This window comes from Bidens hawaiensis, unplaced genomic scaffold (genome assembly GCF_021521415.1).
Source record: "Bidens hawaiensis isolate Kalapana, Puna unplaced genomic scaffold, B.hawaiensis_p1.1 tig00032629_1, whole genome shotgun sequence".
NCBI classification, from domain to species: domain Eukaryota; kingdom Viridiplantae; phylum Streptophyta; class Magnoliopsida; order Asterales; family Asteraceae; genus Bidens; species Bidens hawaiensis.
In genome coordinates, this window is record NW_027495570.1 from 2970 (window position 1) to 75058 (window position 72089).

Sequence of the window (72089 nt, forward strand, 5' to 3'; positions counted from 1 at the left end):
TTAGCAGTTGGAGCTCCAGAAAACAACATATGTTATGAGATCTGGCACTAGAGCGAAGTATCATGTTATTGTTAAGATTCGTTGGATTATATTTGTGTTGTCTGAGTTATGATTGTCTCCTTCAGGAATCAGGTCCACCTATTTTATAGTGAGACAACATTTTCTCTACGTATTTGATAGTAAATTGCATATTTCATGGGCACACGAAACACCTTGAGATTAACTTACATATTATTCTGGAGACCTTGCTAGCACACTCTTTGTTTTCGATATCATCATAGTTAAGTTCGAATTGTCGATCTTACGATTAAAGGGATATCTTTTGCCATGGACGGAACTACAGGAGGGTCCGTGGTTGTCGGAGTGCTTGGCTAATTGTTTTTATATAGTTGACCCTCTAGATTGTCCTACAAAAAACATTAAAATTAGAAGAAAGAAGAAAAACGATGAAGAAAAGGTTTTCCGGCGGGGTCGAGCGACGAAGGTCCGGTACTGTTAACTTGGGTGAAGGTGAAGTACAGAGTACAAGAAAAAGAAGACACGGCACTTTAGGATAGTATACTTACCGGATAAAATAATTGAACTGGATTGTGGGCTTTTTGAAAAATTGAGCAACAATTAATAACCTAGTTTTTATTTACTGTATTTTTCATTTTCAAAGAAACTTATGATGCTTCCATCTCTCTTTTCTGGTTCTTAGAAAAACCAGTGCCCATCTTTTCAACCATTATTATGAAGTAAACTTTTTCTTCTATATAACTTTTGTCATTTTTTAGGTTTTATTCATCAACTCAACTAATAGTTATAATTTAATTAATAGTTATAAATAAAATTAATTATTGTGTAAGGTTGTTTTAAAGGAAATTGAATTAGATTATTATATAATTCTTTTTGCCGTTACTTCCTACAATTTTTGTGGTGTAGAAATACACTAATAAAACGATATTTTGGTAAAGAACCCAATCAAGATATCAAGGATTCATTAAATTTATTAGATTCTAATGAAAATAATAACGAGATTCATTCTTTTTTTATGTTCAAAAGATGCTTTTGTAAATGTTAAAAATGAAGCATTTTTACAACTGTCTCAAGCTATGGTTAGGTTACAAAATTTCTATATCAACGGTAAATAAAAAAAGGTTATTGATATACTTTCATAAAAATACAAAATTTCTATTACGATCCTCCGATTGAAAAGTTCTGGTTCCGTCACTGTCTTCTGCTAGGTTTGAAACTCTTCGGTTCAGAATTCACATTGTCGCAAACATTATGCTTAAGAGGGGCGTGTTAGAGCAGCTTCAATCAGTTCTATGTCCCATATGTGTGTGTGTATACCTATATAAAACATGTAACTTCAATGAAACAACAAAACTAGTACAATATTCTTTACCATCTTGTTTATTATTTCGTTTCTTCTCTAATACATCACGCTAACACAATCCATGATATCTACACTCTTTCAATTTAGACTGCATCCGCCTCAATGTTTGAAAACTTATGTAGTGTGTCGCCTTTCAAACAAATATAAAACCAAAATAACATTTCAACATGACACATGCATTGCTCAAAATATTCCAAATCGTTATGAAACTAACCTAATAGCAAAACAATAAGAGTAAGAGATGTAGGGAGAAAGAGAAAGATTTATTAATATGGTGTATAATACAATGAGATACAATATGATATTATATAGGGATGGAAAACTTGGAGAATAAGCTAATCCTATTTTAGGTGTTGATAACCATAATAATAGTTATTCATAATACTCCCCCTTGGTTATCAACTACGCTTGGAGATGCTGCCTCATTAAAAACATTGCTAGGAAAACCCAATGGAACAAAACCAAAGCTAAGGGAAAAAGAGTGCAGCGCGTATTGTCTCCCCCTGATTTATATATCCGTTAAAATGGTATATGTCGAACTTCTATGAAAGTTACCCAAAACATTTGTAGTCAATCATTTGCGTCTTTGTCCTTTGACATTTGAATCCTTAAGTTGAATTATGATCTTCACGTGAAAACTTCTATTGCTTCATCTGGTAAACACTATGATCATGTTGTGTTTCTCTGCATTAACAAGGCTAACCAAACATGTTTTGATGAGTTAGTAAAATATAAACACATATCTTTCATACCTGGAATACATGTTTTAACCCCTTCCGATGTCTCATAGCAAGACACATGCCGATAAACAAAAATAAAGAAAATAATAATCATATATAGTTAACAGTACAACATAATGCATATATGCATTTAATTATAGTATTTTCGAACCAATAATATTTCATATTTAGATAGGAAATGATAAAGAGTCATTGTGTGACATATTTTAACGTGCTAAAAGAATTAAATTTGTCCATGGTAAAATGTCTCAACATTTCATAGATATTTGATGGATTTATAAACATATAAATATATAATTACACATATACTCGAACTATAAGTCGAGTAATAATCACTCCTTGTCAAGGTCTTTCAAAAATAATTTTCTCTTTAAAAGCTCATAAGTTTCTCTCGGTGATATATCATCATTGTAAACTGTGATTGTAATGAACTTTTAAGAGTGAAATTTTGATAAAAATATGGCTAATTATATCCAACTTATCTCCCTCGTTATCAAAATATCTCTTGATTTGTGCTAAGCTCAATTAGAATAGTTTAGTCCATACGTAATAAGCATAAATCTATGCATTTACCAATCCATCATGGACTTCTTTTCAACTTGACAAATTATGCATACGTATTCACTTTATCAGGATACTTGCTGCATAAACTTGCTCATTAACACATCACTTTGTATCACATATCAAAATCCATATTGTAAAATTTCTTTGTTTATTGAGATATTGTACTCATCACGTGCATTATCTTCTATGCGTATGCTTATTGATACACATAATCAATTAATCTTTCAAGTGTTCAATTACCTTAGGAAACATTTCAGGAGTTCCAATTATGTTCAACATATTCAATAATCGTAAAATATCAAATATGAATCTATACACAACAATCATTATGTTCTCGAGAACTTACTTTACATGATTTGATAATTCAAATCCTTCATAGATTTTCTTGTAAACTCTCATTATCAATTGAATAACAATATTTATTGGACGCATATCAATTCTCTCTTTATATTACCAGACTGTTTAGCTATCGGAAAGTCACTGCTTCCACCATTTGAGAATGCGTCGCCTCATAATTAATCACGTGTCTTTGCAAAAATTCTTATGCCATCAATTTTGCCTTAAATCACTTGATGAATTTTCATAACTCATATACAATACCCGTTTGTATCTAACATATTTTACAACTTTAGTTGTACGGACTGCTGGTCCAACAAACTTTCCGTTATTTAGAGAATTCAACTCTGACATGTTTGCATCTTTCCACTTTAGCCAATCATTTAATAGGCAGATTTAGAATCTTGATCCTCATCATCATCATTTCAAGCGCTAATTTGTACATATATATAAAAGTATATTGACGTCGACTTTATTTCGATTCCATATATCTTTGTAGACATGATACAATATAATTTATTGAGAGCTCTTTGTTTTCAGGTACCTAAGGTTCTTCAAGAACCATCATGTCTAATCTCTTTCAAGAGACCTTTTACTGCACCTCGACTTGACCATCTTCATTATTTGCTCCAATTTTTGAGGAATCATTATTCTTGGAATCGACTAGTCTACCACGCTTCAGGCGTGCCTTAGACTCACTAGTCATTACCAATGTATGGTTGTACTTCCAGGACGCTTATATTAATTAGAGCATAAGCAGTTGATTTATGTGATTTAGTCACTATGCATAGCCGCATAGGCCAGTGTACACGTCTGGTTGTTTCATTAATTTTTCAATGAATTATCCTTTGAACTTTTCTTTTTTGTTCACATAGTTTACTTTGAGGATCAATGATAATTCATTCTAGCTCATTTATTTTTTCAACTGCATTAAATCTCCCCCCTAATGTTGAGAATGTTGATTCACTAAAGTGAAATTAATGAGCCATAATGGCTCTACGTATATAATCAAAGATAATATTTGATACCGACATAAATTCCCAACTTTCTTTGTCTCATATTTGTGTCTTGTGGTGGATTAATTTCAGTATATAATACACACAAAATATTAGATGAGAAATACTTGGTTACTGACCAAAAACCAATTACAGTGGGGAGAAGTATAATAACTTTTGGCTTGATGTGAATTATTTTTAAGACATGTAAAATCATATGTACTCAAATACAAACATAAAACATTTGCTCTCGTGATAATTTCCTTTGAAACCAATTATAGACGTTGACTAATCGTCTTTAACAAAATAATTTATGCAAGAACATAATCTGTTATGAAGTTCAACACTTATTCCAATGATCATTATTAACTCGGGAATCAAATGTAACCAGATGTAAATATACAAATATGGAATAATATGCTTGCTATCTTATTAGCTAAGCTATAGATCATGCAAACATCAAGTCGCGATCTTAATAACCATTTAGACGATGCATCGATTTTGAAAATGCTAAATGGTATCATGTTAAATTCCATAATATTTAGGGATTCACACCCTATTCTGGTTAATATATAAGTAATTTTCATTGAGAGCGAACTTTGCATGTTTAATCATCATTAAGAATCTCATGATTTTTCAATATATTTCACATCATTGAATCGGTGTGGTCTAACCGGTCATGCCATTAGATAATCATGATTCATAAACTTTAGGTTTATGATCGTATATGTACTATACTTCTTTAATACAAGACTATAAATATGTGAGAACATTGTATTATCGCTTCAAGCGATCATGTGATTTCATATATGTATTTCCACATTTTGTTCTCATACGTGATCAATCCATTTGCCACTTCTGGCGGTCGATCTCATTAATAGTATAATCATCCTTACAATCTTTTTAATTATGTCAATGATCACAACAATCAATATATATTCACTTCAGGGAATGGAGTATAACAAAACCAATTTCTTGGTATTCATCAAACTACTGATATAAAATCACTTCAAACATTTCATACGTTTTAATGATATGCTACTTCATGAGCGTACTTGAGGTTTGACTAATGAAAAATTGTCGTTTACGATTTTTCCTCATGATTTATCTTCTGTTTATATAACATGTATTGAGAAGTAATTACATGAATGAGTCATATAAGATTTATCATGCTAATATTTTATAACCTTCAATAATAAGATCTAGAAAGAACGACACTTCAGGTGCCATATTATTCTAAATAAATAAGTGATTTCACTATAATTACTTAAATATGTTTATAATATTTCATGAGAATATAAACCAGAATTAACATTGGTTTAGATAATCTATTTAACAAATAATATCATACTGAATATACCATAAACATAAAATCAATATACAATACACGACTTTATAAGATGCCATCATGTAAAACATACGACATTTTTTTTATCTCTTTTACAAAAATTGCGATAGTGATAAAATTTTATATTCTATCAATCTTTATTCTTTCATCGTCAAGTACAAGTTTCAAAATATTACTTTTCACAAAGATTAAAATTAGTATATAATGAAAAGGAGTATGAAAATCTTGCATCTTGAATCTTAAGTTACTGTTATATAAGCATGCATATGATACTTTAATTAGTTATTTATAACCGCCATAACATTTGATAGTAATATAAACATATATAATTATAATAATCAAATCTTATAAGAAACGCAATTATAAACTATATATGTATAGCAACCTTTATGGAACTTTATTACTATCAAATAGTAAATTAGTTCTTATTTTATAATTTCATTAAATAACATCAAAATTAGATTCCACATTTATTCCAAACTTGTAAATCTAAACTTTTATAGAAAAACATCGATTATGATTTAACAAATATATAGAATGAATACTTTCTTGAAAACAATTTACCAACATTTAAAATTTTTGATTATCGAAATCACGATTCCAAAACATGATTATAGACCTTTTCACAAGTTCGGTTTTAAACCTTTCAAGTGTGAATGTCACCCAATCCTTAAAAAAAGGGTACTAATATGTTAAGTGTAAAATAGTAATTTTGACCGGGCTTAAGGATTTAATAAAACTACAATAAATTATTTAAAAGCACATAAGAAAAACAAAAATGCCACTTGTTATATGAACTTGGATTTAACTCTAAATCCTAATGATTTGTAATAAGAGATTTCATAGAAGATCAACACAAATCTTTAACGCAGCCTAAAATTGTATGAAATACAATATGAATTATTTCGTTTTGAGAAATATGGAGAACAATAACAAGTAAATTAGATTATGTAAAACCGACTTACGGTGAATTAGAAGAACCAGTGCCACCAATATGTAAATCAAACTTATGAAATTAACTAGAAGTGGAACTAGCAGCTTTCTAGGTAAGAACATGGTGCTCACCATCTTTATCATTTATATTATTTTTTAAATATTATGCAATAATCAGTTAATCTACACGGTTCATTGAACAAACAAAACAATTATATATTAATGAATGTTTACTTTCAAAAATAAATTAATAGAATCATACTAGTTTAAATAATGAGTGGGGTCTTGAGAATTTTACCATGTCATGGGGTTCTTATTTTAATAACATCAACACAAAATAAATATATAATGAACAACCGAGAGTAAAATACATACTTGGTTTTGTAATTAAAAGGGGCTGACCGGAATTGCGTGAAGCCGTCTTGAACATGTAAGTTGTATTATGATGTGCTCTTGATGATGTGATTCAAGTCCAAAAGCAACTCGTGCTGATAACGTGTTATGAAACTAGCCTAATAGCAAAACAATAAGAGTAAGAGATGTAGGGAGAAAGAGAAAGATTTATTAATCTGGTGTATAATACAATGAGATACAATATGATATTATATAGGGATGAGAAAACTTGGAGAATAAGCTAAACCTATTTTAGGTGTTGATAACCATAATAATAGTTATTCATAATACAAATATAGTTAAATAGTTGAATTGATATTTCAGCAAGTATACAATTCGATCCACTTTTGATGAAGTCTTGTTAGATTATTGTTGTGTGTTATGGTGATGTCATATATAATATCAAGAATCTCCACTCTTACGGATTGTTAAATCATTTTTACAGTATAGTGCCAAATGCCGATAGTTATAAACTTATAACGTACTATATATATTATTGATATAGTAGAACCGTTTTGCAACAAATAATATATGAAGTAAATTACAACACTGTACTATCATTGACATACTCTTTGACGTACACTTGGTCTAATTATATTTGTCAAATTAGTAATAATTAAGAAAATCACTATATATATTCTATGCGATGTTGACACTTAGCTACCAATGAGTTAGCTTTGAATAACATTCAATATTCTCTTTTCACATTTAAAACAGCAATTTGGCAATGTTTTCACGAGGTTGACACTTTGCTACCAATGGTTTAGCTTTTGGCATGGTCAATCCCATTCCTTCGGTCATGTCGATCATTTCTTCGCCCACCCTTTCCCACTCGAAGCATTCATTGGCGGATCCAGCATACAAACGGGTGGTTCCCCGGAACCACCCGAGTTTCGAAATAATAGTGTACGAATATATAGAATACGCGTAGGAACCACCTTATAAATTAAGAGGGAACCACCTAAAAAAAATTTCTGGATCCGCCACTGGAAGCATTGAATAAGTGTACCTAACGCCAACCCGACCATGCGCATTGCCAAGTTTTCTGTTGGACAACTCCTCCTTCCGGACCCAAATGGCATTAGCTTAAACCCATCTCTTGAACCTTGTAACCCTCTAAACCTATCTGGTTTAAACTTCTTAGGGTCTTCCCAATTCTTGTCATTTTGCATTGCCCATAAGTTCATCAAAAGCATTGTACCACTTGGGATATTGTACCCTCCAACCGTACAATCCTTTGAGGACTCGTGGAACACGAGTGGACCAGGAGGGTACAATCTCATCGTCTCGTTTACTATGCATCTTAGATATGGAAGATTGGATATGTCTGATTCATTAATTAGACGATCTTTGCCTACACAATCCTCGATCTCAGCTTGTGCTTGCTTTAGAACTTGGGGATTGTTTAACAAAAGTGATAACATCCATTCCATAGTTCCACTTGATGTATCTGTTCCTGCTGATAGTAGTACCTGAATATACAATCCATGGTTAGTGGTAGTAGTTTACACTTGTTTCCTTTGATTCTCATAATTAACTTTAATTTTTTGTTCCTTTTTTTAAACTACTTTTGCTTAGAAAGACGTTCTCTTAGGAACCCGATTTTTATAATTTGGGATAGAGGTAAGGCTTCCTTATTCAAATTCTTCTCACACCTTACCACTAGCTCTGCTATAAGTGAGATTAGACTAAGTACGTTTGTTTGTTATTTGAAGAAACGTGGATCTACTCACTGGTAGCAGATCTACTTTCCTCGGGTGTGTTTATACTATTTCACCGATGGTTCTTCTGGATCAGTGTTCTTCCACCTACAAAATGAACAGCGCCGTTACTTACCCCTCAGAAAGGGACAGAGGGGTCCTCTTTGGGGTAACCCTCCGGCGTGAGAATCAGTATATTGTGGAGAAGATGATAATGTGTGTAAGAGAATCTCAAGAGTATTGCTTAATTGCTCAATACCCTCTGGTTGTGAGACTGTGTGATTGTATGTAACTGACTGTGAGTGAATGTAATTCAATATGATTGAATGTGATATCACTGCCTGTAACTGTCAATGATTGAGTCTGAAAATGTGTCATCAAAGTGGAGTTGATGCTGTATTTATAGTGCTAGGGTTTCCATTGATTTGGCTCAACCTCGTTGGCCTCCTCCAATCGCACTGCGCCACGTGTCCTCTGGGACACCTGGCGCTTTCTCGTTGGTTGTAATCACGTGGTAACACATGTGTCATGCTGAGTTGTCGACCTTTAATTTGGCAGCTGTCAACATCAGCATATTCTTACTCCTTAAAAAGATGCCTTCTGGAAGGTTGTCTGACGTGCACAATCAAGGTTGCCCTAATCCTGATTTGGATAAGGACGAGGTTGATTATGTGCACGTGTGATATGCGCCCATCCTGAGGATGCGCGAGGTCTTCTCTTTATTCTCACGCGCAGATATTTCATGCGCAGATGTGATATGTACGAGCATGTGATATGCGCCGCGCGTTGATGCGCTGCGCGCATATGTGATGCGCGAGCATATGTGTGCCTGGGCAGGTGTGATATGCACGAGCATGTGATATGCGCCGCGCGCTGATGCGCCGCGCGCATATGTGATGCGCGAGCATATGTGTGCCTGGGCATATGATGCCTGAGCATGTTTTGTATGCGCCATGCGCATAGGTTTTGGCTTTGTGCCTTCATAATGTCTTTATCTTGTGGGTTGACCCGCCTTGCTCGGTGTTGAGGCGGGTACATACCTCTTCAAGCCCCCCAGTCTAATGTGTGTCTTATCTCGCGCGAGCGCGGTAAGATAGATATTAGACTTACTGATTTGGTCTTTTAAAAGGGGTTTTGTCGTTTTCTTGGTTGTTTCCATCATTGCGCGAAGTCCTATCCATTTGGTTGAAAAACGAAAGGTTGAAAACGAAGGGTCCAAATACGTGGTTAGTTGGTGGTGACGTGCGCCGTAAACATGTCAGACGTTTCGTGTGCTCGAGGTGCTACAGTTGCCTTTCACGTCCCCTCACACAGCTGTCTTGAACACGTGTCGCGCTCGCATTGGTTAGCACCTGCGAGTGGGGGCGCGTTTCTGCTCCGTGGCAGGTCCGTTACGTTTTTATGTCCCCTCAACAGTGTTAGGGACACGTGTCGCGCCCTCGTTGGCTTACACCTGCGAGTGGGGGCGCGTGAAATCCCATTAGTTACCACTTTTCTCTCTCCTGGGCCTATAAAAGCAGGCCCTTGGGAAATATTTATCTTCATCTTCATTGTTGCAAATTTTCAATTTTCTGCCTTTCATATTCTGAATTGAGTATTTTCATCGTTTCGAAACTTCTATTATTTGCTGCTGCAGTTGTATGTCTGATAGTTCAGACTCGTCTAGCCCCTCAATCACCTCTATTTCCTCTCGAAGACGCCGTGTGAAATCTGTGGTGATGTCGACACTGAAGCAAAAGGGGAAAGGGAAGAGGGTTGTTGAGACCACATCGGAGGAAGTAGGGAGGACCAAGGCCACCAAAAGGTGGAATGAAATCCCCTGCAAATTGAAGCAGGCCGATCTCGACAGCCTCATCGCCTCTCAGGGCTTTCTCCCCCTGTTTGGCTGCATGTTGCCTGGGGCCGGGCAAACGGCGGCAGGCCCGCCTGCCGGCTATATATCCCTATATAGCCACTTTTTCACCCACTGCAACCTTCGTCTCCCGATAACAAGGTTTGTGGGTGCACTGCTGAAGTTTTATGGGATTCATATATCCCAAGTCCATCCGTTTGGACTCGTGCGCGTGACTCACTTTGAGTTCATGTGCAAATCCCAGCGCGAGGAGCCGACTCCTCGGCGCTTTCAGTATTTTTACAAGCCCAAGATCCAAGACAATTGGATCTCTTTTATTCCTCGCAGTCAGAAGGTGAAGTGCTCCACTGTTTCATTCAAGAGCCTTCATGACTGGTCTGAGAGGTTCTTTTACATAAGGGCTGGTGTGATCCCCATCCGCATGACCATGCGCTCTATCTCTTCTGCGCCTGCGGATGAGGGTGTCCTCAAGAACCCAACTGGCGCCTGGGTTAAGAAACTGACCGCCGAACCATCCCCCGCGAAGAAAATTCGCGAGGAGGCGCTGGTGGGGGTCGGCATGAGTAAGCTATGGGCCGACAGCGCGCTTGAGCCCGTTATCCAAGTCGACGGTTTGTGTAAGTTTATTTCATTGCTTTATTTCTTTTTCTGCGCGAACATAATTCTTTTGCTGATATCACTTGACTTGTTTTTGCGCAGTCACCAAGGATTATGTCCTTGCCGCTTATGATGAACAAGTGGAGGGTGGCTCCGTCGCGCTTGGCGCTGGGGAGGTTGGTTTCCCAGATCGCTTTGATGACATGTTCATCCCAGTGGATCTGGAATTTGACTTTGACAGTGACGCGCCTGGTAAGCCTTCGCACTTATGCTCATTCCTTTAGAATACCCAAGTTTATTAACACTTGTGTTACATGTATTGTAGATGCGCTGGAGAACTACGAGCTGGAGCTCGCGGAGGAGGAGGAAGAGGAAGAGGAGGCGCCCCTACTAAAGCGCAAAGCTAAGGGGAAATCTGGCGCAGGGGCCAGTAAGAAACAGAAGAAAAATGACACCCCTGTTGCTCATCCCCATGCTCAAACGAAGGGACCTAAGGAAACCGAGGTGTTTACCACCATGGGTTCTTTAGCTTCCCTACCTGTGAAAGTGGGCAGACCTCCTGTCCACTTGAGGTATGGTGGCGTCACCTCCTCCGTTCGCGCGGCTGAAGAGAGAAGCAGTGCCGCGCCTGCGACAGGTATGCTTTGCTTATCTTCATCTGATTGAATTATTATTAAACCTTTGCTCCTTTGAATGTTTGCAGGACCGGCGACGGTTGCAGATCAGCCGCAGGCGCCACAAGGTGCTGAGGCTGCGCCGGGGTCTGCTTCGAAGTCCCCCGTTCTACCCTCTGAGAAGGGTAGAATGGACTTTATGGCGATGTTCGCCGCGCGAACTGAATTGCGCCAAGGTATGTTTTGCACATTTGTCTTCTGAATTTTTTCATTTGGATTTAGTGATAAACCAATTTTCCTTGTTGATTTGCTCATAGGAGTTGTAGCTGGCGTACAAGTTGCCGGTGACACTCCTGGCGCCGTTGGCGGCGCCGCTGGTTCTGGTCCTGCTCCTGCTAGTGCTGATTCTCCCCTTATTGGGGTTACAAAGGAGCAGGAAGCGGTATTGCGCGCCGAACTGGCGGCGTCGAGACCTCCCTCGCCTCCTCCTACGCGCAGCCCTCTCCGCGAGGCTGGTTTGGAGCCCCCCAGGTCGCAGGAGAAGAGGCCTATTCAAGAAGATGAGGAGGATGAGGGGGCTCAAGCTGAGGACTCCTTGGGAGACCGCGCCAGCCCTGCGATGCCACAAGTCTTCGCAGCGCATACTTCTGGTGGGGCTGGCGCTGACTTTTCTGCTTCGTCCCCGCAGGTATGTTTTTATTTGTTGCTCCGCTGCGCGTACCTCCATATAAGTATGTTTATGACTTAGAACATTTCTTGTGTTTTGTAGGAAGGTGACCACGTTTATCGCCCAAGATGGAATATTAATGAAGACAGTTCCTTCCAATCCATGGGCGTATGCGAGGACTTCTGGGCTCATGCCGTGCCTCCTACTGAAAGGAGGTATCAGGAGGAGCGCACCCGCGCTGACTTGCTCAACGATCACATTTTCGCTGGGTCAGCTTTCTTTGCTGCCTCCCAAGAGCTTCATCGCGATTATATTAAAGTACGCGATGCTCTTGTGGCAGCCCAGCAAGAGGCTAAGGTGGCTGCCTGGAACCTTTCTGATGCTCGCGCACGAGCTGAGAAACTCCAGGCGGAGCTCAGCGAAAATAGAGCAAGTGCCAACACCGCCTATATTAAGCGCGGGCATGAGCTCCAAGCTGCGCGGGAGAAGCAGCAGGTGGCGGAGGCCGAAGTTGCCAAGTACGCGCGTAGAGTGCGTGTCTTGGAACAGCAGGCTGAGGCGCGTGACCAAGCTATTGTCCAGAGTATCACTGAGAAATCATCACTGGAGAGCGAGGTTGCGCGCCTGAAGAGGGAGTTAGCGGCCGCGCAGGCCGATAGAGATGAGGCCTTGGCGACGGCAGCGTCCAGCCAGGAGGCACTTGGTGCTGCGCAGGCGGAGAAAGAAAAAATTTTGGCGGCAGCAGCGTCTGATAAGGAGGAGCTAAAAAAAGACCAAGGAAACTGTTGAGTTATTAAACTCACAGGTTCCTGCCCTCGAGACGTCTGTTGCTGGCCTCGCGCAGGATCGCCAATGGCTGGTGTCACAGGGCATGACTCGTTGCGCTTTGGCGATGAAATATTCCGCCGAGTTTCAGGCCCTTGTGATGGACTGCAATGCTGCCGCGCGCCTGGTGGGTCGCGCTGAAGGGTTTACGGATGGGTATGAATATGGCATGTTGAAGAAGAACCCATCCGAGTACCCTTACAAGAGCGACGCGGCCTGCGCGGACATGGCCGCGGTGGGGGAGAAGTACATGAATACTCCCATCCCCATCCTTATGCAGGTACCTTGACCCTAATGAGTTTTACTTGATTAATTTTCCAAGTGTTTTGTACTCAATACTTTTCTATTGATTTTACAGATAGCTGCGCTTGCTGACCAGCCCGACCTCGGCGCGCTAAAGAAGTTGCTCGATGAATGCGAGAGGGCTGGTGGCGATGATGGTGGCGCGGGGGATGTTGCCCCTACCAGCGGTTCTGGCGCGGCGAAAGAATCTGCTCCTGACACCGTCGTGATAGAAGACTCCAATGAGGAGGATGAACTTGACTATGGTCAGTTTGGAGATGAAGAGGAGCAGGCTGCGCCAGATGCCGAGGGCGATGATGAGGATGATGAAGAGGCTAATGTCAACGTGGAGACTTGAGAAGCCCTTCATGTTTTTATTTTTATTTGTAATTTGTAACTCATCATACTTGTAAATTTCAACGCAATGGAATGAAATTTGTTTTCCCTTTTTCACATCTTGCGCATTTCCATTCATCTCTTCATGTTTGCTTGTATAGATATAAGATATGCTTGCACGCTAAAATAAGGACAAGGTTGTAAGGAAATTATTCACTTAACCATAGTCCTATTTTGTAAGTGGTTTCGCAGTATCTTGTTTATGCTGACATGCGCGATAACTTTTCTCAATTCCTTTTTTGCGCGTCGAGGTCGCGCGGTCTTAATATGGAAGTATGAGTTTTAGCCATTACATGTCAGCATGTGTTACTCAGATATCCACTATGATTCCGCGCGCGACCTCGACCTGAGACCTTAACAACTATGATATGGCATGTACTTTGCCTTAGTTGTGTTTAAGGATTTTTATGATCAGGCTGCGCGAGATGTAAGATGGATGTTTGTGAGTGTTTTGAGCTAAGGCTCTTTGTTTTGGGCTAAGGCCCTGACGTTTTTAGAGTTAAGACTCATTAACGTGTTTGAGCTAAGGCTCGTAGGTTTGGGCTAAGGCCCTGACGTTTTAGAGTTAAGACTCGTTAACGCGTTTGAGCTAAGGCTCGCGCATGTATGTTTTACTTCGTTTTATTTCGTTTTGAAGTCAATATAGTGTTGTCATATTGCTCCAAATTAATAAAGGAAGTGTGAAACATGTATGCAAAGGTAATAGAACAAATATTGAAAGATAGCGCGAATCATCATTCATGATGGCTTAAAAGCCTTGATTACATATTTGAACTTTTACATGAAGCATTTTCTAAGTTGCGCCGCGTTCCACGCGCGCGGTATCTTTTTTCCATTCAAATCTTTTAAAGTGTACGCGCCTTTCCCCAAATCTTCTGAAATTTGATAAGGTCCCTCCCAATTGGGGGACATTTTTCCTGGGGGTATTGCGCGACTAGCTTCATTGTTTCGAAGGACAAAATCATTTTTCTTGAAGTGGCACTCTTTAACGCGCTGATTATAATATTTTTCCAGCTTTTTCTTGTATCTGGCTTCATTGATGATAGCCGCTTCTCTGCGCCCTTCAAGCAAGTTAAGGTCCAATCTTCTTTCGCGCTCGTTATCAGTTTTGCTCATCATGAGTACCCTATGGGATGGGCATCCAATTTCTGCTGGGATCATAGCCTCTGTCCCATAGGTTAGGCTGAACGGGGATTCGCCATTGCTAGTTTTGCTTAATGTCCTGTGCGCCCACAGGACATTAGGTAACTCTTTGACCCAAGAATGGGATTCTCCCTCCAACCTTTTCTTCAGCCCATTTAGCAAACTTTGATTCGCGCGCTCCACTTGGCCATTCCCCTGAGGGTGGTAGACCGAAGTGAAGATTTGGTTGATGTGCAATTCTTTGAGCCAGCTTGATATCTTCCTGTCAGTGAATTGTTTGCCATTGTCGCTCACAATTTCCATAGGAAGGCCAAAACGGCAAATGATGTGGCTCCAGATAAATTGCTTCATCGCCTCAGCTGTGATTTTTGCTAGTGGCTTGGCCTCAACCCATTTTGTGAAATAGTCTATCGCCACTACCAAAAATTTCACTCGCCCTTGCGCTTGCGGCAGGGGCCCCACAATATCAATGGCCCATTTGTGGAAAGGCCATGCAGAGGTCACCGGAATCAAGTTGTTCTTTGGCCGCATGGTGTTTGGCGCGTAGCTCTGACATGCCTTACATTTTTGTATTTCTTTTAGCGCATCCAAGTACATGCCCGGCCAATAGTAGCCCGAGCTCATTGCCTTGGCAACCACCATGCGCGGGCCAGCGTGTATGCCGCAGATTCCTTCGTGAATCTCCCTAATCACATAGCTTGCTTCTTCAGCATCCAGGCATTTCATGAGCGGTCCAAGATAAGAGCGTCGATATAATGTACCATCAAGTAGTTCATAGTTCTGCGCCTTGTGTCTTATCTTTCTCGCCTGTGCGCGATCGTCCGGTAACGTCCCCTCCTTCAAGAATTCCATTATTGGAGTAATCCAGGATGAAGGGGATGTATGAATTACAAGGACCGATTGCGTTTGCACTGACGGGTTGCTCATCACTTCCACCCTGACATCTTTGGCAAAGTGATCAAAATTAGTTGATGCCATCTTACTCAACGCGTCAGCGGACTTGTTTTCGCTGCGCGAGATGTGTATGATTTTGAAGAAGTCAAACTGCTCAACGATCTTTTTTGCCTGCTCTAGATATAGAGGCATGGTGTTCTCCTTGGCATCATAAAGGCCATTGACCTGCGCAGCTACCAAGTAAGAATCAACATGTGCCTCTAGCCTTTTAACTCCAAACTTGCGCGCAATGCGCAGACCAGCCAGCAGGGCTTCATACTCAGCCTCATTGTTGGTACTTTTGAAGTCCAACCTAATAGCATAAGTATATTCATGATTATCAGGGTCCACCAGTTTGAGGCCTGCGCCGGACCCTTCGCTGTTGGAGGCTCCATCAGTGAATAGCCTCCAAACATCTTCTTCATCATTTGCTCGCGGAGGGTCTACCTCGCGCTGAGCTTCTTCAATCTTTCCCTCTGGGATTTCCGTGATGAAATCCGCCAAAATTTGACCCTTTATTGCTGGACGGGGCTTATAAGTGATCGTGTGTTCACCCAATTCCAGCGCCCACTTTGTCAGCCTTCCGGAGAGCGCGGGGCGTCGCAAGACTTGCTGGATGTTGTAACCTGTCAGAACTTCAATCGGATGACCATTGAAGTATCTGTGAAGCTTGCGCGACGCGTGTGTTAGTGACAAAACTAACTTTTCCATGATGGAATAGCGCGTCTCAGGGTCTGTCAGCACCCGACTCACATAGTATATTGGCGTTTGGATCCCCTTGCGATCCACCAATAATACTGCGCCGATGGCGCGGTCTCCAGCTGACAAGTACAATGTAAGGGTTTCGCCAGGAAGTGGAGCTGTGAGCGCGGGGAGCTTTATGAGACATTCTTTTATCTCACTGAAAGCTTGCTCAGCCTCAGGCGTCCACTTGAATTGGCTCTTCTTCAAGCAGTTCCTCAAAGTGTTAACGAATGGAGTAGATTTGCTGGCGTGGTTCGCTAGGAACCTGTTGATTGACACCAATCTACCATTCAGCTTCTGAACCTCTTTCATGGTGGATGGTGAAGGCATGTCAAGGATGGCTTCCACCTTTTCAGGGTTCACCTTGAAACCATCCTTAGTAACCATTACACCAAGAAATTTCCCCTCTTCCGCGCCGAAAGTACATTTGCTCGGGTTGAGCTTCATGTTAACTTCCGTTAGGCGCTGAAGAGTTTCCTCGATGTCTTTGAGCATTTGTCTCTCCTCCCTGCTCTTGATCACCAAATCATCAACGTAGACTTCTAGATTTCTTCCGATTTGTTCACTGAAAACCGAATCCATAAGCCTCTGATAGGTTGCGCCCGCATTCTTTAAACCAAAGGGCATTTTTGTGTAACAAAAAACACCCTTGTCGGTTCTGAATGCAGTCTTGTCTTCGTCCTGTGGTGCCATTTGAATCTGGTGATAGCCTTTGTAGGCATCCAGGAAACATTTGAGCTTGAATGGCGCCACGGAGTCCACCTTTGCGTCGATGTTTGGGAGGGGGTAACAGTCTTTCGGACATGCTTTGTTGAGGTCCTTGAAGTCAATACACATCCTCCATGACCCGTTGCTTTTCTTTACCCATCACAGGATTGGCTACCCACGTCTGGTATCGGATCGGGCGGATGATGTTTGCGCGCAACAGGTCCTCCACTTGCTCATTCATGGCCTTCGCCTTTTCATCCCCCATGATTCTCTTTTTCTGAGCAATTGGCTCCACCGACTTGAACGTGTTAAGAGAATGTTGCGCCAAGTCTCGCGGGACCCCCGTCATATCGGAGTGTTGCCACGCGAAAACCGACGTGTAATTTGTGAGCAACTTTTTCATTCTCAATCTCGTTTCGTCTGAAATGGTAGCGCCAATTGTGACCGTTTGCTCTGGGAATTTTGGGTTTAAAATCCACTTCTCTGGCGCATTGTCCGCCATTGGAAGTTTCATTCTCCCTTCCCGCGGCGTGCTTGTCACTGCGCACAAATGATCGCGGTAAACAAATGTTACGCCTGTTGGTGTAGGGAACCCCAATGCGCCGTGCGCTGGCGACGGTACAGCATTAAATTGGGCAATCGTTCCCCTACCCAGGATCATATTGTGGCATGACGTGGTGGGCAAGACCAAGAAGTTGACCACTTCGGCTCGCTTGTGCTCATCATCCCCCATAGTTAGTTCAAACTGAATCTGGCCTAGGGGATGGATGATTTCATTTGAGACACCACAGATTGGTGCGTTCACAATTTCGAGCCGCGCTTGGTCTGCCGGGTCTAACTTTCTGAAACATTGCTCATACATAATGTCGGATTCGCTTCCAGTGTCCACCAGGACCTTTGACACTTCGTAATGAGCAATGTGTGTGGTGATGACGAGAGGACTGCTTATTGAAGGGCCTCCCCTGATTCTTGGGAAGATGACTTGCTGTTCGCGCCAATCTCCGTGGATTTGCGCGCTTCTCTTTTTTGACGTCTGCCCTTGTCGTCCCCCCTCAGCCACACAGATTCTTTTGTATTTCTTGGTGGCAGAGGCTCCTTCCGGTTGCTCATCTTCTATTCTTTGGTTTTTCACCAAGTGAGCCAGCCTGCCTGATTTTACATCCTTCTCGATCGCATCCTTTAAATGATGGCATGCGTCGGTGTTGTGGCCCGGGGACCTGTGAAATTCACAATATTTGCCACTGTTTTGCGGTCCCTTGTAGTGTAGTTGCTTGGGGGGCTTGAATTGAACATTCTCAGTACTTAACACCTGTGAAGGTGTTTTAGTGAGTGGAGTCCATATTCTTGGCAGAGGTCTGCTAGGATCTCTGCCGCCCTCCCTCTTGTCACCATCCCCGCGACTACGAACATCTTTTTGGGGCTGGGGTGAGCTTGGTTGCGCTTGCTTTTCTGCTGAAGAAAAACTTGTTGGCTGCAACCTGGACCATACAGAGTTCTGTTTGGCCCTCTTCTCTTTGCTGCGCGGTGATTCAGCCTGATGCGCTCTTTCTCTTGCCCTATCTTGGGCAATCTGTTTCTCATTTCTCGCGAAAACTCGCGATGCCTCCATTAACTTGGCCCACGTGGTGGGCATACCATCTTTGCTTACGAGAGCCCGGCGGAGTTGATCACTGCGCGCGCCTTGTATAAAGGCCACGCGCAGGAGCTGCTCAGTTATACCCCCGATTGCCAGGGATTCCTGATTGAAACGAGTGATGTAATCTTCAATCGTTTCATCATTCCTGCGTATGCAGTGCATGATGTCATCAGGATCGCGCGTGTGCCTGCGCTGCTGTACGAAGTGGGCTTGGAACTTTTCTAATAGTTCCTCGAACCCATCAATTTGCCCTGTCGGCAAGCTCTCGAACCATACCCGCGCTGCGCCCGTGAGGCAGCGAGCAAACATATGACACCATGTTGGCATCGTCCAGCTCTCTAGGTTTCCCGTGTTATAGAAACCTTGCAAAAAGTCATCTGGATCTGTTGTGCCATCATATTTGCCCAGACCACTTGGCATCTTTGTCTTGTGCTGGATGGGAGCCTGCGCGATGCGCACAGTAAACTTTGAGTGTTTTACCAGGATGGCTGGTCTGTAGGGCGTGGTTACGTCCACTTGCCCTCTGACCGGTGGGCTGTACGGCATGTGCAGATCCAGATCTGCTCTGGCTCCAGGCGCCATGTTCACAGGCGCGCGGGGCTGTGAGCCTCCTGCATGAGTATCCCGTGTCTTCCTCATACTATGCACTTCTTCATCACTGAACTCAGTGTGTGCAGTGTGAACAGAATGTCCTTCTTCCGGCGCGCGCGGCCTTTTTGTAGTCTGTTTATCAAACGCTTGCCTTTGTGTTTGGTCGGCTAGCTTCTTCTGTTTGACCATTTCAGTGTACTTTTCCATCAGACGCCGCTGCTCGTTTATGAGCCATTCATTCGGATCATTTGTTTCTTCTTCTGGACCCATTGGTCCTTTCAGTTTCGCGCCGGCCATATTTTGTAACGTGAGATCGTCTGGAGGAGTTTCAGTCTGGCCGTGAGGGGTTGTGACGAAGGGACGGTTGCTGGTGGTACGCGTAGAATCACGCGGAACCCTCAGAACCTGCTGTCCGTCGTTAACACCCTCACGTTCAATATCCTCCAGAGCTTGATCAACGTTACGAACTCCAGAAACCATGGTGATTGATTTTTTTTTTATAGATCTGATGAGATCTGATTGCCGTTTGTAACAGTGGATGGCCCCCAATGAAGAAACGTGGATCTACTCACTGGTAGCAGATCTACTTTCCTCGGGTTTGATTATACTATTTCACCGATGGTTCTTCTGGATCTGTGTTCTTCCACCTACAAAATGAACAGCGCCGTTACTTACCCCTCAGAAAGGGACAGAGGGGTCCTCTTTGGGGTAACCCTCCGGCGTGAGAATCAGTAAATTTGTGGAGAAGATAATAATGTGTGTAAGGGAATCTCAAGAGTATTGCTTAGTAGCTCAATGCCCTCTGATTGTGAGACTGTGTTTGTATGTAACTGACTGTGAGTGAATGTGATTCAATATGATTGAATGTGTTATCACTGCTTGTAACTGTCAATGATTGAGTATGAATGTGTCATCAAAGTGGAGTTGATGCTGTATTTATAGTGCTAGGGTTACCACCGGTTGGGCTCAACCTCGTTGGCTTCCTCCAATCGCACTGCGCCACATGTCCTCTGGGACACCTGGCGCTTTCTCGTTGGTTGTAATCACGTGGTAACACATGTGTCATGCTGAGTTGTCGACCTTTCATTTGGCAGCTGTCAACATCAGCATATTCTTACTCCTTAAAAAGATGCCTTCTGGAAGGTTGTCTGACGTGCACAATCAAGGTTGCCCTAATCCTGATTTGGATAAGGACGAGGTTGATTATGCGCACGTGTGATATGCGCCCATCCTGAGGATGCGCGAGGTCTTCTCTTTAATCTCACGCGCAGATATTTCATGCGCAGATGTGATATGCACGAGCATGTGATATGCGCCGCGCGCCGATGCGCTGCGCGCATATGTGATGCGCGAGCATGTGTGTCTGGGCAGATGTGATATGCACGAGCATGTGATATGCGCCGCGCGCATATGTGATGCGCGAGCATATGTGTGCCTGGGCATATGATGCCTGAGCATGTTTTGTATGCGCCATGCGCATAGGTTTTGGCTTTGTGCCTTCATAATGTCTTTATCTTGTGGGTTGACCCGCCTTGCTCGGTGTTGAGGCGGGTACATACCTCTTCACCTAGATCTAACCCACTTTCTTGTTCACATGATTTTAGTTAAAAAGGTTATGCTAGAATAGGTTCACCTAAATTATTAAAACAAGAAATCATAATATTAAGGGAACTAATAAACATGGCTAACAAACCCATCACACGTAAAAACTTATTTAAAATGTTTTTTTAAAACATTATTTATTTTACTATATATGAATTTTCCTACATAAAAAATTTGTGTAGAGTATTCAAATCTATGAGTATCACCAATGAGTCGTGTCATCGCATAAGTCTAGGTGTTGGGTGAACGCGTAGCATAAACCGGCATACTAATTTAATATGTTGAGCCGACCTTAAGTTAGTTGTACTTGTCTTAGGACGCACGTAGGATGAATACAAACAAGAGTTCTTACACATTACTCTCCGACGCCAAGCTGAATTTCATGGCCCCTTTTCTCTATTACTGTTTTACAAACTGGGGGGAGAAACATACTAAACTTATTTGATAACTATGCATTAACTTAGTTAGTAACTTTACATAAACTTATTTAGTAACTTTTTATAAACTTATTTGATTATGTTTCATAAACTTATTTAGTAACTTTGCATTAACATATTTTATAACTTTACGTGGACTTATTTCGTAACATTGCACAAACTTATTTGACAACTTTGCATAAACTTATTTAATATGATAATTAGTGAGCAAGACATAGCATCTTTATATGAGCATGAGTTACACGAGGCCCTTAACATCTTCGGATCAATACATTCTATAATCATTTACTGTGGGTTTAGCCGAGGAATATGTTGATAGTACTATCGGGATTGATCCCCCGCTCATGGTTAGTCGCTCTAACCGACATGTTAATGGGAACATATATTCTATAATTCACATCGTGATGGCACGGTTATCGGGTATACATATGGATTTAGATTTGATTATAGGCTCATTGTCATATATTAATTTGTATTCTTAGCTAGTCTACAAAAGATTATCGATCTTGTTTAGGTTATCGTATATATCATATTGCGTCGCATACACTCACTTATATATAAAAGGGCTTTTAAGTTCCTAAACATAAACATTTTGGACAACGTTCTAATCTGGAAAAGGCACTCGTAACAAACAAAGTTTTCAACTTCATAAATAAGTTTTAATGTACGTTTTAATCACGAAGACGTAAATAACTTTTTAAAATACGTTTTATTTACGTGAACATAAACAAGTTTTAAAACACGTTTTTGTCATGAAATCATAAGCTTTTGATAAATGTTTTAATCATGAAAGCACATATTTGAGAATCATTACTTGTTTTATACATTTTAAACATTTGAAACCCGATATTTTCAAAACAACGGGTTTAATAATGCATATAAAACCTGTGAACTCACCAACATTATGTTGACTTTTAAGTATGTTTTTCAGGTGAGCATATATGAGCATTGCATCGCATGTAGGATCACCGTGTTAATTAATAGCCGTGATTATCCATGAACGTCGCGCGCCCGCGTTTCTGTCTCGGCAGGGTGTGACAAAAAGAACACATTAATAAAAGGATCTGCTGGGTTACAACGGTGGCTGCTGCTGCCACTCCTTTAAAATTCAAATAAACACATAGCAAAACTCCAAGATCTCTCAGCCTAAAAATTGTCAACTTTACCAATCTTAAATTTAAAAGTTTTTCTCTCACCTTCCTTCCAGAGAGGAAGCCATATGTGTAAATGGCCTTCCTTGGTTAGGGTCGCTTTGGCCTTATCGGCATCATACTCCAACAGTGGAATTTCGGATTTGAACAATTTCATTTTCTTCTCAACCATAGTTAACCCTTCAACATAAAGAGCCGAACCCACCACTCTAATGTCAATCATATGTTTGCTTTCCAGCTTATTCTACAAAAGCTCTAAGTGGACTCCACTATCGGAGATAACAGTTTTAAATTCTACGCTGTTCTTCATCCTTATCCTTGTAGAACTTTTCAAAACGCTTCGCGATTAGATCAACTACTTCCGGTGATCTCAACTTACATTTTGGCCAATCGTCATAGTTAAGGAACATGTGATAAAGGAATCTACAAAGCAACAAGTCGATAGCTACTGCAACAAATAACTTAGGTTAATTGGACTAAATTAATGTAAGTAAAATTAAAGATATTAATTATAACTTTAACAAAAAAAAATACCATCTGTCATTTGTGGATAGAATAAACTCATGTAAATCATCATTAAATCAATTGGTGGTAGGCCAACAAGTTTCACAATTTCTAGTTTAAAACAAATTGACAAGCAAATTAGTGTTTGTTCAATAAATTGTAATAAAGGGATTTTTAATTTACAATTAAAAAAAGGTTTGTGAAACACTACCAGGCCTCCGCTGGAGGTTATGAAGAAGCCTCTCACCAACATCTTGTGCCCAGAGCTCTTGTCTTCCTTGTGTTTTGCATTCGTAGAATCCGGCCACATTGACAATTCACCCCTCACCAAGAATCCTAGGGACCAGGCGCTAACAATAGTAAATACAGTAGCTAAAAAATGACGCAAACAAGAAATTATTATATAGTTTAAACGTACAATTTATTGTTCTTAAAGAAATGAAAGATTGCTTTAACTTACTTCCTTACAAGGCTAGGGCATTTACGCATTCGAGCGTTGTTTCCAAAGAAAGTGGATAATGAGATATTAATGTTTGCGGGTACTCTTTGAGAACAGAAAGTGTTGATATTTCTCGTTTCACAACGCAGTTAGGTTGAAAGGTGAGTCGAAGGGGAGGTTTAGTGAGGGTCGATTCGCGACAAGGCCGGCCATAAGGTGTGGCCGGGTGGTCGACGGCCACAGGCCCGACACTCAGCTAGGCCCGAATTTTAGTTTTTTTAAACAAATTATATGTATTTTTATTAAAACAATATATATATTTAGTGTTAAACTCGATTACATAACCACTAGCTTAGTCTAGTGACAAAGGGATATTACTCCTAATCAAAAGGTTATGGGTTCTAGTCTCATTTGAGACATGTTTAATCCTTTTTTTATACAAAACTTTTTTACACAACCTAAATTATAACCAAGTAAGCCCATATTAAAATTAAATTGTTTAAGTTTAAACCCAACAAAATACTCCTTTTACATAAGGCTCGAAAAAAATTTCACCTTCGACCCCAAAATTTTTTTGCTTTCACGGAGCCGGCCCTGATTTGCGAAGGATGTTACGGAACAAGCTCAGGACACCATTGTTGAGCTTGAGCTCAGGTATTTAGGAATTGTATGGATTGAGTGAGAGAGATAACTGACAGGCCACAACATATATAGTACACAAATTTACAAAAATAGTCCCTCACAAGGTGACAAAAAATGTAGTTTCTAGAAAAATTACTTTTTATTTGTTAAAATTCTTAAAATAGCGCTTTTTTAAAAGAGAAGCCTCAAAATAACAATTTTTTCCTGTGAATTTTATAGAATTTGAACTTGAGAGCCACATCGGAAAAATATAATTATTATAAGAGAGCAGGCCAAAGATTTAAAGAAAGCTAGGGGGCAGACCAAATTTGGGAAAATATTGAAGGTAAAGTCCAAAATTATTTTAAAATATTGAAGGAAAAGTTCAATTTTTTCTAAACTTTTCTTCTCAAATACAGTCTCACAAGACTGTTTTATTATATTTCCTATCTGGCCCGTACATATTTTCAAATTCTAGGAAAAAGAGGTTTTTAAAATTCGTCTTGGAGACGCATTTCGGAGGGATTTGTTCTTAGGAGACGAGATTCTTGTGTTTCCTTCCTTATGCGTCCAGATTGTATAATTTTATAGGGTATTTTGTTATTTCAAAATATACCTTCACAACGTAACTTTTTTTTTCATCTACGTTTTGATATTCAAAGTCGACCCTCTTTATATGTAATAATACTACTCGAATATTATTTAATTCTTTAATTTATTTTAAAACGTGCCATATTTAGTGGTTACATTTGGGTTATTATATTATTTAATATACTTTAATATATGTTACATTTTACGTTGTTCCTAACAAAAAATTTGTTACATTATATAACTTTTATTATTTTTCATATATTAAAAGATACTTTTTAATAAATGTGTTGATACATGTTTTGTACGTCACGGTCTTTATTAGTTTATTATTATATGGCTTAATGTAAAGGGTATTTTGGTAATTGTATATGCTCATTCGCGTTAATTGTAAGGCACATTCGTTACCTTGTAACGAATGTGTCACTTTCGTTCTAATGTAAGCTCCATTCGTTAACCCTGCTTAACGAATGAAGGGATATTCGATATATGTAATGTATAACGAATGAGTTGTCTCATTCGTTAGTCGTTAATGTAAGGAATGACTCATTCTTTAAGGTTATCTTAATGAATGAGGTCATCCCTATATATACCCTGTAACTTAACGATTAATACAATAGTTCTTATTTTATCTCTCTCAAGCCGTTACTCTGCTCAAATATACTCTCAACACACACATTACACACAATTAAAGTAATATAGCCTAATCTTATACAGACTCAACGAATGAATCGATGTCATCATAAGATCTAGATCCATACCGGCTCAATCAAAATGTCTTTTCAAAAGTATATCACAATGAAAAATCCATCAAAGTCTTGATAAATTTCCTGAGCCCTTTAAATGACAGAAAATAAATATATATTACCGGAGAGAAAAAGTAATACTATTAAAAAAGTAAAATTCTTTGGAAAAAGAGTTATCGATGTGTGACTGCCTTTGTAACAAGACGTTAGTCGATAACTCTCATGATCAATTTCGATGACGAGTAGTCCGATCACCAATGCTGAAGTAGCAACAAACAATTTTGTTTTAGTGCTTTCGCACCTGATCGCTTCCGCACTCAATCGCTTCACCATCAATGATGTAGCAGGAACAGTAACTTTTTACAAGTTAACCACCTTTATCTACCAATAGGAGTATGAGGTATCCACATGCACATGCTAAGTGTTTCTTAAGCAAAAGGATACTCTCATTTTCACCAAAGCAGAATGTTTCAGACCTGCAGGTTAGAAAAGTTAGGACAAGCATTCCCGTTTAACCGAATGAGCTGGTGCTCAACTCAAACATCTCCCTTCCATTATAAAAGGAGGACCTACATCAGGTGATGTGTTGTAAAACACACGCATTTTCCGCAGCTTTTATCCACGTTTTTTTATTATTTTATATGTATTTTAATTTGTTTTATATAGGTTTTACATAGTTTTATCATATTGTAGGTTATGGGGTACAAGGAAGAAAAACCGAGCTTCTTGAGCAGTTTAAAGGCCTTTTACGCATACGTTTTCAAGTAAAACTTAAGGCCTGGTCTGTTACATCATGGAAAAGCCCAAGCCTACTATTATATTATTATATAAAAAAGAAAAAAAAAACCTAATGTGAAAGGGAGCCTGCCGATCGTAGCAGTAGACAGCAAGGGGAAGGAGAAAAAGTTTTGTAGCGGCCAGGGTTGGAAGGTTTGGCGGCTAGGGAAGGAAGAACAAGCAAGAACAAGCCTCGGGGATTGATTTCCCGTCAGTTTCCATCAGCAAACAGCAGCCATAAACATCATATATCCTTCCTCTTTAAACATTGTTCAACACTTTGATTTTTTATTGAATTGTTAACTAGTTTTGCAATTGCTTTAAGAATTGACTTGTTATTGATTAGTATTGATTGTTGCATGATTTTTAAGATGATTGATATGAGTTTTATGGTGATTTTAATGAGTATGAGCTGCTGTCCAATTATGATTCTCGGCTAAACCTGTTAGTTCTACCTAGGAATGATGATAATTGTTAGTGTTTGATGAGCTTGTTGGATTGTTTGATTGATAGACATACTAAACTTATTTGATAACTGTGCATTGACTTAGTAACTTTACATAAACTTTTTATATACTTATTTGATTATGTTTCATAAACTTATTTAGTAACTTTGCATTAACATATTTTATAACTTTACATGAACTTATTTCGTAACATTGCACAAACTTATTTGACTACTTTGCATAAACTTATTTAATACGATAATTAGTGAGCAAGACATAGCATCTTTATATGAGCATGAGTTACACGGGGCCCTTAATATCTTCGGATCAATACATTCTATAATCGTTAACTATGGGTTTAGCCGAGGAATATGTGGGTAGTACTATCGGGATTGATCCCCCGCTCATGGTTAGTCGCTCTAACCGACATGTTAATGGGAACATATATTCTATAATTCACATCGTGATGGAACAGTTATCGGGTATACATATGGATTTAGGTTTGATTATAGGCTCATTGTCATACATTAATTTGTATTCTTAGCTAGTCTACAAAGGATTATCGATCTTGTTTAGGTTATCGTATATATCATACTGCGTCGCATACACTCACTTATATATAAAAGGGCTTTTAAGTTCCTAAACATAAACTTTTTGGACAACGTTCTAATTAGGAAAACGCACTCGTAACAAACAAAGTTTTCAACTTCATAAATAAGTTTTAATGTACGTTTTAATCACGAAGACGTAAATAACTTTTTAAAATACGTTTTATTTACGTGAACATAAACAAGTTTTAAAACACGTTTTTGTCATGAAATCATAAGCTTTTGATAAATGTTTTAATCATGAAAGCACATATTTGAGAATCATTACTTGTTTTATACATTTTAAACATTTGAAACTCGATATTTTCAAAACAACGGGTTTAATCATGCATTTAAAACCTGTGAACTCACAAACATTATGTTGACTTTTAAGTATGTTTTTCAGGTGAGCATACATGAGCATTGCATCGCATGTAGGATCACCGCATTAATTAATAGCCATGATTATCCATGAACGTCGCGCGCCCGCGTTTCTGTCTCAGCGGGGTGTGACAAAAAGAGCACATTAATAAAAGGATCTGCTGGGTTACAACGGTGGCTGCTGCTGCCACTTCTTTAAAATTCAAATAAACACATAGCAAAACTCCAAGATCTCTCAACCCAGCCTAAAAATTGTCAACTTTACCAATCTTAAACTTAAAAGTTTTTCTCTCTCCTTCCTTCCTGAGAGGAAGCCATATGTGTAAATGGCCTTCCTTGGTTAGGGTCGCTTTGGCCTTATCGGCATCATACTCCAACAGTGGAATTTTGGATTTGAACAATTTCATTTTCTTCTCAACCATAGTTAACCCTTCAACATAAAGAGCCGAACCCACCATTCTAATGTCAATCATATGTTTGTTTTCCAGCTTATTCTACAAATGCTCTAAGTAGACTCCACTATCGGAGATAACAGTTTTAAATTCTGCGCTGTTCTTCATCCTTATCCTTGTAGAACTTTTCAAAACGCTTCGCGATTAGATCAACTACTTCCGGTGATCTCAACTTACATTTTGGCCAATCGTCACAGTTAAGGAACTTGTGATAAAGGAATCTACAAAGCAACAAGTCGGTAGCTACTGCAACAAATAACTTAGGTTAATTGGACTAAATTAATGTAAGTAAAATTAAAGATATTAATTATAACTTTAACAAAAAAAAATACCATCTGTCATTTGTGGATAGAATAAACTCATGTAAATCATCATTAAATCAATTGGTGGTATGTGTAACGTCCGTAAATTTTAAACAAAAGGCTTAAACTTGTAGGATTTCGTGCACCTTTTGGGCTTGACCCGGTATTCTCCTGGGAGCTCCTTGCAACCCTCGTAAGCTTATCATACGTAACTTTTCTCGCAAGTTCAACCATTAATAAAGTGGAGGGGCCTGAATGTTATTTTGTTATTATATATTATATAAAAAAAATTTTTAACCAAACACTAACTAGTGGTCCGATCGGCGCCCAAGACCCCCCCCCCCTTCTCGATTTTTGGGCTAGACCATCCCATTCCCGTCCATCCAAACTTCAATTCCAAGTTGGTATTAGATGTCTACAACTCTTTTTCACCTTAGTTCATCCTTATGGCGCGTTTATTCGTCGAAATTCGGTTGTTTTTAGGCTTGTAGGGTGGCTGTCCAATTGAGCAATTCCGGGGCTGTTTTGATTGGGGTTTTTGCACCAAAATATTACTAGGTATGTCACTTACATCATACTAAAATTTCATGGTCATTGGAATTGGTTAGGTCGGCCAATTGTTAATAGTTTGAAAACTAGGATACGTGTAACGTCCGTTAATTTCAGATAAGTGATTTACAGCATGTAAAGTATGTACATCTCTCAGGATTTATCCGACTTTCCTCGGAGGCTTTACGTCATCCTGGTACGTTAAAATTATGTAACTTTCCACCCAAGTTGCTACACACTTTATACTTGATGGGCTAGAATGAAACTTCTTATTTTATATCATAAAAGAATGAAAAACTCTAACTCATAACCCTAGGTGCAGCCGATCGCAGCTAAGAACCCCCCTCCTCGTTTTTCTTCTGCCCCGCCATGTTTCCGCTGTGAAAACTTCAATTCAAGGTCGGTTTTATGATTCCCCATGTCTTTTACACCTTAATTGATCATATTAACGCGTTTATTGGTCGTTAAGATTGAGTTTTGATGATAACAGCTTGCTGACAGATTAGTATACGTTTATTGTAGGGTCTGTACGCGATGTTAATCTACTGTTTTTGATCGATCGATTCTTAATTCCATGATGTTCTACTTTGAGTCTAATTTCCAGAAAGGTATAATACGTAATTTTTGGACGAGATTTGAATGGTTTTTATGAATTTATAAAATCGAGTGTCAAAGCTGATGCGAGATGACGAATTCTGGTCTGCCTTCCCGATGTCATAACCTTTTTTCTACAGGTCCAAATTGGTTGGTTCCACTTCTGGAAGTTAGTATTTTGAGTTAGGAACCAAACCCAATTGGAATCGTTTAATTTGGTTTGGTAATGAATTTTATAAAAATAAAACCATTTTGTTGCGCGCTGAAATAGCTGCACATACCTTTCTGTGTTGGAGGAATTTTTATGATTTTTGTGTCCAATATAAAAATATAATAAAAATATTTTTATAAACCTAAGACATTTATTAAAGTCTGGTGAAAATTTAATAATTTATTTCAAAGGTTATCCTATGTAATTAAATGCATCTTCGCATGCTAAAATCTACACGTTTTACTCGTTATTGATCGATAAGTTCGTTTTAGGCTTAACCGGTGGATGTTCAATTGTGTTCTTGTCGGGGCTGTTTGAAGTGAGTTTTTGCACCACAATCTTCCTAGGTATGTCCCGTATATCATACTCAAAGATCATGTTCTTAGGTGTTCGTTAAGTTGATCAACTAGTTGTAGTTTGATTGTTATGTTCGGTTGTCTAGAATTGTTGAGTTTGATGCGTTAATCGGTTGGATGACCAACCGAATCAGTTTGCATGGCCCTAGGGGAGTCTAACGGCTGTGGGAAAATTATTTTTTTGATGCTCGGGGTTGTTGTGGTTAGTGCTTCGTCAATCGAGTCGGCGATACGCGAATTTTCGTTTAAACGTTAAAGTAAGAGTTGTAAAAAGGAACCGTCAACCCTATCAACTCGGGTGACATAATCTTGATGGATGAAAAGATTTAAAATGGAATTTGGTCCATTCGGGGCTAAGTCGTTTAACAAATGGTTTTAAGGTTTATTACCCGCGCATTCGACCCGATTTGATTATCCTTGGGCCTTGGGCCAAAGTATTGGGCCTTGGGCCAAGTTGTTGGGCCTTGGGCCAAGTATTGTGCCTTGGGCCAAGTTGTTGGGCCTTGGGCTAGAGTATTGGGCCTTGGGCCAAAGTTGTTGGGCCTTGGGCCAAGTATTGGGCCTTGGGCAAAGTTGTTGGGCTTTGGGCCAAAGTGTTGGGCCTTGGGCTAAGTTGTTGGGCCTTGGGCCAAAGTGTTGGGCTGGTACGGCCCATTAGGCTAGAGTGTTTCTACAGTCTAGTTTAGTAACGCGTTATGTATAATTTACAGGCCCTTGCTTGTGATTTTGCCCTTAGGAACTTCCTAGCTCGTTGCAAGTATTTGATCGATCTTAGGTGAGTTCATGATGCCCTTTTTACTCATTTTACTTTTGGGCTAGCATGCGCACCTAAATGTTTTCTTACTTGGTGAAATGATTTTAAAATGATTTTATATAGGCTTGCTAGTATATGGTAAGCGTTGGGATGTTAAATATATATATATATATATATATATATATGTGTGTGTATATACATTATTTCTTGGCCTCTATTTGGCGATGTTGTAGTCGTTTCGACTACTGATGTTGTGTATGCCTACTTCGTGTTTGCATGCACTGATGTTACGTGCTTGGGTTGTACGTTTGCTCGACCCTGATGTTATACGTGGATGTTATATATATACTGTTATGTATATAGGGATGTTATTGAATGGATGTTTACATATAACTTTGTATATGTATGTATGAGAATGTTTAAGTTCGATAACGATGATTAGATGGATGTACCCTTTTACTTTTAAGACCTTAGGTATGGCTATCATGATTTTACTACTGATATCTTTTACTTAAAACTTGAACTCACTCAGCTAAAGCTGACTTTGTGTGCATGTTAGTGTAAGTTTCAGGTTTGGAAGAGGATGCCTTATCACTTGGACGTGCACGGAGCTACTTGAATGGTGAAGGGCATACTGGAAGGAAGAATTGTTTATGAATATTTTATTTCAAGGAAACTTATAACAGTTATACTTATTTTGGTTCTTGGGCAAAATTCCCGGGGTTCGGGAACTTATTTCATTTTTCATGTTTTCCGCAAAATTTACACTCTGATACGCTTGTTTTAATGGAAGAAATGGTTTTTAAGTTTACTAAATTTTACAAGTGTTTGAATGATTACCAACTATGGGGTTCCCGGGGTTCGGGGCCTTACAATACGGTTGTCTAGTTTGTGAGTTGTTGTGTTTAACGCGTTGTTTGAGGGAATTGACAACCAATTCGAATGTTGTAGACTCGTGATGATTTGTTGGCTGTGAAAAACTGATTTTTTTGAGTATTTGGGTTGAATTGGTTATCGGTTACTTAAACGGGTCGGTACGGCGCAAATTCGCGTTTATTGGTAGTTTGCGCATCGTGCTTGCGAATTACCGATCCATCCAACTCGTGTAGAGTCGAGTGGACTTGTGGGCTGTGATTTTACTAAATTTGGTCCACACGGGGCTGGGTTGGTAGCCAAGTGCATAAACAACCCGTTAACGCGCGTATTCGATAAAATCAACAACTTTCGGGTATAGTTGGAAATCCTTTGTCTCCGGAATTAACTATGGGTGGTTTTGTTAATTAAATGGCATAACGTCAAGACTTTAGGCCAATCAAATTTAGTCAGAACGTCTCGTAGGATAAACGAGTCGGTACGTTTAGTTAGTAATTTTTGTATATAATCCGACAGGCTTGTAAACTGTGGATTGGCTTTGAGGTTCTCAAACCCTTTGGTATTTGTGTGGCTCGTCTCAGGTGAGTTCATGATGCCCTTTTTACTCTTTTAAATTTTGGGCTAGCATGCACCCCTAAGTGTTTTTCTTACTTGATGAAATGTTTTAAACGATTTTATATAGACTTGCTAGTATATGGTAGGCCTTGGGATGTTATATATATACACACACACACATACACACATTATTGTTTGGACTATATTTGGCGATGTTGTAGTCGTTTCGACTACTGATGTTGTGTATGCCTACTTTGTGGTTGCATACGGATGCATAGTGATCTTGGCCGGGCCAAACTATCTCAGGTTCTTTAATCCTGTGGCAGGCCCTGAAAAGCCCGTGAGGGGAGAGGCTCGTGTGGCATGATCATCATCGGATGTTACGTGTTTGGGTTGTACGTGTGCTCGACCCTGATGTTATACGTGGATGTTATATATATATATATTGTTATATATATAGGGATGTACTTGAAAGGATGTTTATACATATATATTTTGTATATGTATGTATGAGAATGTTTAGTCTTTGGTAATGATGACTTAATGGATGCACTCTTTTTATTTTTAAACTTTTGGTATGACTATCATAATTACCATTATTGATATTATTTATTTAAAACTTGAACTCGCTCAGCTCAAGCTGACTTTGTGTGCATGTTATTGTGAGTTTCAGGTTAGGAAGAGGATGCCTTATCGCTTGGACGTGCACGAATCTACTTGGACGGTGAATGGCATACGTGGATGGAAGAATGTGTTTTGAACAATTTTATTTTAAATAGTTTAAGAATTATATTTAAAAATTGGTTTTGGGCAAAATTCCCGGGTTTTAGGGAACTTATTTTACGATTTATGTTTTCCGCTGAATTTACACTCTGAGATGTTTGTTTTAATGGAAGAAACCGTTTTCAAGTTTAATTACTATAATAAGTATTTGTATGAATGCCAACTATGGGGCTCCCGGGGTTCGGGGCCTTACAGTATGCCAGCAAGTTTCACAATTTCTAGTTTAAAACAAATTGACAAGCAAATTAGTGTTTGTTCAATAAATTGTAATAAAAGGATTTTTAATTTACAATGAAAAAAGGTTTGTGAAACACTACCTGGCCTCCGCCGGAGGCTATGAAGAAGCCTCTCACCAACATCTTGTGCCCAGAGCTCTTGTCTTCCTTGTGTTTTGCAATCGTAGAATCCGACTACGTTGACAGTTCACCCCTCACCAAGAATCCCAGGACCAAGCGCTAACAATAGTAAATACAGTAGCTAAAAAACGACGCAAACAAGAAATTATTATACAGTTTAAACGTACAATTTATTTTTCTTAAAGAAATGAAAGATTGCTTTAACTTACTTCCTTACAAGGCTAGGGCATTTATGCATTCAAGCGTTGTTTCCAAAGAAAGTGGATAATGAGATATTAATGTCTGCGGGTACTCTTTGAGAACAGAAAGTGTTGATATTTCTCGTTTCACAATGCAGTTAGGTTGAAAGGTGAGTCGAAGGGGAGGTTTAGTGAGGGTTGATTCGCGACAAGGCCGGCCATAAGGTGTGGCCAGGTGGTCGGCGGCCACAGGCCCGACACTCAGCTAGGCCCGAATTTTATTTTTTTAAACAAATTATATGTATTTTTATTAAAACAATATGTATATTTAGTGTTAAACTCGATTACATAACCACTAGCTTAGTCTAGTGGCAAAGGGATATTACTCCTAACCAAAAGGTTATGGGTTCTAGTCTCATTTGAGACATGTTTAATTCTTTTTTTATACAAAACTTTTTTACACAACCTAAATTATAACCAAGTAAGCCCATATTAAAATTAAATTGTTTAAGTTTAAACCCAACAAAATACTCCTTTTACATGAGGCTCAAAAAAATTTTCACCTTTGACCCCAAAATTCTTTTGCTTTCTCGGAGCCGGCCCTGATTTGCGAAGATGCTACGGAACAAGCTCAGGACGCCATTGTTGAGCTTGAGCTCAGGTATTTAGGAATTGTATGAATTGAGTGAGAGAGATGAGTGATAATACTACCCGAATATTATTTAATTCTTTAATTTATTTAAAACATGCAATATTTAGTGGTTATATTTGGGATATTACATTATTTAATATACTTTAATATATGTTACATTTTACGTCGTTCCTAACACAAAATTTGTTACATTATATAACTTTTATTAAAAGATACTTTTAATATAATGTCTTAACAAAAGTATATTACAATGAAAAATCCATCAAAGATAAATTTCCTGAGCCCTTTAAATGGCAGAAGAGAAATATATAATACCGGGAAGAAAAAGTAATACTATTAAAAAAGCAAATTCTTTGTAAAAAGAGTTATCGATGTGTGATAGCCTTTGTAACAAGACGTTAGTCGATAACTCTCATGATCAATTTCGTTGACGGGTAACCCGATCACCAATGCTGAAGCAGCAACAAACACTTTTGTTTTAGTTCTTTCACGCCTTATCGCTTCCGCACTCAATCGCTTCACCATCAATGATTGTAAGGCCCCGTTACCGGTAGCCCTACTTTCGTGTTGGATTTACTCATAAACGCAGTTCTAAATATCAGAGTTAATTAAAACATTCGCGGAATATAAAAGCTTTCATAAAACATTTCATAACAAAACACATCTTGTCTTAAAACATCATTTTGTCTTTCAAAATAAACAAACATTAGGCTTAAACGTCTTGAGTCTTCCGATGCCAGCCTCTTGTTCAGTGCCACGTGTCTCCTCAAGCGAGCTGCCTCATCCTACTCACCTGCGTGCATACTAAAAGTCAGCTACGCTGAGTGAGTTCTAGTTAATCATACACTATACAATACACATAAACTTATATCCTTTCATTCATACTTTCATACTTTCTTTTATATTAACTTGCTTTCATATCTTACGTTATAAAGAGCATTACGCCCTACATTCCTCGAGTATTATTAGGGCTCGGTACCCTCCTTCCTCGAGTATTATTAGGGCTCGGTACCCTCCTTCCTCGAGTATTATTAGGGCTCGGTACCCTCTTTCCTCGAGTATTATTAGGGCTCGGTACCCTCTTTCCTCGATTATTAGTAGGGTTCGGTTCCCTAGTTCTCGAATATTAGTAGGGTTCGATTCCCTCTTCGTTACCATACAACCATACATCATACATCGAGTATTATTAGGGCCCGGTACCCTCTTCGTAACCATACAACCATCCTTTCCTTCTTTTATTAACTTTATCACATTCATACACATAAGCATACATATCATACTTACCTTATACTTAGCGTTACAACCTGACAGTACGTGCAATATCCGAAGATCGTTCACGTACCGTTAAGCCATCATTTATACATTTCACATTATCCACATAAGGCATACACTTATCTCTTAGGATAAGCGTATTAACAAACATATTGAGTATGCACACAGCCCCGAAAACATAACACATAAATGGGGCTAGAATCTCACCTGAATCCTGTTACGCTCTCCGTTAATAGTTATTCCCTTCTTGAGCTGTGCACGGCTAACTGTATATATTTACACGTATCAATTAACTACTACTACTCATGTTGTATTTCTATCTTTATATGACCCACAACGAACGGGGGTCCGGGGGCAGCGCCCCTGGCAGCGGGGTCTAGGGCGGCAGCCCCTAGCAGGGTCCAAGGGGCAGAGCCCCTGGCTGGGGTCGAGCTGGCAGCTTGGAAAAATTTTATTTCCATTAAGTGTCTTAACACATTTTTCATTAGGTTTTTAATTTATTTTCTAAGCGAAATTAACTTTAGGCGAAGTTAAACCTTAAGCGAACTTAGCTTTAGGCGAAGTTATCAGTTAGGCGAACTTGGCCATAGGCGAAGTTATCAATTAGGCGAACTTGGCCTTAGGCTAAGTTATCAATTAGGCGAACTTGGCCTTAGGCGAAGTTACCAATTAGGCGAACTTGGTCGTAGGCGAAGTTATCAATTAGACGAACTTGGCCTTAGGCGAAGTTACCAGTTAGGCGAACTTGGCCGTAGGCGAAGTTAAGCTTTGAAGGCGAAGTTATCAGTTTGCAGGCGAAGTTGCCCAGTTCGCAGGCGAAGTTGCCCAGTTCGCAGGCGAAGTTGCCCAGTTCAGCTACGGGTTTGGTTTTTATCAAGCATTTTGGCGATTTTAATACCCTTGTTATGGTTCGACATCACCCAATAACGTTCCCTAACCATTTTCGGTCGTATATATATCCCGTATATACTATAAAGCTTGGATCTTTAAGCTTAAGGACATTCAAAAGGCTAAACGTTCAATAAAACGTAAACTTTAAAGGTCAAGAACATACCTTTTATACGTTCGGTGTGGTCGCGGTTTGCTTGGTTATCTCGTATATAGAAGATCTAATAATGGTTGGCTCGATTTTGGTCTTGGACGTCTCTCTCTCTCTCGGCCGAAATATGGTGTGTGTGTGTGTGTTTGGAGTGTGTTAGAGAATAAGATGGAAATGAAATGAGGGTTTAGGGTTTTAGCTTGGTTTAGGGGATATTTATATCCCTTAAAGCCCATGGACCTAAGGCCCATTCTCATTTAACTCATCTCAATTAATCTGAGTCCATGATCCGTTCTTTACTCGATATTAATTAATTAATAACGCGAAATCACTAAACGTAACTTTCTTTATTCAACATTATAAATTTTAGGATGTTACAATGATGTAGCATGAACAGTAACTTTTTACAAGTTAACCACCTTTATCTACCAATAGGAGCATGAGGTAGCCACATGCACATGCTAAGTGTTTCTTAAGCAAAAGAATACTATCAGTTTCACCAAAGTAGAGTGTTTCGGACCTGCAGGTTAGAAAAGTTAGGATAAGCATTCCCTTTTAAGCGAATGAGCTGGCGCTCAAGTCAAACATCTTCCTTCCATTATAAAAGGAGGACCTACATTAGGTGTTTGAGCATTCCAATTCCTACTCTCTATACTTATTATCTCTCATATATTATCCACCAAAAACATATTAATTTATTTTCACGCTGGAAGTTGATCCGAGATGACCATCTTTCCTAGCAAGCTAATGGTTGTTATGATCTAAACTTTCTCTAGCCACTTATTTGTTATCGCAACAAATATAATAAATATAGTAATGATTGTATATGCAATTTTTGAATAAAGTGTTGAAATTTGTTGTAGTTATTTTTATGATATTAAGGAACCTCTTAATATCATATAAGTATAAAGAATTTGACGTGAAAATAATGCAAATGTGTTAAAAGACTATTAAGTGTAAGGTGATGATACAAGAATCAAGCTTTAAAAAAAAGACATAAGGAATATTCTTCTAAAATATTGGGGATATTCATCTAATGAACTCTAGTCTAGTTGGTTAGGGTGAGACAGCTAAAACTTTAATCTAATAGCGTGTAGAGGTGTATAGAAACCCTAATGATTGAAATTCGTTGTGAAACTTTAATGAATTTGGTTGAGTTATAGGTAATTTAGTGATAAAAACCCTACCCAAATCAAAAATTTAACGTCAACTTGATCGAAATTCGGCACCAAAAAAATAGCAAAACTGGTAGAAAAAATATTGCAGCGTTGCGGGTTTTTTTTTACCTACTTATGTATAACTAGTGTGCATCGGCTCACACACCGCAACAAGGACGTGGTGGGAACTTTGTTGATAACGCGTCGCGGCAGTGGCATTGACGGGAATAAGTAGGATTCCCATGCGCCATATGGTGTCAACAAGGACGTGGCGGGAGTCGGTTCGGTTTGGTAATATGTTGGTAATGAGTTACAGCGGTGGCATTGACATGGCTAATTACATTTAAAGAGACTCGAATTTGAATATCGAAACGTAGATAAAAAAAAGTTACGTCGTGAAGGTAGATTTTGAAATAACAAAAAAAAAGGTAAGTTCTTTAATTGCGTAAGTTACAAATTATAGTTTGTACCTATATATAGCTAGACATAAATAAGAAATAAGTAATGTGTATGTTGACTTGACTCCGTATATGTGCTACTGTGCAAGCATCACTATCGGTCTGAGTCTGCAGAATTATATCTCTCATATATGCTTGAATGAGTTGTGTTGGCCCAAAGCCCATTAACCAAGTAAACCCAGTTACCAAATAAACATGGTTGGCCATTTCTATTACCAACCAAAAAGAAAAATACGTTGAAAGATATATAGAAACAATACACATATTTTTCTACCTAGAAAAAGTGTATTTACACCAAAATAGCAAAATTTCAAAAACCTAAGTGGGTGAAATATGGTGAATGATGTCTTTATTTGAGCTGTGTAATAAGACAGGTCTGATCACAGAGTTTGCTTTTGTGTAGTGTAAATGAAGACAAGAAGCATGCCATATCTGAATACTACTCTCGAGTAGTAGATCTGACACGCTTCTTGTCTTCATTTCCACTACACAAAAGCAAACACCGTGATCAGACATGTCTTATTACACAGCTCAAATAAAGACATCATTCACCATATTTCACCCAGTCCATACAGGTTTTTGAAATTTTGTTATTTTAGAGTAAATACACTTTTTCCTGGTAGAAAAATATGTGTGTTGTTTCTATAAATCTTTGAACGTATTTTCCTTTTTGGTTGGTAATAGAAATGGTGAACCATGTTTATTCGGTAACCGGTTTACTTGGTTAATGGACTTTAGTCCAACACAACTCATCCAAGCAATGTTTTAAAAACCGGTATTTTACCCATACCGGATTTGGTTAACTATGGTACAACTGGTTGAACCGGAATGCACCGGGAGGTTCAACAGGGTTAAACAATTTACCTTGTAATTCCATATACATACACTTTCAACTTAAAAGATTACCCAAAAGTACATTAATTAACATCACACTTGAACCAAATATCACACATGAACAATGGTCGAGTCAAAAACAAAGTTTATATACTTTGTATACGAAATTAGTCGATTACAAAAGATGTAAATAAACCAACATTGATTTGTATGATACAAAATTGGTTGATTAACTAATCGTCTTTTATTGTGTTTACTCGTTTCAACTTTATCTGCTATGTTAAAGGTCATCTTTAAAAATATGGGCCGCAAAATATATCAAAAATATTTTGGATTTAAAACCGGTTTGCCGGTTTAAACCAGTATTTTTTAAAAAACCGGCGGTAAGATGTTCTAGCAAACCGCCCAAAAATACCGAACTCTAAATACCGATGACCTTACGAAAATCCGGTATAACCAGATCAACCGGCCAGTACGTACTGGTTTTTAAAACACTGCATCTAAGCATGTAAAAGAGAGATAATTGTATAACAGGTCTGCAGGCTCTGACCGATAGTGGTGCTTGCATAGTAGCACATATATGCAGTCAAGTCAACATACACATTATTTATTTCTTATTTATATCTAGCCATATATAGGTACTATCTATAATTTGTAACTTACGCAATTAAAGAACTTACCATTTTTTTTTGTTATTTCAAAATATACCTTCAGAACTTAACTTTTTTTTCATCTACGTTTTGATATTCAAAGTCGACCCTCTTTATATGTAATAATACTACTCGAATATTATTTAATTCTTTAATTTATATTAAAACACGCCATATTTAGTGGTTACATTTGGGTTATTATATTATTTAATTTACTTTAGTATATCTTACATTATACATCGTTCCAAACCCAAAATTTGTTACATTATATAACTTTTATTATTTTTCATATATTAAAAGATACTTTTTAATAAATGTGTTGATACATGTTTTGTACGTCTCGGTCTTTATTAGTTTATTATTATATTATGGGTTAACGTAAAGGGTATTTTGTTAATTGTATATGCCCATTCGCCTTAAGTGTAAGGCACATTCGTTATCTTGTAACGAATGTGTCAATTTCGTGCTAATGTAAGGTCCATTCATTAACCCTACTTAACGAATGGAACATAACGAATGAAGGGATATTTGGTATATGTAATGTATAACGAATGAGTTGTCTCATTCGTTAGTCTTTAATGTAAGGAATGACTCATTCGTTAAGGTTATCTTAACAAATGAGGTTATCCCTATATATACCCTGTAACTTAACGATTAATACAACAGTTCTTATTTTATCTCTCTCAAGCCGTTACTCTGCCCAAATATACTCTTAACACACACATTACACACAGTTAAAGTAATCTAGCCTAATCGTATACAGAATCAATGAATGAATCGATGTCATCATAAGATCTAGATCCATACCGGCTCAATCAAAATGTCTTTTCAAAAGTATCTCACAATGAAAAATCCATCGAAGTTTTGATAAATTTCCTGAGCCCTTTAAATGACAGAAAATAAATATATATTACCGGGGAGAAAAAGTAATACTATTAAAAAAGTAAAATTCTTTGGAAAAAGATTTATCGATGTGTGATAGCCTTTGTAACAAGACGTTAGTCGATAACTCTCATGATCAATTTCGATGACGAGTAGCCCGATCACCAATGCTGAAGTAGCAACAAACAATTTTGTTTTAGTGCTTTCGCACCTGATCGCTTCCGCACTCAATCGCTTCACCATCAATGATGTAGCATGAATAGTAACTTTTTACAAGTTAACCACCTTTATCTACCAATAGGAGTATGAGGTATCCACATGCACATGCTAAGTGTTTCTTAAGCAAAAGGATACTATCACTTTCACTAAAGCAGAATGTTTCAGACCTGCAGGTTAGAAAAGTTAGGACAAGCATTCCCGTTTAAGCGAATGAGCTGGCGCTCAACTCAAACATCTCCCTTCCACTATAAAAGGAGGACCTACATCAGGTGTTTTGGCACTCCGATTTTCACTCTCTATACTTACTCTCTCTTAAATATCATCCACCGAAGCATATTAATTTATTTTCTTGATCTGAGGAGACCATCTCTCCCAGCAAGCTAACGGTTGTTCTGATCTAAACTATCTCTAGCCACTTATTTGTTGTAGCAACAAATTTAATAAATATAGTAATGATTGTATATACAATTTTAGAATTAAGTGTTGAAATTTATTGTAATTATTTTTATGATATTATGGAACCTCGTGATATCATATAGGTATAAAGATTTTGATGTGAGAATAATGCAAATGTGTTAAAAGACTATTAGGTGTAAGGTTATGATACAAGAATCAAGCATTAAAAAACAAAAGGCATACGAGAATATTCATCTAAAATATTGGTGATATTAATCTAATGAACTCTAGTCTAGTCGGTTAGGGTGAGACTATCTAAAACTTTAATCTAATAGCATGTACAGGTGCATAAAAATACTCGGGCCCCGAACCTGACCAGAAAAAAGCCCGTAAAGGGTTTTTATACCTGGACTTTTTATACCCACACTCATACCCAATCATACCCGTACGGTACGGATAGGATATGCATGTCAGTACCAAACCCGTACCTGAAACCGGATACGATTTTTTCCTGGTAATACCCGAAAACCGGAACCGATTTTTCCAATACCTGAAACCGATTTTTCCAATACTCGAAACCGAGTTTTTTAAATACTCGATGTATACCCGAAATTACCTGATCAATACCTGAAAAATACCCATTAAAAAGTCCAATCTATACACGAAAAAAAAACCCCAAACAAACTGTTTTGGAATACCCGACTCGAACCCAATGATTTGGGTATGATTTTTAGAGACAATACTCGGACACGTACCCAAATCAAGTATTGCCAAACCATATATTTCAATATCTGATCATACCCTAACCCAGATCCAGATATGGAACCCCGTATTTGAAAAACCCCCGTATATAATAAATGAAGAACTTTTAGGATACTTGTCTCTCCCATATAAATTGTGCTGATGTGTCATCCTTAGAAGCAATTGACTGACGTGTCAAGCTTACAATCCGCTCTAAAAAAAAGCCGGTTTAGTAACATTCAATTTTTAATAACCCTAAAGCACGTCAACACATTCGCCTCTTCTTTGTCTCCTCCTCCTCTACTTTCTTCTCCAAACCGGGCTTTCTATGTTATTATCTATACTTGCTTTCTCTTTCTCCTCATCACACTAATCAGATTCAAATTTCAAACTACCACAGATCTCTCCGTGATTCAACGAATCTATCCTTTCTTCTTCAGGTATGGACATGTTTTTGTTTGAATTCAGTTTGTATGTTTTTGGTATCAATTAATTTGTTCGATTTGTGGAACAGGTATCATGATTCAATGCTTGCTGCCTTCATCAATTTCATGTATTCAAAGGTCATAAGTGTTGTTCCAACTCTCGATTAAAATAGCAATTTTTGAATATTTACCATGATTCAGTTGGTGCCCTTAATTAATGTCTACTACTTTTGATAATCTATTTTGCTACTTTGCAATTCTTTGTTTTTTTTTCTAGGACACTGTACCACGATACCATATAAACCAATTGGGTTTAACTGTTACTTTTAAGCCATTATCAGACTCATTGTACATACTCTAAGTTTGAAGGAAGTTGTTTTGGTTAGTATAACTGATTTGCAAATATTGATAGTGATTAATGTCCCATGGTTTGTTTTATAGGATTTCATTCATTACTTTTGTTTAATTTCTGCTTCAGAAATATTTGGTTTTGATTGAAATAGTCATTCAAATTATCTAAAGCATAATCTCATCCTAGGACTAAATGGATTTAACCATTCAAAACAAACTGTTTATATATATATATATATATATATTTGTTAATCTATTCATTATTTTTAGTTTTTTTTTTCAAGTTTTAAACTTTTAATGTTATACGTTTTTATCATTAGTTGGATTTTGTAATAGTACATATCATTATTGGGGTATTTTTAGTAGCTTAATTTGCTTTTGTAGGAGTATCATCGATAATGGAAATTTATTGATAATTCTAGGATTTTCGTAATTAATGATTCCTTTATGTTTATTGCTTTCTTTTGTGTTTTGGTTGTGCTAAAATGTAAATCCAATTCACTTGTCATATTGTGATTCACTTGTCATACTCAAAAGTTTCTTTGATCAGGTTCTCTAAAGAACTCTTTTATTTAACTGGTTTCATTTTTTTGGTTTAGTTTTGGGTTTTTTAAATGTTAACTTATAAGTATACGATATTAATTATTAAATGATGATATTAGATATGGAAGGAAAGCAAGTGGACTTAGACGACTTGGAAAACCAGCTTCAAATTCAACATGTTTCTGATCAAAACGATGTCCATGTTGCTTCTCCTTCAACTCTTGCAGTTCAGTCCTCAAATACAGGTGTTTTTTCATTCATAGCCCACAGGAAACCTTCAGAAATGTTTTTTAAGCTTTTCTTTAATGCGATCCTTTAAATCTACAACTTTATATTTAAATTATATTTTTATTAATTGTATTTTTTTAATCCTTAGCACATCACAAAGTCATTTGAAAGTTTTTCTTCACTTCGGATTTGTATGAAAAGAATGGCATGTACAAAAGGTTAAAATAATCCTTTTTCTTTTTATTATTAACTTTGTGATAATACTTTGAGAAAACAACCGATATTAGTTATTTGTATTGTTATAATAGGCATGTCATTGAAGGTTGGAAGTATTTTTTCCAAAGAAAATTGGTTTACAGTTGGTGACTCGTGTCAATTTTTTTGGGTTAGGTCCAGACGTGTTTTAAAAGTTTTAAGGCATGCTCAGTTTGTTAATGGTGGGTTAAAAACATTAGTATGATTACTTTGATGCTTCATCAATTTCATTGGTTCGGCTTTTTTGCTAGGTTTACCACAACCAAATGCTCTCATCGAAGATATGGTGAAATGTAGGTCACAAATCTTTAACTTTGTTATACTTAAGTTTGGCCATATGTTTTAAGTCTCGCCATGACTTTAAATTGGTTTGATTTTTTTACAAGGATTCACAACCACCAAAGTTCAGCTCATGGAAGGCCTGGAACAAATGTAACTCACAAACGTTTTACTTTATTCTTTTTAATTTTGACTTTAACTCACATCACAAGTTTAACTTAAATTGTTTTTAATTTTTTTGTTTTTTTTTGTTTTAAGATTTCACAACAGCCAAATATTCAGCTCATGGAAGACAAAATAAATGTACTTCACTAACCTTTTATTTCTTTTACTTTAACCTTTGGCCATCTGGCGTACGTTCTAAGTTCTAGGATAACTTTACATTTGTTTCATTTATTTTGCAGGGGTTCACAACAACCAAATTCTGATCTTATGGAAATAATGTGTGAAGCTCTCGGCTATACTCATCATTGGTTCTCACGGTCTTCTTAAAAAGTAAAAATGTTTATTTAACCATTAAAAATACTTGTTTTCACTTTGTATCGTGTCTAGAATACATTGCTTTATACTAAATAGCTAATTTGTTCATTTTAAAGTTAAATATAATCATTGTATTATATTAACTTTTTATTATTCAAAATACTTTGGCATCTAAAACCAGTTGCTAAAGACTACAAAGTCAAAATCCAGATTTTTTCTACTTCAAAATTCCCGCTTCAAAGTTGAAAATCGTGTATTTCAATACTTTGCACCAAATAGGTATCAAATCCTATACCCAATACTTAGAAACCATTTTTACCTTTTTAGCCTTATTAAAACTAATTTCAAACATTTCAAATCAATGAGTCAACTATAAGACAAAATTACCATTTCCAATTCTTTCACAAAACACACTTTTACCAACAAAGATAATTCTTCTTGCTTTGTTTCATATACCCAAAATGTCTTTTATTTATCTTTTTAAGTGTTTTATATTATAAAAAAATTCAACTATATAGACAAGTACACGGTTTTCAATTTTTTTCACACAACACTAATTGAACTCTCTAACCAATACAAATACTAGATGTTTGTTTCTTTCATATAACCTAAAATAAATCTTTTAACCAAGGTATTTTTGAAAACCCAATAGCTCTTCTTGAAGAAAATGATGAGTCTAAAATCGTATTCAAAATGAGCATCACAACTAAACTGATAAATTCGTAATTACCTTTTTTTATCTACCATTATGTTCTTTTTTTTTACAATCTAACTTTAATTTAATTTTGTCCACATTAATTTTTTGAAGCATCTTCCGCCTGAGATTGCTAATAACATTGATGACTATGATGGAATTCTACTCACTTTTGTTAATCCCAAAGTTCGTAAAACAAAAATGAAATTTCATGGTAAACAATCTAAGTTGACGTTGAGATATAGTTTGCCAAAATGGGACAAATTCTTGAAAACACATTAGAGAATGGTGATGAATGCAATTTTGAATACGACTACAAAGAAGGTACTATGTTGGTTTCAAACACTACTAGAAAAAACACCTTTAATGACACGCAATGCGTGTCATATAAGGGTACATATGACACGCAAATATGTGTGTCAATGATGGCCCTGTCATAAAATGAAAATGACCCACAACCGCATGTCATCTTTTGTGACGCATTTATGACACCCGTTTACGACACACATTTATGACACCTATTTACGACACACATTTATGCGTGTCATGGTTTTTGATGTTTTAAAAAAAATTATATATATATATATATACACATATACATACATATATGTATATTTATAATATAAATACATATATATACGTGTGTGTGTATATACACACAATCATAGGTCTTGCCGGGAGTCGAACCCAGGTCACTGGATTCAAAGTCCAGAGTGCTAACCACTACACCATAGAACCAAATATGTCACCTTTGCACTTGAATATGTAATTCGATCATAGCTAATACATACCCGGTCAACTCCCATTTTATGCCTTTGAAGTAAATTGTTTTGCTCTTCTTCAAAAACCTCATGATCAGCCAATTTCTTCTTCGGAACATGACACCTGCATCAAGGATGGATTTTTGTAATCATTTTTAGTAGTCTTTTTTAAAAAGAATATATTCCATGTGAATTATTAGTCAAACATGTTGTACTCCCACCACCCATTATTACATTTGAGCAATGTCAACACTATCACCAAGTTTAGATACAAGCTGTAGATACAAAACAGATTAACATATGCAATTCAAAACCTATTCAATCTGCTTTTGCAATTCAACGTATATGATATCTCATATGTATATGATTAGATTCAAACAAGATCTATAAGACTAGCAATCCTTAACAAAAAATAGGTCATAAAAATATTTTCAATAAAGAATTAAGTGTTCACCCTGCTGTTGACCCAGTTGACTTTTACCCGCATGTTGAATCCGGTTTTTGCCATGTACAATGCCATTGCCCTAGAAATAAATAATGAAATATATCAAAGAATATAATATATAATGTTTCAGTAATTTGTATTTACTTACACATCGATAATTTGCCTAAGCTCCGAATTGATATCGATAGGCCTTAACGAATCCAGATAATAGCAAGTAGTACTTTTCATGTCCAATACAGGCAACCCAGTGTTTCTACAAAAACCGAAAACCAAATAAAGTCAAACCCAAAAAACATCAGCAGAAATGAGTCAGCTTGGTTCAGCTAAACTGTTGTATACAAATTTGCGCGTGCTGTGACCCGCAACTGACCTGCGCAGGCAGGCTAGTCCAATCCATTTGCCTTATCTTCATCACAATCAGTTTTTCCATTTAATATAAGCCCAATTTATATTCTGGAACCCAACAATGAGTTTACAAACAACAATGAATAATCTATAAATTCATATTAAGTTTCAGATTGACAAGTTTGGGTGACAACGCCGTCCAAAAATGCGCACTCAACAATAATGGTTTACCAAAAAGAAAAAAAAAATGTTACCAAAATGGGATTTAGAAAGACTTGAACTTGAGACATTTCACATAAAACCCAAACTAATAGAACAATGACTGTTTACCAAAAAGAAAAAAATATGTAATCAAAATGGGCCTTTGAAAGACTTGAACTTGAGACCTTTCAAGCTTCAAAAGATTGGAAAGGTTTTAAATGAGTTTACCACTACACCATCTTAAACTTTTTAATATGAGTTCACTGCTAAAAATCTTACGGGTTCACTATTACTTTTTATATATCCTTTTAACGTAAAATTTGAAAATCAATGGGTTCCCGTGAACCCGGGGAACCCATTCTAAATCCGCCCCTGACTAAGCCTGCAGCTAATGCCTCCACACAAGATGGGTCACAAGGTTGACCATAATTTACTGGATTTGCAGCCACCAAACATGGTACTGCATTGCAACCAATCAATATAAATTATAATAAAGATAGCAACAAAAAAGTGAAATTCACTATAAATGCACCAATTTTATATGTTTTTCAACTTACATATAAATAATTATACATGCACGTATATACATATGTAAAAGTCCTAATTAAGGGTACCATCATAAAAAGTTACAAATAAACATGGTTTGTATATAAAAAATTATCCAATACAAAAAGTTCAAAACTCCAAAACTATCCATCAAAAAGGTTAACTAAAGTAACAAAACTAACATGTTTATGCAAACAGTAACTAAATTAGCTGATCATCATTAAGACCACATACATCAGCAATGCAGACGGTTAAAACAAGAAACCAAATTAGCATGTTTATACTTTATACACCAACAAGGCTTTTATTTTAGTTGTGGACATACATCATCATTAAAAAAGATAGCCATGACTTATCAACAACAAACTAAATTAAGTTTAAGTTTAAAAAACATGAACATCTTTCAAGTACTTCCCAAAATACCCTTGATGATATTCAAATTCATTGACCATCCCAGGATATTGGAGTCGGTGGTGTAGCATAGGATTGATGGAGAAGGTTAGAACCCTAGATATTGGGAGAATTGGGAGAAATATTGGCATGGTGGGACTAATGGAGAAGCTCGATGGCCAAAGGACTGGTGTAATATTGGCGTGGGTTCAATTTTTTGTTTGAATATTTTTTGCTTGGATCCAAGGATGACACGCACCCTTATCTTTTTTAGTTTATGACATTGGTTTAATGACATACAAAATTAAGTGCCATAAATATTTTAATTTTTTAAAAAATTTGACGTTTTTTTTATGACACATGCGATTGCACGTCATAAATAATCGCGTGTCATTGTGTGCATGTCATTAAAGGCATTTTTCTAGTAGTGAAAATTTGATCATTGAAAGAGATCACTAGCAGTGGTGTTTAAAAGGAATGTGGATATGAAAAGTTTGTTTTGGTAAGTGTGAAAACAAGTTTTAATGGTTTGTTTTGATGTTTTCTTTTGATACACCTTTCGCTTTGTTGTTTTGGGCGTTAGATTGGTTTTAAAAACTTACATGTTAATCGATTCGATGTTTTAGTTTTTTATTGCAAATGAGATTTTCTTAATCTAGCTTTTATAGTTGTATTTGCTTTTATTAATATATTTCATCTTGACCTTGGAGACAAATAAACTACATTAAATTACAAACTAAAAACAAACAGTTTCATTTTGAATAACAAAGGTAACTATGTAAAGATTTGAAAGTATCATTTTAGAACATTTAAAATCTTCTCACGGGGTAAATTGAGTTGGATAAGGTAAATTCTCATTTATTTGTTCTCATAATTTAAATCGTTAAGTCTACTATAATTTGAAAATTTATGTATTATATTTCTCAATTTTTTAAATAATTTTTTTAAACCCGTGTATCATACGGGCATATAGCCTAATAAATAAATAAATAAATAAGAGCCTCAAGTTGGGTTAGGATGTTTTTTCATCTATAGATGGATTTTCTCTTAAGAATAAAATGAAGAAAATTGGGTGAGTCCCGGACTCCCGGTCACTTCATAATTAGAGATCCAAATTGGCATTAAAAAGAATTAGAATAATAAAATTCATCTAATTAATAACATATCCACGAAAATGTTGGAGGATGAGGGACATGCAAGATCCAAGTGAAAAGGGTATGTCATTTATACACTGCCACGTGGTTCTGAGCCATATATCTGCAAAACAACCAAGCCGGCACACCAACAATATCTCCGTTCTTAACAGCTTTGTTTTCTATTCAACAATAATAATAATAATAATAATTCGAGAAAACTACTCAAATCGATTATTCATATGTTTTACTTATATTTTATTTATTCGTTAATGTAAATTCACATCATTAAATTTTTTTACGTTGACTCTCTTTTTCTTTTTCTTAATTCTAAATACACATTTGTGTTTGTTTCATTTTCCAACATGTCAATACAAATTATATATATATATATATATATATATATATATATATTAATTTGAAAGTGAATGCCACACATAAAATACTACTGTTCTACTGCTACCGTTAATAATGTGTAAGTTACAAGTTTTTGAAGCATTAATTTTTTGGACACGTACTACCCCGTTTGGATGCAGGTCTTCATCTGATGATTTGTATAGTTTCAATATGGCCATCATCACTTAAGAGGTTGCTTATCATTGAACTCGCAGTTTATGAGTACATATGATCTTATTACAAAAAGGAAGTAAGAAGTGTTGTTTTCACAATTGTTTTGCCAGTTTTTCTAATTTTTTTGAGGCATGAGGCATAGCAATAAAGAAACAATGGTGAGGGTGCAGGCAAGGAATAAATCGTAGGGTATGCTGGTGATGGGAATAAGTGGCAGTTGTGTTAGGGGTGGTCAAATGTGAATTAGACTTATTTCTAAAAATATAGAAATCTTACTCTTTCTTTTTGAATGATACTGATTTTGCTTATGATACACAACTTCTATTTGGGTTTTCTCTTTCTTTTGTGATACCTTGATGAAACCAGCGAACCCAACTGGCACAGACTGTGCCTGCCGCATAGCGCGGGGGTATCCCACTAGTCTTATTGAAAACGAATTTGTATGCGGAATATAATACTTTTTGGTATCGTAAAATCTCTCACCCGTACCCAGATCGATTACGTAGTCACAATATAATTACCTGTTTCAACTACTGCTAACAACGAGTATTTGACATCTTTTACACTATTTTACTTTCGTGACTATTATTAGTAAAATAAAGTGTTCTTTGGTATTGTAAACAGATTTTGCTCATGCTTGGATCAGGTAATTTCTACAAAGTATAATTACACATTTGACTATCCGACAATAATGAATCATAGATATTTATTTTTATTTTCTTTTTTGTTTAGATAGTAATTATCAAAAGTCACAATATTATTTGTATTTAATTTAAGAATTAAAAGAGTGTTGGTGGGAGATTCTTACAAATCCTTATCATCGTAACTTTCAACATATCTATATTCTATATCATCATCAAATTAGATGTTAAAAAAACTAATAATAATTTGTGTAATTTGTATCCTTTTTAAGAACTAGTAATATTTATAATAACTATTTGGCTCTAGAAAATACATATTGAAATTGGTGGTTTTTCCACTTATTTCATCTCCTCAAATTAAAGCTAAAATAGAACCCATAACTATTTGATTATTACATAGTTATTATAAATAATTCTTTTCTGAACTATCCTAATTTTCATTAACTTATTCTGTAAAGTATTTAAAAAGTTGAAAAAGAAAATGCGAAAATAGAACCCATAACTAATTGATGTATACAAACAAATGTAAAAAGTTCTATGTTGACCCACTAATTCTAAAATTCTAGTTGCCATCGATGACCGCCGGTTATAGATCAAATTAGAGAGTAAACATAAATAGTAGTTAAAGATATATTTTTTTGGCAAGTAAGGCATGAAGTGCCTCTAAACTTTGAAGAGAAGACGGAGGAAGAAGATGATGAATGTGACAATCTTTGAATTAAATATCTTTTATATATAGGTGTGTGTGCGTAATATGTATTTTAAAATTTAAAGGGTGGCATGTAAAAAGAGCAATATTACCCTCTCATGTGCCTTGAAAGTTCATTTCGTTTTTCGCCTTTGGAATGATTGGTCGGTCATGTTCTCATTGACCCAACCCATTTATAACCTTATTCATTTTGTGTCCACCCTAGCAAAGATTCCTAGATCCGTCTATGCACGGTTGTCTATAATTTTTTTCTCTCAGCATCTTATCTTATATAAATTTTACTAAGATTGAATTTGTATTGAAATGAGTGTCGTCATGTGACAAAAATAATAGTAAAATGATAGTATTTTAGTTTGGATTTCACCTCTTATACTAGTGATGAACGTTTTCGGTACCGCTACCAATTTGATACCGTTGGCATTAATTTTTGATTTTTCGATACTGGTATGGTACCGGTATTTCTCAAATTTTACACGAAATACTAGTACCGTGTTGGTACGGAACCGAATATTTCGATACCGGTACCGATACCAAATATTTCAAAATTTCAAGATCGATACCAATACTATCCAGAGCTCATCCCAATCTTGTACTATAAAGAATTACCTTTTAACTGATTTTTCTTAACAATTTACATAAATTACGTTCGTTACGGTTTTTTAAAATAACTAAAGACGTTAAAAAAAAAAGAATAAACGTTTTCATGACTTTGGGGATCACATGAAAAAAATCACCTAATAAGAGAAGTAATCATCATGTAATAAAAGACAAACTCAACAATACGTCTTAGTAGACTCACTCGAAATTAATCAAACAAATCAACATAACATAACAATTAATTAGAATTAGAAAACAAACTACCCATTAAACTTCAAGTTACCTATTACAACTACAACTGCTATGGCTATATGGCCGGTTCTTTTATACTAAGCACAAAAGTTGAAAAAAACATAATAAAGTCTTGACTTTGACCATAGTGAATGGATCTAGAATGACTTGATTTTGACCCTAAAGCTAAAAGGGTTGACCTTTCCTGTTTCCAGAAAGGAAAGCCATATGTGAAGCTTTCCCTCTTTGGTGATAGTACGCAAAGACAATTGTGGGTCATATCCCTTAAGTGGTATTTCACAAATCAGCTGTATTCATCTTTCCTTTAGCATTTAAAGAAGACCCTATCACTCTTATCTCCACCTTAGCCTTAGGGATTGCTTTCACAAGATGATTTAAAAGTTGAACGTGTAACCCCGTCTCTCCGGTTAAGATTTTGAAATCCTCTCCGTCATATCCATCATAAAGTTTCCTCATTCCTTCCATTATCGTTGCAATAGATTTCGGGAATCGGTAATCCCCATGTTGTAAGATAATCATCAGCAAGCACAAGCAAAATAAATGACGCATCTTGTACCAAACAAGGCAACAGCAACTGTAACAAAACAAAAGATTAATTAGCTAGAATAATTAATAGGTAGTTTATACAAGTATGCAATTGAAAATTCTCAAAATTTGAACCTCCTTGCTTCTCAGGGTGAAATATTGTGACGTACATCACCACAACATAAAAAGGTGGCAAAGCTAAAAGGTGACGAAGTCCTGATACGACACAAATAATTAAAAATGATTTTTTTTAAATATATATATAATGAAAAGAAGAACAGAGTTTTACCATATCTTTTTGGAGACTGCCAAAAGCATATTCACGGGTTAAAACGTTTCTAGCACCCAAAAGCATGCTTGTGATAGCCCCAGCCCCAACGATACAAAAAACCGTGCCTAAAACAACAAACAAGAACACAAATTACTTATTTTCCGCGGACAACATCGATATTTTATATATATATATATATATTATTAAAACAAGCAAAAATAAAAGATTTTATTTTTCATAAAATATTTGTTGCTATTTCACGTTTCACACAGTTAGGCTGGAAGGTGAGTCGAGGGGGAACCTTGGTAAAGGTTGATTGACGCAGGAAACTATGGACCAATGCTCTGGCCGCCATTGTTGGGCAAGAAAGCAAAACAGGTATTTATGGCTAGCTGGTGAGAAAGAAGTGAGAGTGAGAGGGACCTGCCACTACTTAAGTACTACACAAACTTGCATTTTAGTTCTTCAATATAGGAAAATGCTACAACAAAATATAGTTTCTAGAATTAGAATCTTTATAATTTACAACAACATTTAGTGAGGTGCATCAGTGCCGTTGGGCTAAGGCTAAGACTGAGATGTCTATATATGACTTTTAATGTTGCTTAAATACACAAAGGGGGGCTTTAAATATACCAAAAGTTTTTATTTGGTATACCAAGTCAACCCTATTAATCAACTACTAATCATTCAATCAACTACTAATCATATCAATCATCATTTTTATTCTATTTTATTTAAATATAACTACTAATCATTACATAATAATTATTTAAACTACTAATATCTATTTTTTAATTAGGTTTTTTAAAGACTATTGTAATTAGTTTTTTGCAATACTAGTATTAATAATAGTATATTAAATATTTTATTATACAATTATGAATTATTACTAGTCTTCTATTGAATATTTCCCTTCTAATTCGAATGGGCAGTCAGTTTTTTTTTGTGCCAGAAACTTTACTTGAATCCTTAAATTTATATTTTCCGCCACGATCACACATGATTACAACTTTATACACGAACCCATTAGGATATTTGTTCGATCTTTTAGTGACGACGACAACACCAAGAGAGCGTGCCAAGTTTTGTACCCAATTCATCAATTCTTCATGGGACCCGAACACCTAAAAATTAATAAAAAGTTAATAAAAAGAATAGATAATACACTTAATAATAAAAAGTTAATAAAAAATGTGTATATATAAGTTAATAAAAAAGAATAAATGATACACCTAATAATAAAAAAGTTAATAAAAACATGTATATATAAGTTAATAATAAAAAGTTAATAAAAACATGTGTACATAAGTTAATAATAATAAGAATAAATTATGCACCTAATAATAAAAAGTTAATAAAAAACTTAATAATAAAAAGTTAATAATATATTAGTTAATAAAAAAATAAATAATACACTTAATAATTAAAAGTTGAATTTTTGGGAGATGTGTTCATGATTGGTTCACCAAAGTTATGTCATTGAATTTTGTGAAATTTGGAAATTGAGCAAAAAAGCTTCTTGGAATCAAACATCATTAATGACTTTGGTATACTTTTGGTATATTTAACAGAATCTAACACAACCTAAATCCCTGTGCGCAAACTAAACTAGTCATTGGCATGAATTTATACAAAAGTTTTAAAAAGGGGAACGATTAGGGCAAGTCATTGTTAGAATGTTTGTAAAGTAAAATGTCACGTACTATTAAAAGGTTGGTAACGTGATTCATCTAACAACGTAATTACAAGTCTTATTATACCGAGAATCAATTTTAAGTTATGATGTTGAATTGAAGGAAGTGATCGATATTATTAACCAACACAATACTTTTTATATGTTTTTATTTGTCACTCCAATTCATTCATGTGCATGTTAAACCAACATGCACGAATGATATTAAGGTTATTTAATCACAATAGCCATAGAGTATGATTTCAAAAGGGGGATGAGACGGTGGAAAATGGAAAATGGAATTGAGACAATAGCCATAGAGTATAATAGCCATGGAATTGGTTTAAATTATATGATCCATAAGGCGGTGGAAAATGGTTTTTTCAAAAGGACCTTGCTACAAAATGATGTGCCCATTATGTCTCATGGTATGTATGTGGACAGCGTCCTATATGTAAAAGATTGGTCAAGAGAAAATCTTTCAAATTTCTTTAGAATTTTGAACTGTTTTCACTTAATTGGTTTCGGGCTTAAAAGTAGATGTGAATAAAAGCCGGGTATTTAGAGTACGTGTGAAGGAATATTAATAACACAAGAGGTTGCTGAGATGGCAAGTAATTTTGTATGAGTAAAGGTGCCATTCTCATTTGTTTTTCTTGGTTTATCACTAGGAGCAAGCAAAAATGAAACAGGTTGGATTATGGGACCCAGTAGTCACATGGTTTAAGAATAAATTTAACAATTGGAAGGCGAGGCATCTTAATTAAAACGGTTTTGAGGATCGTAGCGTTGTATTATTTTTTAATCTTCTTGTGGGAAGGGCATGCTAATTAAAAATAGAATAATTCATTGAGTGGCTTGGTCGAATGTGGTAAAACCGATTGAAGAGCTTGGTAGGGGTGGTGGGAGATTTAGGATTAATACGAATTTCGTTTAGATCTCTAAATGGATTTGGTGGTAAGAAAATGCTCTATGCTGTAGGTGTGTGGTGGCAATTCATAGGGTTCAAAGTCGGGATTATGGGACATTAATTGGTTAAGAAACCATTTTCTGGTGCATGGTTTGAGAATTGGATGAATTGGCTCTTTATGCATTGACTTTGTTGGTCTTTTTACAAGGTGGGTGGGACCCAGTAACATTACGGAGTTTTGGTAGAGACGAGTGGTTAAGGATACTTTCTTTAATAGAGTTGTTCCAGGAATTATATAAAAATGCATGGGAGACTAAGTAATGTTGTAGGGTCGTGTTCTTATTTATCTATCCAGTTATCTAGCAATCTCTTAATATACACTTATATTCAGAGCAATCTAGTCTGATTCTCACGCCGGAGGGTGGTCACAAGGAGGAACCCCCCCCCTTCTCAGTGACGAGCTTACGGTGTTTGTTTTGCAGGTCTCCTGAAGAACAGCCTTCTCAGCTAGACCTCATCCGTGGGAAACATTACTTAAACCCCAGATTATCTATAATCTATCCAGGGTTCACTTAGTGTTTCTTCATTGGCGCCATCCGTGCATAAAAGCTAGAACTAATTTAGTTTTTTCGAATTTTCTGAAGAAATGGTTAACGTTACTCCGGTCCAAAGGCCAGTAACCGACCAAGAAACCCCGGTAACAACCCCAGCAACTGGGGGGAACACTGGCGGTTATACAATCCTTACGAACACTACCCCGACTACCCAAGCCGGGGCAAGTGGAGTAAATATTCCACTGGGGTTCACCGATACCCAGCTGGATAAACGAACGAGGGTCCCTCGCCAAACACTAGACCAAGTGAAGGCGTGGGCCGAAGAACGTCAGAAAGAGTTCCAAGCTGAGTTGGACGAACGCTTGCGTTCAGTTCAACAGGCTGACGAATTCGGCAGTACTCGCCAACACCTCATTATGAACAGCGAGGGCGAGTACTCAGACGAGAGGGAGGAGTCCGATACCGACAAAAACCCTCGCCATAAGGCGAAAGGGAAGCGTAAGGAAACGGACTCCCAGCCAAAAAGGAATGTTGTAGGGTCGTGTTCTTATTTACATACTCTACAACACCCAAAGTTATAAATAGATTTCTCAAATACAAGTTGTAGTTAATTATTACCCAATAATGAATCATTCTCATTAAATGCATATACTAAAATATTAATGTTTGTATTTTTATTTTTTGTAACAAGCCATTGTGTGTGCTACCATTAAAAAAACATGTTTGTGTATAAATTTTCTTTTATATCTTATTATTTTTGTATGTTGTTAAACATATATGTTTTGTTTTGTTACTGATTTAGTCTATGGTTTTCAAAAAATATTTTTCAAAGTTTTTTAAAATACCATTAAAGTTTTTTTAATTAAAAAATTATATAATTTTGTTTTGGCATTTGTTATAACTGACTTGTATATAACACAAGGTCACTATAAGTTTCCACACTGCATCAATTTTCGTATTTATATATTAACTAGGTGACTTATTACCCGACGCGTTGCGTCAGGCTATATTGTTTGTCATATGTGACAAATAAAGTTGGGGTGTTTGCGCGTTGCGGCAGCGAGCCAACACGAATTCGGTCGGTATCAGGTTACGTAACCAGAACTAAAACAAAAAAAAATTAATTCATCAACATCCAAATACACTGAATTAACATAGTTAAAAAAAAGACACGTTGAGGAGGAGCCGATATGAATTTGGTATAATAGCGACACCCCTATAGCTTTCAATACGAAAATAACATATTTAAAATCACGTTTATTTAGTTAGTAAGTCATGGACGTCCTGACAACGAATAGAATAGGTTCGTTACGGTATTTGAAATAAACCCAGATAATAATTTTAACAAATTAACGCGTTTAAACAAAAAAAAATTCAAAATAAAGAAAGAAAAGGAACCAAAAGAAGGTATCAAAGAAAGGAGATCTTCATGTTACCAAAGAAAAAATCACAAAATTTTGCTTTGGTGATGTATCAAACAAGCATACCTTTCATTTATTTCCAAAGCTTTAACAAACTAATCAACAATTAACATGTCAAAATATCATAATTGGTTAAATATCAAAATGATTTAGATAAAAATAAAGCAAAAGCAATAAAATATTAAAAAATCTTTTGTGGCTACAAGTTTCTCAATTATACTAATTACATATAATATAATAACTGTTACATAAAATTTCATTTATGGTGTAATTATTTAAGTGTTGGTAAAGTGCGGGTGTCTGATATAAACGGTCATAACCTCGTATTTTATTTTTCCCATCGACACATCATCTCTTTTAAATATATATATTCTTTTGAATATTTTTAAGTAACTTCATAAATCTTGTTAGTTAGTTAGTCAAGAAGGGTTTTATTAACACATGTGAATTTTAAAGTCATGTACTATTATGTTATTTTTTAAATAGACAAACGTACCTAAAAGGTTATATAATCATAAGAGTACTTTATATTAAAATGAAAATTAGTTTTTATTGGTTCCAACTATTCTATTTTGATCGGCGCTGGTCTCAACTTTTATTTTGGCTGACAACGGTCCCAACTTTCACATTCATTTCTTCAATCAATCCGCGACAAACCTAATACTAACTCTGTTATCTCATTGCTGACATGTCCATCCTACTTGTCAAAAACATATGATATGGCACGTGGTTATGAGTTTATACTCATAGTTTTACATTCATAATCCCCAATTCTCCAACCATTCATTCACAATCAAAATCCCCAATTCTTGCAAGCCCTAACTTATTCGAATTCACAGTGAAGGTAGCTTCTTCTTCTTCTTCTTCTTCTTCTTCTTCTTCAGATGCTTTGATTCACCCTAACTAACAGTAGCTGGTGCTTTCAACGCATCCACCAAATCAAAACACTAATTGTAACCAAACTCTCAGGAGCTTCAACCACCATTCCCTCAATCGAATCAAAGCTATGCAACACCAAATTACGATCAATCGGAGGCAAAGCTTTGCCTAATTCATCCACACTTCGCAAATCCACTCATTTCCAAGGCCCCAAAGTTCTTCAGGCAAGTTACATGTGTTCGTAAATCAATTTGTTCTGTTGGGTTTTTACTTGAATTAGCAATTAATTGCATTATTTGTAGCTTCCGATAGGCAATTTGACATTAGAACTGTCAAATTTGAGGTTGATTTATCACTGTGAATGTGAATTAGTTAGTGCTTGAGGGAATTGGGGATTTTGATTGTGAATGAATGGTTGGGAATTGGGGATTATGAATGTAAAACTATTAAGTATAAACTAATATCCACGTAGGCTGTCATGTCATATGTTTTTGACAAGTAGGATGGACATGTTAACAATGAGATAATGGAGTTAGTACTTTGTTAGTCACGAACTGATGGAATAAACGAATGTGAAAGTTGGGACCGTTGCCAGCCAAAATGAAAGTTAGGGCCAACGCCGACCAAAATGGGATAGTTGAGATCAACAAAAACCAATTTTTCTATTAGAAACAGATACCGACACATAATTCGTCACTCTTTCTTACTAATAAGGTTTTGCATTTATTAGAAGATGGAGATGGAAGGAGAAAGAATATAGATTTTTTAATTGCTGATTTTAAAAATCAAGATCAAATTCTGTTGGATCTAATAGTCAAATTTAATGGTATGTAATTGTAAATTAGACTAGGTTGCAATTGGAAAAGGAAAATTTCTCAAAATAGTCATATTTGACCAATTAATATATATATTAAAACGGGGATTTAACTCCTCTCACAATAATACTATTCATTTTACTATTCATTATTTTAATATTTTATTAATTATAACAACTAAATCATTATCCATTTCACAATTAAAATTAAAATAAAGGATTTTATTTTCTTTATTTTATTTTTGTATAAACTAAATAAAATACTTAACAAACTATATTTTTAAACACTAAACTTGAGCGAGTATCGACTTTACATGTTTTATTTATCGGTTAATTGGTTTTCTTAAACTTTGCTTTTATAATTTTTATAGTATGTATTTACAATGACCTAAATTTTTTTCATGATTTAAAAACATCCCATCGTTGCATGGTTTTATATCTGCGTTTCAACGTTTGATATCTCGCCTTGAAAAACCTGATTCTGGGTTCGAGTATTAAAAATCCGATTCTGGGTTTTTTTCGGGTCCTGTTTCGGGTTTGGGTTTTTTGTGCACCTCTAGGTAAAGAAAATTACTAACATATAATAGGGTTTTACCCACACATACTATGTGGGTGTAAAGGCCCAAATTTCTTGTAGTGAAATTTCTATCTGAAACGAGGAAACCACAAAAAGAATACCATTTCTGTATCAACACACTATTAACACACTTAGGCTATATATTGTATGGTTCACTGTGATTATATCGCTTGTCACATCAGCTTTTTTATCCATCATTTAACTCCGTTTCTCATTTATGAGGTGCGAATCATTCTCCATTTTCTCTTACTGTTTCTTTTTTTTAAATTCAATTTATATTCAAGAAGGAAAATGCGCAAGCTCCATGACGAGCGTGAACGTGGTCAAGCCCCCATCAGGTCACGCGTGAGAGTGGGATGAGGGGGTGGTGTTTCATGAGATCATTTTCATCATTTTTGTCCACGTAAACCATGCCCCATAGCCTAACACGCAAAAATCTAAGGCAACCCCCAACTCACACCGAACACACCCTATTGCACCCCAACCTTCCACCCTAAGCTAGACTCGAATTACGTCTGTAGAACCGTTCGATCCAAGCATATAGAGATTTAAGAACACAAAATTAATCCTCCAATTCAGGATACACTAGTTACACACACAATTCATTCAAGAACATAGTAATTAAAACTAAAAGATATGACAACCCGTAATATCCGTACAATTTATTAACATTAATTAAACAGGAATATCATCTTAAATCACATTCATATTTATTATGCCATTTAAGTTTAGTAAATTGCAATGCATGGATATCATAGAGCTTAGGTGATTATGGGGATTACCGCGTCATGCGCACAAACTCCCGACACGACGATCGACGATATGATATTTTGAATAGTAAAAATAACTTTTATATTTCAAAGAAAAAATGACAATATATATACACACACATATACATAACTATTTTGAAATGTGTCCGAAGTATAACGGTACTTTGTATTTAGTAAAGAAAATTGAGCAAACGAACACATGGAGCATCAAAATATAAGAGTAAATCTAAGCTTAAACATAATATTCTCAAAAAAAAAGAAAAAAATAGTACACAATTACGAAAATTTTTAACACAAAGTGCCCTTAATTATATTAGAGTACAAACAATTATGCAAATAACGTAAACTAACTGATTAATTATGAATTGGAAGCCTTAAACTAACTTAGCTCTAGCTCCAAATTTTGGTTTTGGGAGGCCCCACATTGACCGAATATGGAGTATTGTCACAAGCAAAAAAGTCACATTCCATGCCTTATACCATTTTGTGTTGTAATGGAAAAAAACAAACGACGGTTTAATTTCTTGACAAAAGATGCTTACCTCAATTATTATTATACAAGAAAGGAGTGTAGGAAAGTTAAGAAATGAGAAAGCAAAAGTAAAACCCTTCTCTCTAATACATACGGTTGGCACACATAATCACTCTCATCCTTACCACTCATACATGCATGCACATTGTCACAATATAAGAAACATACTTTAAAGAAGCTTTTCACCAAATAAGGGAAGTAGCAATAGTCAACCAAGAAAAACACCCTTAAATTATGTTTGGTATGGGGTAATGGAATTAAAGAGGAATGGAATGAAGATGGGAATAGAATACAGAATGAAGGAGGGAATGAAATAGATCATTACCATTCCATTACCTTGTTTGGTTCCTATAAAAATGAAATGAATCATTTCCTTATGTTGGTTGGTAAATAGGAAACAATGAAGGAATAGAATAAATTTTGTTATAAACAGGGAAACCAAAAATAGAATGGCCATGAATGAAAATGAAAGAAGGGGGTTTGGAGGAATGAAATCAAAGGAATCCCATTCCCTTGGTAATGGTTGATTTCTTTTCATCCTTAAACCAAACATGCCTAATTTCATTACCTTTGAATGAGCCATTTCATTCCTTCCCTCATTACATCATAACAAACACTACCATAACATTATTCTTTTACTACTCTTTACCTAAATCGTGAACCCACCCTAATCACTCTACGCTCTCCATCTTGATATTAGTACACTCACACAAAGTTTATCACATGCACATGCACATGCACATGCACATGCACATGCATACATTGCCATAAGGCAAGAGCAAATGACTATAAAAATAAGTACTTGGAGGACTTAAATCATTATACCAAATTTGCAAACAACCAACCTTTGCACACACCTCTACCATTTCATACAAACACACAGACACCAAATCTTTCTTCATTCCCCTATCCAAACAGAAACCAAACCCAATCTCATCATAATCATCTATCTTCTACTTAACAACAAGGTAATAATACGGTGAAAGAAAGTCCAAGAAGATATAATCATATGCTAGAAGTGTATTCAAGTTCTAGGAGTTGGATTCAAGTGCTAGTATTCAAGATATTTTCTAATTAGCTCCAACATATGAGTATTTCATCTGTAGTAAGCCTAGTGAAGAAACGTGGATCTACTCACTGGTAGCAGATCTACTTTCCTCGGGTTTGATTATACTATTTCACCGATGGTTCTTCTGGATCTGTGTTCTTCCACCTACAAAATGAACAGCGCCGTTACTTACCCCTCAGAAAGGGACAGAGGGGTCCTCTTTGGGGTAACCCTCCGGCGTGAGAATCAGTAAATTTGTGGAGAAGATAATAATGTGTGTAAGGGAATCTCAAGAGTATTGCTTAGTAGCTCAATGCCCTCTGATTGTGAGACTGTGTTTGTATGTAACTGACTGTGAGTGAATGTGATTCAATATGATTGAATGTGTTATCACTGCTTGTAACTGTCAATGATTGAGTATGAATGTGTCATCAAAGTGGAGTTGATGCTGTATTTATAGTGCTAGGGTTACCACCGGTTGGGCTCAACCTCGTTGGCTTCCTCCAATCGCACTGCGCCACATGTCCTCTGGGACACCTGGCGCTTTCTCGTTGGTTGTAATCACGTGGTAACACATGTGTCATGCTGAGTTGTCGACCTTTCATTTGGCAGCTGTCAACATCAGCATATTCTTACTCCTTAAAAAGATGCCTTCTGGAAGGTTGTCTGACGTGCACAATCAAGGTTGCCCTAATCCTGATTTGGATAAGGACGAGGTTGATTATGCGCACGTGTGATATGCGCCCATCCTGAGGATGCGCGAGGTCTTCTCTTTATTCTCACGCGCAGATATTTCATGCGCAGATGTGATATGCACGAGCATGTGATATGCGCCGCGCGCCGATGCGCTGCGCGCATATGTGATGCGCGAGCATGTGTGTCTGGGCAGATGTGATATGCACGAGCATGTGATATGCGCCGCGCGCTGATGCGCCGCGCGCATATGTGATGCGCGAGCATATGTGTGCCTGGGCATATGATGCCTGAGCATGTTTTGTATGCGCCATGCGCATAGGTTTTGGCTTTGTGCCTTCATAATGTCTTTATCTTGTGGGTTGACCCGCCTTGCTCGGTGTTGAGGCGGGTACATACCTCTTCAAGCCCCCCCAGTCTAATGTGTGTCTTATCTCGCGCGAGCGCGGTAAGATGGATATTAGACTTACTGATTTGCTCTATTAAAGGGGTTTTGTCGTTTTATTGGTTGTTTCCATCGTTGCGCGAAGTTCTATCCATTTGGTTGAAAACGAAGGGTTGAAAACGAAGGGTCCGAACACGTGGTTAGTTGGTGGTGACGTGCGCCGTAAACATGTCAGACGTTTCGTGTGCTCGAGGTGCTACAGTTGCCTTTCACGTCCCCTCACACAGCTGTCTTGAACACGTGTCGCGCTCGCATTGGTTAGCACCTGCGAGTGGGGGCGCGTCTCTGCTCCGTGGCAGGTCCGTTACGTTTTTATGTCCCCTCAACAGTGTTAGGGACACGTGCCGCGCCCTCGTTGGCTTACACCTGCGAGTGGGGGCGCGTGAAATCCCATCAGTTACCACTTTTCTCTCTCCTGGGCCTATAAAAGCAGGCCCTTAGGAAATTTTTTATCTTCATCTTCATTGTTTCAAATTTTCTATTTTCTGCCTTTCATATTCTGAATTGAGTATATTCATCTTTTCGATTTTTCGATTATCTGCTGCTGCAGTTGTATGTCTGATAGTTCAGACTCGTCTAGCCCCTCAATCACCTCTGTTGCCTCTCGAAGACGCCGTGTGAAGTCTGTGGTGATGTCAACATTGAAGCAAAAGGGGAAGGGGAAGAGGGTTGTTGAGACCACATCGGAGGAAGTAGGGAGGACCAAGGCCACCAAAAGGTGGAATGAAATCCTCTGCAAATTGAAGCAGGCCGATCTCGACAACCTCATCGCCTCTCAGGGCTTTCCCACCCTGTTTGGCTGCATGTTGCCTAGGTCCGGGCAAACGGCGGCGGACCCGCCTGCCGGCTATATATCCCTATATAGCCACTTTTTCACCCACTGCAACCTTCGTCTCCCGATGACAAGGTTGTGGGTGCACTGCTGAAGTTCTATGGGATACATATATCCCAAGTCCATCCATTTGGACTCGTGCGCGTGACTCACTTTGAGTTCATGTGCAAATCCCAGCGCGAGGAACCCACTCCTCGGCGCTTTCAATATTTTTACAAGCCCAAGATCCAGGACAATTGGATCTCTTTCATTCCTCGCAGTCAGAAGGTGAAGTGCTCCACTGTTTCATTCAAGAGCCTTCATGACTGGTCTGAGAGGTTCTTTTACGTTAGGGCTGGTGTGATACCCATCCGTATGACCATGCGCTCTATCTCTTCTGCGCCTGCGGATGAGGGTGTCCTCAAGAACCCAACTGGCGCCTGGGTTAAGAAACTGACCGCCGAACCATCCCCCGCGAAGAAAATTTGCGAGGAGGCGCTGGTGGGGGTCGGCATGAGTAAGCTTTGGGCCGACAGCGCGCTTGAGCCCGTTATCCAAGTCGACGGGTTGTGTAAGTTTATTTCATTGCTTTATTTATTTTTTCTGCGCGAACATAATTCTTTTGCTGATATCACTTGACTTGTTTTTGCGCAGTCACCAAGGATTATGTCCTTGTCGCTTATGATGAACAAGTGGAGGGTGGCTCCGTCGCGCTTGGCGCTGGGGAAGTTGGTTTCCCAGATCGCTTCGATGACATGTTCATCCCAGTGGATCTGGAATTTGACTTTGACAGTGACGCGCCTGGTAAGCCTTCGCACTTATGCTCATTCCTTTAGAATACCCAAGTTTATTAACAGTTCTGTTGGTTGTTTTTGCAGATGCGCTTGAAAACTACGAGCTGGAGCTCGCGGAAGAGGAGGAGGAGGAAGAGGAGGCGCCCCTACTAAAGCGCAAAGCTAAGGGGAAATCTGGCGCAGGGGCCAGCAAGAAACAGAAGAAAAATGACACCCCTGTTGCTCATCCCCATGCTCAAACGAAGGGACCTAAGGAAACCCAGGTGTTTACCACCAAGGTTTCTTTAGCTTCCCTGCCTGTGAGAGTGGGCAGACCTCCTGTCCACTTGAGGTATGGTGGCGTCACTTCCTCCGTTCGCGCGGCTGAAGAGAGAAGCAGTGCCGCGCCTGCAACAGGTATACTTTGTTTATCTTCATCTGGCTGAATTGTTATTAAACCTTTCCTCCTTTGAATGTTTGCAGAACCGGCGACGGTAGCAGATCTGCCACAGGCGCCACAAGGTGCTGAGGCTGCGCCGGGGGCTGCTTCGGAGTCCCCTGTTCTACCCTCTGAAAAGGGTAGAATGAATTTTATGGCGATGTTCGCCGCGCGAACAGAATTGCGCCAAGGTATGTTTTGCACACTTGTCTTCTTTATTTTTCTTTTGGATTCAGTCATAAACCATTTTTCCTTGTTGATTTGTTCATAGGAGTTGTAGCTGGCGTACAAGTTGCTGGCGACACTCCTGGCGCCGTTGGCGGCGCCGCTGGTTCTGGTCCTGCTCCTGCTAGTGCTGATTCTCCCCTTATTGGGGTTACAAAGGAGCAGTAAGCCGTATTGCGCGCCGAATTGGCGGCGTCGAGACCTCCCTCGCCTCCTCCTACGCGCAGCCCTCTCCGCGAGGCTGGTTTGGAGCCCCCCAGGTCGCAGGAGAAGAGGCCTATTCAAGAAGATGAGGAGGATGAGGGGGCTCAAGCTGAGGACTCCTTTGGAGACCGCGCCAGCCCTGCGATGCCACAAGTCTTCGCAGCGCATACTTCTGGTGGGGCTGGCGCTGACTTTTCTGCTTCATCCCCGCAGGTATGTTTTAATTTGTTGCTCCGCTGCGCGTACCTCCATATAAGTATGTTTATGACTTAGAACATTTCTTGTGTTTTGTAGGAAGGTGACCACGTTTATCGCCCGAGATGGAATATTAATGAAGACAGTTCCTTCCAATCCATGGGCGTATGCGAGGACTTCTGGGCTCATGCCGTGCCTCCTACTGAAAGGAGGTATCAGGAGGAGCGCACCCGCGCTGACTTGCTCAACGATCACATTTTCGCTGGGTCAGCTTTCTTTGCTGCCTCCCAAGAGCTTCATCGCGATTATATTAAAGTACGCGATGCTCTTGTGGCAGCCCAGCAAGAGGCTAAGGTGGCTGCCTGGAACCTTTCTGATGCTCGCGCACGAGCTGAGAAACTCCAGGCGGAGCTCAGCGAAAATAGAGCAAGTGCCAACACCGCCTATATTAAGCGCGGGCATGAGCTCCAGGCTGCGCGGGAGAAGCAGCAGGTGGCGGAGGCCGAAGTTGCCAAGTACGCGCGGAGAGTGCGTGTCTTGGAACAGCAGGCCGAGGCGCGTGACCAAGCTATCGTCCAGAGTATCACTGAGAAATCATCACTGGAGAGCGAGGTTGCGCGCCTGAAGAGGGAGTTAGCGGCCGCGCAGGCCGATAGAGATGAGGCCTTGGCGACGGCAGCGTCCAGCCAGGAAGCACTTGGTGCTGCGCAGGCGGAGAAAGAAAAAATTTTGGCGGCAGCAGCGTCTGATAAGGAGGAGCTAAAAAAGACCAAGGAAACTGTTGAGTTATTAAACTCACAGGTTCCTGCCCTCGAGACGTCTGTTGCTGGCCTCGCGCAGGATCGCCAATGGCTGGTGTCACAGGGCATGACTCGTTGCGCTTTGCCGATGAAATATTCCGCCGAGTTTCAGGCCCTTGTGATGGACTGCAATGCTGCCGCGCGCCTGGTGGGTCGCGCTGAAGGGTTTACGGATGGGTATGAATATGGCATGTTGAAGAAGAACCCATCCGAGTACCCTTACAAGAGCGACGCGGCCTGCGCGGACATGGCCGCGGTGGGGGAGAGGTACATGAATACTCCCATCCCCATCCTTATGCAGGTACCTTGACCCTAATGAGTTTTACTTGATTAATTTTCCAAGTATTTTGTACTCAATACTTTTCTATTGATTTTGCAGATAGTTGCGCTTGCTGACCAGCCCGACCTCGGCGCGCTAAAGAAGTTGCTCGATGAATGCGAGAGGGCTGGTGGCGATGATGGTGGCGCGGGGGATGTTGCCCCTACCAGCGGTTCTGGCGCGGCGAAAGAATCTGCTCCTGACACCGTCGTGATAGAAGACTCCAATGAGGAGGATGAACTTGACTATGGTCAGTTTGGAGATGAAGAGGAGCAGGCTGCGCCAGATGCCGAGGGCGATGATGAGGATGATGAAGAGGCTAATGTCAACGTGGAGACTTGAGAAGCCCTTCATGTTTTTATTTTTATTTGTAATTTGTAACTCATCATACTTGTAAATTTCAACGCAATGGAATGAAATTTGTTTTCCCTTTTTCACATCTTGCGCATTTCCATTCATCTCTCCATGTTTGCTTGTATAGATATAAGATATGCTTGCACGCTAAAATAAAACAAGGTTGTAAGGAAATTATTCACTTAACCATAGTCCTATTTTGTAAGTGGTTTCGCAGTATCTTGTTTATGCTGACATGCGCGATAACTTTTCTCAATTCCTTTTTTGCGCGTCGAGGTCGCGCGGTCTTAATATGGAAGTATGAGTTTTAGCCATTATATGTCAGCATGTGTTACTCAGATATCCACTATGATTCCGCGCGCGACCTCGACCTGAGACCTTAACAACTATGATATGGCATGTACTTTGCCTTAGTTGTGTTTAAGGATTTTTATGATCAGGCTGCGCGAGATGTAAGATGGATGTTTGTGAGTGTTTTTGAGCTAAGGCTCTTTGTTTTGGGCTAAGGCCCTGACGTTTTTAGAGTTAAGACTCATTAACGTGTTTGAGCTAAGGCTCGTAGGTTTGGGCTAAGGCCCTGACGTTTTAGAGTTAAGACTCGTTAACGCGTTTGAGCTAAGGCTCGCGCATGTATGTTTTACTTCGTTTTATTTCGTTTTGAAGTCAATATAGTGTTGTCATATTGCTCCAAATTAATAAAGGAAGTGTGAAACATGTATGCAAAGGTAATAGAACAAATATTGAAAGATTGCGCGAATCATCATTCATGATGGCTTAAAAGCCTTGATTACATATTTGAACTTTTACATGAAGCATTTTCTAAGTTGTGCCGCGTTCCACGCGCGCTGTATCTTTTTTCCATTCAAATCTTTTAAAGTGTACGCGCCTTTCCCCAAATCTTCTGAAATTTGATAAGGTCCCTCCCAATTGGGGGACATTTTTCCTGGGGGTATTGCGCGACTAGCTTCATTGTTTCGAAGGACAAAATCATTTTTCTTGAAGTGGCACTCTTTAACGCGCTGATTATAATATTTTTCCAGCTTTTTCTTGTATCTGGCTTCATTGATGATAGCCGCTTCTCTGCGCCCTTCAAGCAAGTTAAGGTCCAATCTTCTTTCGCGCTCGTTATCAGTTTTGCTCATCATGAGTACCCTATGGGATGGGCATCCAATTTCTGCTGGGATCATAGCCTCTGTCCCATAAGTTAGGCTGAACGGGGATTCGCCATTGCTAGTTTTGCTTAATGTCCTGTGCGCCCACAGGACATTAGGTAACTCTTCGACCCAAGAATGGGATTCTCCCTCCAACCTTTTCTTCATCCCATTTAGCAAACTTTGATTCGCGCGCTCCACTTGGCCATTCCCCTGAGGGTGGTAGACCGAAGTGAAGATTTGGTTGATGTGCAATTCTTTGAGCCAGCTTGATATCTTCCTGTCAGTGAATTGTTTGCCATTGTCGCTCACAATTTCCATAGGAAGGCCAAAACGGCAAATGATGTGGCTCCAGATAAATTGCTTCATCGCCTCAGCTGTGATTTTTGCTAGTGGCTTGGCCTCAACCCATTTTGTGAAATAGTCTATCGCCACTACCAAAAATTTCACTCGCCCTTGCGCTTGCGGCAGGGGCCCCACAATATCAATGGCCCATTTGTGGAAAGGCCATGCAGAGGTCACCGGAATCAAGTTGTTCTTTGGCCGCATGGTGTTTGGCGCGTAGCTCTGACATGCCTTGCATTTTTGTATTTCTTTTAGCGCATCCAAGTACATGCCCGGCCAATAGTAGCCCGAGCTCATTGCCTTGGCAACCACCATGCGCGGGCCAGCGTGTATGCCGCAGATTCCTTCGTGAATCTCCCTAATCACATAGCTTGCTTCTTCAGCATCCAGGCATTTCATGAGCGGTCCAAGATAAGAGCGTCGATATAATGTACCATCAAGTAGTTCATAGTTCTGCGCCTTGTGTCTTATCTTTCTCGCCTGTGCGCGATCGTCCGGTAACGTCCCCTCCTTCAGGAATTCCATTATTGGAGTAATCCAGGATGAAGGGGATGTATGAATTACAAGGACCGATTGCGTTTGCACTGACGGGTTGCTCATCACTTCCACCCTGACATCTTTGGCAAAGTGATCAAAATTAGTTGATGCCATCTTACTCAACGCGTCAGCGGACTTGTTTTCGCTGCGCGAGATGTGTATGATTTTGAAGAAGTCAAACTGCTCAACGATCTTTTTTGCCTGCTCTAGATATAGAGGCATGGTATTCTCCTTGGCATCATAAAGGCCATTGACCTGCGCAGCTACCAAGTAAGAATCAACATGTGCCTCTAGCCTTTTAACTCCAAACTTGCGCGCAATGCGCAGACCAGCCAGCAGGGCTTCATACTCAGCCTCATTGTTGGTACTTTTGAAGTCCAACCTAATAGCATAAGTATATTCATGATTATCAGGGTCCACCAGTTTGAGGCCTGCGCCGGACCCTTCGCTGTTGGAGGCTCCATCAGTGAATAGCCTCCAAACATCTTCTTCATCATTTGCTCGCGGAGGGTCTACCTCGCGCTGAGCTTCTTCAATCTTTCCCTCTGGGATTTCCGTGATGAAATCCGCCAAAATTTGACCCTTTATTGCTGGACGGGGCTTATAAGTGATCGTGTGTTCACCCAATTCCAGCGCCCACTTTGTCAGCCTTCCGGAGAGCGCGGGGCGTCGCAAGACTTGCTGGATGTTGTAACCTGTCAGAACTTCAATCGGATGACCATTGAAGTATCTGTGAAGCTTGCGCGACGCATGTGTTAGTGACAAAACTAACTTTTCCATGATGGAATAGCGCGTCTCAGGGTCTGTCAGCACCCGACTCACATAGAATATTGGCGTTTGGATCCCCTTGCGATCCACCAATAATACTGCGCCGATGGCGCGGTCTCCAGCTGACAAGTACAATGTAAGGGTTTCGCCAGGAAGTGGAGCTGTGAGCGCGGGGAGCTTTATGAGACATTCTTTTATCTCACTGAAAGCTTGCTCAGCCTCAGGCGTCCACTTGAATTGGCTCTTCTTCAAGCAGTTCCTCAAAGTGTTAACGAATGGAGTAGATTTGCTGGCGTGGTTCGCTAGGAACCTGTTGATTGACACCAATCTACCATTCAGCTTCTGAACCTCTTTCATGGTGGATGGTGAAGGCATGTCAAGGATGGCTTCCACCTTTTCAGGGTTCACCTTGAAACCATCCTTAGTAACCATTACACCAAGGAATTTCCCCTCTTCCGCGCCGAAAGTACATTTGCTCGGGTTGAGCTTCATGTTAACTTCCGTTAGGCGCTGAAGAGTTTCCTCGATGTCTTTGAGCATTTGTCTCTCCTCCCTGCTCTTGATCACCAAATCATCAACGTAGACTTCTAGATTTCTTCCGATTTGTTCACTGAAAACCGAATCCATAAGCCTCTGATAGGTTGCGCCCGCATTCTTTAAACCAAAGAGCATTTTTGTGTAACAAAAAACACCCTTGTCGGTTCTGAATGCAGTCTTGTCTTCGTCCTGTGGTGCCATTTGAATCTTGTGATAGCCTTTGTAGGCATCCAGGAAACATTTGAGCTTGAATGGCGCCACGGAGTCCACCTTTGCGTCGATGTTTGGGAGGGGGTAACAGTCTTTCGGACATGCTTTGTTGAGGTCCTTGAAGTCAATACACGTCCTCCATGACCCGTTGCTTTTCTTTACCATCACAGGATTGGCTACCCACGTCTGGTATCGGATCGGGCGGATGATGTTTGCGCGCAACAGGTCCTCCACTTGCTCATTCATGGCCTTCGCCTTTTCATCCCCCATGATTCTCTTTTTCTGAGCAATTGGCTCCACCGACTTGAACGTGTTAAGAGAATGTTGCGCCAAGTCTCGCGGGATCCCCGTCATATCGGAGTGTTGCCACGCGAAAACCGACGTGTATTTTGTGAGCAACTTTTTCATTCTCAATCTCGTTTCGTCTGAAATGGTAGCGCCAATTGTGACCGTTTGCTCTGGGAATTTTGGGTTTAAAATCCACTTCTCTGGCGCATTGTCCGCCATTGGAAGTTTCATTCTCCCTTCCCGCGGCGTGCTTGTCACTGCGCACAAATGATCGCGGTAAACAAATGTTACGCCTGTTGGTGTAGGGAACCCCAATGCGCCGTGCGCTGGCGACGGTACAGCATTAAATTGAGCAATCGTTCCCCTACCCAGGATCATATTGTGGCATGACGTGGTGGGCAAGACCAAGAAGTTGACCACTTCGGCTCGCTTGTGCTCATCATCCCCCATAGTTAGTTCAAACTGAATCTGGCCTAGGGGATGGATGATTTCATTTGAGACACCACAGATTGGTGCGTTCACAATTTCGAGCCGCGCTTGGTCTGCCGGGTCTAACTTTCTGAAACATTGCTCATACATAATGTCAGATTCGCTTCCAGTGTCCACCAGGACCTTTGACACTTCGTAATGAGCAATGTGTGTGGTGATGACGAGAGGACTGCTTATTGAAGGGCCTCCCCTGATTCTTGGGAAGATGACTTGCTGTTCGCGCCAATCTCCGTGGATTTGCGCGCTTCTCTTTTTTGACGTCTGCCCTTGTCGTCCCCCCTCAGCCACACAGATTCTTTTGTATTTCTTGGTGGCATAGGCTCCTTCCGGTTGCTCATCTTCTATTCTTTGGTTTTTCACCAAGTGAGCCAGCCTGCCTGATTTTACATCCTTCTCGATCGCATCCTTTAAATGATGGCATGCGTCGGTGTTGTGGCCCGGGGACCTGTGAAATTCACAATATTTGCCACTGTTTTGCGGTCCCTTGTAGTGTAGTTGCTTGGGGGGCTTGAATTGAACATTCTCAGTACTTAACACCTGTGAAGGTGTTTTAGTGAGTGGAGTCCATATTCTTGGCAGAGGTCTGCTAGGATCTCTGCCGCCCTCCCTCTTGTCACCATCCCCACGACTACGAACATCTTTTTGGGGCTGGGGTGAGCTTGGTTGCGCTTGCTTTTCTGCTGAAGAAAAACTTGTTGGCTGCAACCTGGACCATACAGAGTTCTGTTTGGCCCTCTTCTCTTTGCTGCGCGGTGATTCAGCCT

General features: G+C 38.4%; 1 protein-coding gene and 1 non-coding gene across 2 annotated transcripts; both read right to left on the minus strand.

Moving 5' to 3' along the window:
• Nucleotides 1–7699: 7699 nt before the first annotated feature.
• On the minus strand, nt 7700–46812 carry LOC143583863 (cytochrome P450 81C13-like; the record flags this gene model as incomplete). The annotated part of the gene is made up of 6 exons (XM_077066058.1): nt 46784–46812; nt 46531–46635; nt 46392–46461; nt 46172–46212; nt 45968–46061; nt 7700–8162 (listed from the first exon to the last, which is right to left on the minus strand). Coding segments are annotated over exons 1-6 (802 nt in total), but the record flags the coding sequence as incomplete, so codon positions are not given.
• On the minus strand, nt 45843–45914 carry TRNAQ-UUG (transfer RNA glutamine (anticodon UUG)). Its single transcript has one exon. It is a non-coding gene; the product is annotated as a tRNA-Gln (tRNA).
• Nucleotides 46813–72089: the final 25277 nt, after the last annotated feature.